Source organism: Meleagris gallopavo, chromosome 1 (assembly GCF_000146605.3).
Source record: "Meleagris gallopavo isolate NT-WF06-2002-E0010 breed Aviagen turkey brand Nicholas breeding stock chromosome 1, Turkey_5.1, whole genome shotgun sequence".
NCBI classification, from domain to species: domain Eukaryota; kingdom Metazoa; phylum Chordata; class Aves; order Galliformes; family Phasianidae; genus Meleagris; species Meleagris gallopavo.
In genome coordinates this window covers 30,628,119-30,690,428 of record NC_015011.2, presented here as the reverse complement: position 1 = coordinate 30,690,428, position 62,310 = coordinate 30,628,119, and the positions used below count along the sequence as shown (strand labels likewise).

Here is a 62,310-nt window from a genome sequence, read left to right as displayed (position 1 = left end):
TTTTAAGAGAAAGGCTGTGTGTTTAAAGAAAAGCCTTATGTAAGAGTTGCAAGATTTAGTCCTCTGTTTGCCAGTCAGCAACATTTTTGCCATCAAATGCTGTGTGGCTGCCTCACAAAAATTCTATATCTGCAAATGTTGTCAATATATGGATTTTTTTCTATGTTGGAAAGTCTGTCTTGAACTATTCTGTTTTCAGATGTTATAACAAGAAATGAAGAAACACAACAAGAAGCCTAATATTATATTTTACATGATTGGTAGTATTGAAGGGAAAACACAGTTATACCATATCTTACTTCATTTTAAAAACCCAAGCAATACTATTTATGGAAAGGTGAGATTGAAAATGCAGCAAACGGAAATCCAGATAGTAGAAGAAAGATAATACATGCAGTATCAATGTATTATTTATTATGTGCTAAACTGCCCCATTAACAATAACTTCTGACCTTCAAATATCACTGTAAAGACAGAATAATAGTTCTGCCTCAATGATTGCTTGATTTTTGCATTTTATGTGGAAAATGACAAGGTATCTGGGTTATGTGTCCATTTTAAGAGTATCTGTTGCAACTCCTTGTCATGAAAACACATTTAGCTTAATCTTTAGGTAAGTAATGTGCAAAACAAGGTCAGCTAAACAATATTTGAGCCAGCATAGTCCGGAGATTGATCTAAATTTCACTTTTAGGACAAGAAAAATATCTGAGAATCGGCTGTAAATGTGACATGCATTTTGAATGTGTCCCCTCTATGGACAACAAGGGTTTAAGATCCAAAAAAGCAAAAGTCACCACTACCTGGAACACAGGATTTATATGTTTCTATGTACAAGTAGCAAATCAAGCCACTTTTTTTCCTCAGGAAAAACAATCCAAACTTCCATTTGTTTTTATGCCTCTACTATAAATTATGGTTGAGCTCCATTCCATCTACTTTCCAACTGATCCTGCATTACTCAACTTGGTATTCAGAATTTATCTAAGAATGATGTCAACAATGTTTAATATTTCAGTGCTATGACCGTAAAGAAATGAATGGAATAAAATCATGGTAATATTTTGCAACTAGTAATTAACTTAATACCATGGATGATGAATATTGCTGGTGGACAATTTCTTTTTTCTTTCCACTCCATAGGAAGTCAAATACAAGACTCACCAAAGGAAAAATTAACTTCAATAAGTTAGATGCAGTACATGACGACAACTGGGATGAAGCCAAGGCAAATGTTCTAGGCATATTGCCTGGATATATCCAGATTTCAAGGAGGTAGTGTCAACTTCAGTAAGTATTTGGGCAGATGCTCATGATATGTTAACGGCTTATTCAGATCAAAATCCTGTGTGGCAGACCCTGATCTAGTATCCCTTCTCCCCAATAAAAACTATTAGCAAAAACTTCTGTTTCATATAAAAATGAAAAAAAAAAGCTCTTGCTCAAAGTTTTGCAGCATCAGTATTACAAGATAAAGTTTCAATCCAACTCCCAATTTGATATTCCAAAGACCTTATGTGAATATGTATATTTTCATATTTTTGTGGGGAGAGAAAGACTGTGTTCCTGCCTGTATATAAAATAAGATAGTACATATAAGGTAGTACATGAAGGTTTAAAAAATAGTAACGTTGTACTATCAATTTGAAACTGAAATAAATATAACATATAAAAATGTCTTTGATACCTCAGGAGTAATAATATTTTATTCTGGACCAAAAAGACACATAAAGCAACAATTAAATGTGAACTGTATTCCCTCTCTATCACAAGAGAATTGCACAACTTTTTGCTAAGGAAAATATTAGAAGGGGTCACGATGCAGTTTGCAAATTATACTTTAGAAGATATTTTCATAGTGAGATTGAAAGGTATTAAAGACATTAATTATCCACAGATTAAGTTATGTATATATAGAGGATATAGAAATCAATTTGGTGAGAGAATGTGAGGCAAGAGTTGTAGGATATATATCTTAAATTTACCTTTTTTTTTCTACCTTACATACAGTTCTAACACATGAGAGTTATAATTCTTTTATAATACGAGATTGGTATGTTATCCCTTTTTTAAACTGAAATACTGAGCTTCACTGAAGTCCAGGAGCATTTTTATTTCTAACTTGACTAAATTATCACTTCACCTTCGGCTTTTCTAACTCAGATACATCTGATCTAGAAAGTTATTACAAGTAGTATACTTTTCAGTTAGCATATATGTTAAAAAGTTAATTGAATATAACAGGCTAAAATTATTCATATTGTTCTCTTCCCTTATGTCCTCTATGACATTCAAAAACTTTGTTCTTCATATGAAACACAGTGAAACACGAGTAGCTTCATTCTTTCTCTACTCATACCCCAGGTCTAATAAGGGATAAGTTGTTTACAAACTCGTGACATATAATCACAACAATTAATGTAAAGTTGGGATTCATGAGGTACCCTGACATTTGCACGAAGTAGAAATATTAGATTATTCCTAAAAGTAATAGAAAAAGTATTTCAAAATAGTGAGGATATGTTTATTTATCATTACACTTTTACTCCTACATACAACCTCAATTGAAAGCATTTTGTAACCACCATAATCACTGTTCAAATTTCACATCCAGTGAAACTTTCTTTACAGAGGTTATGTGTGTCATATGAATGGCAGTGTATAGGTGAGAATTTAAATGTGCACTCTTAAAATTTGGCTAGTCACCTTCCACAACACTTGCTTGCCTTGTAGCAGAAAAAAACCAACATGCTCTTTTATTGTGTTGCAATACGAATATGAATGTATAGATAGCTGGATGCATATGGATGTACATACACACTGGTGGACTGCTTCAAAAGTAACAACTCCTATTTTATTATTATTGGTCCATGAAGTCAAAGATGGTTGTTGGTGATATGACAGTAAAAGCTGAACTTTCCCATCAATTTTTCGATATATTTTGTCGTCATGTTGCAGATGGCAGCAGAGGGGCAGTCTGAATAAATGGCATCAGACATGGAAGTATGGATGAAACAAAAGTGTGTCCATTCCTCCATGAGAAAAAAATTGCAATCATTGACATTCACCTATGCTTGCCAAACTTTTATGAAAATCAAGCAGTGAATGGAGCACTTTCATGCCAAAAGCACATTTGAAAATATCTTGGGATGTATTTTCCTCATAACTAGTTTTTCTAAACTGAAATTTACAGAATATTTAATAGACTAATAGTAATGTTTTTTCATATTACATAAATTATATAAATACTGTCTTATTTCCTTTTAAATTTATAAGTAATGTGCCTCTAGCAACCCTTCAAGAAATCATAGGCAACAGCTGTTTCATTCTTTCACCAATTAGGCTTAAAAATTAGGAATCTTCAATATACAGGCATGACTTTCTTTTTATTAATAATGAACATTTTCACAGAACATTTCATCTAATTTATATAATATATATGAGCATGATTATGCTCTCCTTTTGGTGAAGAAAAGAGTACGCAGAGAATACCAGAACCACCTCCGGCTCTGCAGAGATGTTCCATGGTAGTGAAATGGCTCTGTCACTTCCTACATTCCTCAAACTTTTGTTGTTAAAGCATTCTGCCTCCCAGGAATCGTTTGCTAGAGGTGAGATACATACTGTGCATCTCTGTATATGCAAGGATTGTTTTTATTGACATTTTATTATTATTTCTTGGAAGAAAGTTTTGGTTTAAGAAAAAAATATGAACGGATTAGTCAGAGAGTGCCATTCGGTTGTCTTCGAAGGGTGCTTCAAGATAAGCATTATCACAGAATCTCTTCTTAGTTCACCTAATAATTTCAATGAAATAACACTAATCATCCACTTTCATTAGTGGTATAAAAGGAGATGTGAATTTTATTTCAGAAATCAACTAATTACAGGCAGAGCACAACACAAGCCACGTTGTTATGTGTTGAGTTTAGAGCTTTGGGATCAAATATTCCATACTACATCTTAATATGTTTTAAACTCCCGGTAACTAATATTTCATTATAAACAATCTACTTTATTTGTGGTTTTTATCTCAACAAAAAATTACTGATATATTCCCTGGTGGGAATTAGTGGTATTTAGTATTTAGTATTAAAGTGGTTAAAGCTAGTAGGAGAGCAGTCAATGAGGCAACAAAAAAAAAGTTGCGTATTCTACTCCTTTATCTACTCCCTTATCTACTTCTGAGGAAAACTAGCTAGGGTCATTGAAAAGTTACAGGCAGGACACACTGTAAAATTGCAATACAACAGCTGCTGTACAATACAAACTCTTATATTTCGTCACTGTCTTATGTTATTGTGCTCCTCACTATAGAGTAAAAAAACAGTTAATAATTAAGGGTGCTGAATACATTGCCATAAATTCTGTTCTGAGGCAAAACTAACAACTAGCATGTCAATAAAGATCCTCATGGCTGTGTAAAGAGAAGAAATTGGTCTACTATGTCTCTCACAAGTATTTTTCTTACACACTTCACGCTTATTTTTTTAACTTTTTCAGATTGATTTTATAATTTTATTTAGTATTTGCTCTTAGACATGTTGTAGTAACAACTACCAGGCACAATATGGCCATAAAATATTTCACAACATTTCTTTAATTAGGTTATCCATTAAAATCAATATGATGTATTCTATTTTCTTTATCATAAACAGAACAGGGATGGCAAACCCCATAATACACTAGCTTATATTACTGAGGTATATATGTAAGAATTAATAAATTTTCCAAATAAATGACACGTACTGAAATGTTCAGTGCAGATACAAAACACAGTAAAGATCCAGTATTTATTTTTTAAAATATGCAAATTGTATATTTGTCTCAAAAGGCGACAAACAGATGGAGTGTTGTGTTCAGCGCATTTCTTCAGAGTTTCTGTATCTGCCTGATGGGAATTCTGTTACCTGCACCAGCTGTACATCTGACCTCTTTGACTTCCACTTGCCAGACTCGGAATAAATGAGGCGGCACTGGCTTGTATTTAAAATAAAGTATATGTAAATATGGACATATCTGACATGTTGCTGCAGTGCCTGTTTAAAATGTATGCTCTCTGGTATAACCCTTGCACTCATAACTATAAAATCTTTCCAACTGTCTATGCAATGCTTTCTTTTTTTTCCCTTAATCAGAATTGATTAAGATTTCTGATCTAAGAATCATTGTTAATTGTAGATCTAGTTATTGCAGGAAAAAGAAGAAATATTTATTGGAAGTCTCTGTAATGATAATAACACAGTTAATGTTTTTATACACTTAGTTTCTACTCCATTTTCTTGATGTTATGATTACTCTCCCCCTGCTCTTAGAGAATCTGAGATCAGTAGTTTCAGCCTGGTTGCAGTGGTGAGCATTAGGATGAGTGTTTGCATCTGGAGTTCTTGATCAGAAGCAAGATAATGTTCATATTGATGTTCTCTTCTTCCTAGTCCTGTGATACACATAGTCTCACAGAATGACTTAGGTTGAAAGGGACCTTAAAGACCACCCAGTCTAACCAGGGGGTTGTCCCTGCCATGTGGGGGTTGCCACCCACCAGATCACACTGCCCAGGGCCCCATCCAACTCAGCTATGAGTGCCTCCAGGGATGGGACATCCACAGCTTTTCTGGGCAATATATTCGTGTGTTTGACAACCTCTCAGTATGGAATTTCCACCTAACATCCAACCTTAATTTCTCTCTTAATTAAAAGCCATCCTCTCTTGTCCTCTCATTGTCAGACCACATAAAATGCTGGTTCCCCTCCAATTTATAAGCTCCTTTCAAAGAGTGGAAGGTTGCAATAATGTCTCTCCAGAACCAACTCTTCTCCAAACTAAAAAGGCCAGCTCCCTCAACCTTTCTTCATAAGAACTGTACATGCAGTATTTATAATTTATTCTCCTTGTTACATTTAAAAGTAGCTTTGCCCAGGTCCAGGTATGAATTTTTTTAGCAGTCCAGGAGTCAGTTGTTTACAACCCTGAGGTGTCCAGTGCCAGTCTGTGCCCAACTATCATCTCAAATTCATCTACACTGCAGTCTGTCTGAATTTCCAGTGATTTTACTGTTCTCAGCCTGGACTATATCACCTTGGCAGAGTCATAAATAGCTCACTATATAAATAATAAGCAGTTAATTTTTGCATCTCAGTAAAACTATGATTGTACAAAGACAAAGAAAATAGAACATGAGCTACAACCACTTGGTTATTAGGAGAATTGTTGTTCAAGCTAGCCTCCATTCAGAGGCCTTGCAAACTCAGTTCAAAAGCTGTGTCCAAATGCTAGAAATATCAGTACTATATTATAGATCTATAAGACCACAGAGTTAAGTGCCTATTTTGTAACAGTAATTATATATCATGAAAAAAACATCAGAGATTATTTTCATTTTGTGTAATGGCAGTCTTCTTAAATCACTACACACCGTATCAAATTCCTCTGCTGAATTAATTTCTGGCAAACTTGCACACCCTGGATTTTAACAGAGATCTATCTGATCGATGTTCAAAGCGTACCCTGGCCTAACACACCCCATTGCTGCCAAGAGTCTTCTATCTTCTATCTCCAATACACAGTCTGAAAAAGACCTGCCTCCCTGCTGCAGCATCAGCTGGGACTAGAAATTAGCACAGGAAAGTGAAGAGAGGTATTCAAGGCAACCTTAGAAAAGAATTGAAAAGAAACTGATATGGAGCAGAAATAAAATGTGAAAAGTAAGTAAGGAATGGGCACTTGGGAAGGACAGAAAAGAGATGGCAAAGAATCTGAGCTCTCAAAAGTTGAAGAGGTAATGAGCTTGAAAGCATTTCTGTTTCTGTATATATGAGAGAGAGAATTCATACTTATAGAAGTGTCAGCCTGCAGTTTCACAAGCCACATAATTGAGAGAAGTATAGAGCTGATTATGTACCAGGTGCCTAAACTCCATGATGTCAAATTTATTGTCTACACTAAATGCAAGAAACTCTACAAATCGACTCAAAATCTGAAACATGATAGATTTCCTGTGGCTAGCACTAACCCTCCCTTTATATTTCTCAGTACTGGTGAATTTAAAAAATGTACTTACTTTCAATCTTAAAAATGTCAGGTAGTAATAATTCTAATCTAGATTTACAAGGATCTAGTTACTACTTATGGAAATATTCTATGGACTTTGCAGAAACAGCTCATAGTTTACAATAGTATAACAGATCCAACAAGAGGCTGTGCTTGGAGGCCATAAAAATGGAGTAAAAACCTAAGATTGCTATTATGAATTTGAAATACCCAGCCAATCTCAAGTCTAGTATCATCTCATCTAAAAAAATTGATTGTAACATTTTTATTATGAGGTCTGGATATAGCAGGTTTCAAAAAAAAAAAAAAAAGAGCACACTTTCAAAAGTTTGACATTTGAAAGTGAAAAACATAATTATTTAATTTACTTCAAAATGTATTTATTTTCCACTACAAACAGCCAAAATGTGGAAGAGTTTACCTGCCTTTAAAAATAGCTTTGAGTAATAGTAGTTTAATCCCTTCTTAGATAGGGAACACTGATACTACCTGAAAAACAAATTTCATTTTTCTCACATGACAACTCAGTATAATGGAACCCAGGTGTTAGATTAATTTCTAATTTAACCATAAATGAAGAAAAGAGAAATATTAATCCTCAATGCAAGTTGTTGTGGTATTACAGAATCCATCATAATGAAGAAATGACCCCATTTTGCACAAAGGTTAACTGTACAAATGGTATTCTATTGACAAAAATGTTAATGAGTTTGTGTGGCAGCAGGTAAGCAAGAACTGACAGAAGGAAGCTATTGTGATAGGCAGATAATTACAATGGAAGTCATGTCTTTAGTAATGACTAGGATTCACATCACATATTTTTCCAGTCACAGTACAATTTCACCAGCTCTGTTTATGGTAATCTACAGGATTATTTGACAGCAAGGTGACACCTTGACTTTGGAAAAAAATTTCCTTCATAGACAGCACAATTACTGATATTGTGACATTCAGTTAGATATATCACTTCTGTATAATTTTGATTTTAGAAAATATACAATCACGAGGTGCATTTTTCATCAGTACATGAAGTTCTTTATTTCTCCATTTGAATCCCATTGTGCTTTGATTTTACTAATATCTGGGATTCTAGAGAAATTTAACAGCTGTGTATCTTTAACTGTTCAACTGTAGGTTTAATAAAGAAAAAGGAGAAACGATACATTTTAAATACACTCTTTTCTAAAAGAGAAGGAATATAGATTTCCAGGTAACGTTTGTCGATGTTGTAAAATCTACTACATAGCAAAAAATGTGCAAATGTTTTTCAAAAGGGAATTCTTTGACAGTAGATCTTAAATCGCATGCCAAGCCAAATGCTCAGTTACCCCACTTACCTCAGTTTCACTAAGAATTCGAAAACAGTCATGTGAAGAATCAAATACATGCCACTCTTTCTACTCTTTATGTAAGCATTGTGAAACAGAGGAGAGAGGACAGGACTGACAGCAGAAGTTCCATAGTATCTTTGGTTCATGGGAATAAGTCGGATCTTATGGTGAACATTTCATTACAAGACCAAAGCCCACAGTATCCTGTCAGTACTTGGATGTAATTAAATAGTATTCAGCAGTCACAAATGACAAAAGATATACTTTGGCAAACAGATAGCAGATTTATAAAAAAAAATGTTTTCTCTTCGAAATTCATCATGAAATGCTTTGTCCAAAAAAAAATCTTTGCTTCAGGGATGCTCATGAACATTTTGTCCCTCTGCTTCATGTGCATGTTTCAGTGTCTGAACTTGTATGGTCATTTACAGAAAGTGCATTATTTTTATTTAGTTCTTTCAGTGGCTGAACTAACCTTCAATAGCCATGTCATCTAAATCTATCTTGCTTCTTAATAATGTATCTTCACAAATACAGCATTCTAAATAAGATTTTTTTTTGCAAACAAAAATGAAAGAAATGAGAATATAAGAAAGGATATGAATATATTAGAAACAAAGCTTGTTTAGAGAAAAAGCTTTCCTGCAAATACTGTATCTTAGCATTACCATGTCTCATCCCAGCAGTGGTTTTTCTTCACTTTACTATGGGTTTTGCAGTCTAGAGTTTGTGTTATCTGCCCTCTTTTTAACTCTGGATCTCTGTGAAAACTTCATTATTTTAAGACATGGGATCCAAGTATTATTCAATGAGCAGCATTAAGGTACAACAGTGACTCCTAATGTGCATGGAGTCTGCATCATTCCTCTATTGAATTCAAGTGTAAACTTTTATACTGAAATTGGATTAGAAAAGTTGGCTTAGGTAACTTATTGATAGTCATGATGTGGAAAAAAACAATTTGCTACCAGTATCCTATTATTTCCACTTCTGTTCAGTAATTTGTGACTTGAATGAATAAAATCTAAGGTTTTAATGGGATGAGGATGCTGCTAAGATTTGTTAGAGCAGTGACAGAGTAGAGAACATCATGCTTACTCTCTCCAAAGAGACTGGCTGCAGTCATAATTATTTTACATTTGTATAGGGCATCTTCATGCCAAAGAATCCCCAGATGCCCAGAACCCCCAGTTTAAAAATTTATAAATTATATATAAAAATCTTTTTGTTCACCGCTGGAATTCAGAAGCCCCTGCTGCAAAAGACTTTAAACAATGCACAGAAATGTCTCATTCACTTTAGAACAAGATACAGAAGACTCTGCATGCAGACAATAACACTTCAAATGGAAATGTAAAGACCACTGAAGGTAATTTAGTACTTCGGAAGTGTGGGACATTGGTTTAACAACCTTTTGTGTACTAAAAGGACTGTACATCCAATAACTCCCTGAGCAAGTCGAAGGGCACTTGATGCATCTAGAGCACAGTTCTTTAAGGTGCTGAGCACTGTGGCTCACAAGAGAACAAATGTTTAGTCTGTAAGTATGACATGAAAAAATGCAAATAAGTGCTTAATTGGTCAGAGCTTGCATTGTTGTATGAAAGAGCTAGTGTCCCTGAGGGCCTGAAGTTCATATCTTGAAGCAAGGATTTATGGAGAGAAACAGAAACGGTGAGAGGACTCAGTACTTTTCACAGGCAGAAATAGGTAATTCCCTTCAAAATACTTTCTTTCGCTTATTCTTCAAGAATTTGCTTTATGAGCTACAGGTGAAACGGACAAGATCTGTTAAAAAAAAAGAAGACTAAAACCAATCAGAAAAAAATTAAATCAGAAAAAATGCCTACATCTCTAAAAAAATGTTTACACAGTTATTAACCTAACTGTAGAGATACCTATTTCTACAAACATTTCCAGTGCTCTGTTAAAGGTTGTGCAAGGAAGAGGTCTACCATAAAAACTGCTTTAAGAAGTATCTCAGATGGAGGCAAATATTCTTGAGGACAGATAGCTGCTGCAGCCACAGCAGTTGTACTTCTTTGATAATGGACAGAGCTGGCAGCAGTCTGATGGGACTCCAGGACATGAGTAGTATATCTGAAGGTCTCAAAGAAGCAAGAGGGAGAGCTACCAGAAGGGAAGATTGTTTTGATAGGGAAGTCATTTATCTTAGTCTTCTCCTAAAGTTCACCGAAAGGTGCATCCGTCATCTTTGACAACTTCAGATTGGTGATCCTCGGACATCCCTAACCCTAAATCTGCAACCATATTTGCTGTCTTTTACATCAGCGTTTGGGTTAGAGTTAGGTTCCTTGTGTTAAATGTATAATGAAAAGTGATCGTTGTATGTCTCAAAATGTACCCAGAAAGGCCAGCGCAGCAAAACGAAGGCAATCTAAAGTCATAATATTAAACTGTAGTACACTCTAGAGTGAAATATAAAGAAAATGTTTGAAAGTGTTGTCACTGTTTTTCCACAAGCCAAGACACATTTTCACATTTTTCAAGATTGTATGATAGCTCTCATTTCTTTGCTTTTCAGATACATGGACCCACTTCTGAAGTTAGTATACATACCCTGTCTTTCTATCAAAACTGAAGTTGAAGACATACTTTCTTTTTAAAACAGTAGGAAGAAAAGGGACATGAGCTGTTTTGTAAAATACAATTGTTAGATAACTCATCTGCATAGCAGATGACTAAGTTCAAATCTCTGTACCCTAAGGGTATTGAACTTTCATTTACCATCTCACTAGAAGTCCTAACCAATAAGTTACAAACTAATGAAACTATGCCACACTACAATTACTGATTGGTCCAAGGCTAAGGGAAGGAATCTCTGTATATTGCCTTGGGAAGGGATGATCTGCACCCTGGTTTTGCCTTTTCTCTCTCTTCTTTTTCTTTTTTTTAACATTTCCATAGTAGATTCACAATAATATCAATAAGCTTTCAAACTATCGAAGACAAAATACCAAAGACTCAGACAAGCCTGATAGTTATTCCCTAAAATGGCTGTGTGAGTGAGTCTAGTACAAAGAAAAGTGTAATGTGACTTCAAATACTTCAAACTCTAGAGAACACTTTAAATTTGCAGCCACTAGCAAAGTGTTTTATTTCAAACTAACACTAGTTCTAAGGATATCAGTAATACTTCTCCAGTAGACTTAGTTGCTAAATGGAGAAAAAATGTGACATAAAGATCAAGTTACAAATGTTTATGTTGGGATTAGCACCCCAAGTAGTGCTGAATATGCAGTAGGTGTCACACTTCAAAGTAAGGCAAGTAAGTTAACTCCAGTATGCAAGTTACATGCCTGACCTCTCTGGGATGTGTTAGTGGGTGACTAGAAAGTGTCATCAGAAAATCCCCCTCTCAGCCCAACACAGGAGATCAAAAAGGCTTGTAATCAGTATGATTTCTTAAAAGCTTACCCTCAAAAAGGAGACAGCTACCCTGAACCATTTCTAAGAACCATTTTCTAAGCAAAAGTCTGAGGTCATTGTTCATTATAACACAAGGATGTCCTCTGTTACTACTGGTACTCAAAAGAGAAGGAAGAGAACACCCTCAGTATCTGTTTTTGTATGGAATAAGTAAAAGTATATGGAAGACAGAAGAAGTAGATTTAATAAACTGTCCTATTCAGTAGTGACTGGCAGACAAATTCATTCTACTGGAGGGGTTCAAAGATCAGAAAGAAAGGGCTGTTATATTAGAGATGAACTCTTATCTCTGCTTGTAGTCAGCAGTCAGAAATAGCAACTGAGATCATAGAATCATAGTATCACAGAGGTTGGAAAAGACTCCTAAGATCACCTAGTCCAACTATCCACCGGTCACCAATAGTACCCACTAAACCATGTCCCTAAGTACTACATCTACCCTTCCATTATCCTCCAGGGATGATGAGTCCACCACTTCCCTGGGCAACCCTTTCCAATGCCTAACCACTCTTTCTGTGAATAAATTCTTCCCAGTATGCAAACTGAACCTCCTTGGCACAATTTGAGGCCATTACCTTTCATTCTATCACTGTTTACCTGTGAGAAGACACTGACACTCACCTCTCCACAACCTCCTTTCAGGTAGCTGTAGGGAGCGATAAGGTCTCTCCTGAGCCTCCTCCTCTCCAGTCAGAACAATACCTCATCCATTTTCATAAGATTTGTGTTCAGCACCTTTCACCAGCTTATCTGTCCTCTAGACATGCTCCATGGCCTCAATGTCTTTCTTGTAATGAGGGGCCCAAAATTGAACACAGTACTCAAGGTGCAGCCTCACCAGAGCTGAATATAGGGGGATGATCACCTCTTTGCCTCCGCTGACTGCACTATTTCTGATTCAAGCCAAGATGTCATTGTCCTTCTTGGCCAACTGGGCACACTGCTGGCTCATGTTCAGCCAAGCACTGATCAAGATCCCCAGATCCTTTTTCTCCACACAGGTTTTTAGCCACTCTGCTCCCAGCCTGTAGCATTGGATGGGGTTGTTGTGACCAAAGTACAGGATCTGATAATTGGTCTTGTTGAATCTCATACAATTGGCCTCAGCCTATCGATCCAGTCTGTACAGGTCTCTCTGTAAAGGGTTTGACTATTAAAGATAGATGTAAAAAGTGCATTGAGGACCTCAACCTTTTACTTGCCCTCAGTGGTCTTGTTCCCCACTGTATCCAGTAAAAAAGGGAGATTCTCCTTAGCCCTCCTCTTACTGTTAATATATTTGTAAAAATATATTTTGTTCTCCTTTACCACAGTGGCCAGGTTGATCTCATGTTGGCCTTTAGCTTTTCTGATCTTCTCCCTAGATGGAAATATGTTTGTGAGCTTCTTGCATTACAGCACTACAGGTCTAGTTTTCATATCAGATCTAAGGCAGCAAGAATGATATCTAAGAGAGACAGACATTCTCTGATACCTAGGCATACCTGCAAAAGAATATTCAGCCCTATCAGGAGTTTGGCTCAGTATCAGCATGATGTCTGATTGGTAATCCCCACTCCCTACCTTTGCTGAGGAAGCATATTCCCAAACAGATTCTCAGGTGGATTCCAGCAGAATGACTAACCAAGAGAGTAAAGCCTGGCAGAGCATCAACTAGCACTAGAAATGGTTCAGTGTGGATGAGGGCAGCCAAGGATGTGAAGAGATTGTCAGGAGCTCGGGGTTGCAGCAAATGGGGCAGATGCAATTAGGGCATGTATATAAGCTGACATTTAAACATAGGTATATGACAAGAGTTGAGAAGGAAGCCCTATAAAAATAGTACCGAGGAAAGGGGATTGACCTCCTCCTTCACAGTCTGCTTCTGTGAATTGCCAGTTTAGACCCAGCAGTCCAGGCTTCAGTGGTCAGAAACGAATCCACCGTTGAGTTAGGAGATGGAAATTAAAAGGGAATATTGGGATGAAATAGCCTTTGTGTTTGCACACATAGCAAAGTAGATAGGTTCCCCAAATATTGTTTCCTTTCTGTTCTCCTGTGTGTGCACTGAAGAAGCACAGTGGGAGCAAGAGGAAATAACCAGTAACAAGAGGAAAATCAAAAACAAAATCCTCTATGCACACACACACGCAGAAGGAAGTTGAGGAGGAAAGTGGAGTGAGTGTAATACCTTCATCAAGAAACTATCTTGAACAAGGAGAAAACAGCAAAAACAGAGATGAAGGAAAATCGTTCAACTGTGAAACATAACGGGGAGACATAAGCGTGTCCCTCTTGCTGAGGCTGCTTCACTTTGCTCTGGGAAGGAAAGAAGACAACTAACCAAAATTACAGGTTAACAAAAGCCCCTGCCCTCTCTGCAGCCGTCACTGCCTAGGTTGTATTGCAGCCCTGATTAGTTTACTCCTTTTTTTCAATTTATGCCTGTGAGTGGGGAGCACAGGCATAAATCCAGCAAGTGCTTCAGTGCTTTTTACTTAACGTTCAGTGGAGCAAGAGCTGAAAACAAGATCTCTGTTCATATATTTTTTCCTTAACTACTAGCACATTGAGTCCTTTGTGCATGCCCTTCTTCTTCTCTTTTTTCTTCTTTCCATCTTCTTTTCAAGAAAAGTGAGAGTGATAGTTTCACTCACCCAAGTTCTCAACAAGTATCTCACATCCTATTAAAGAACTATGATACAAAAAACTATTGAATAAAAAGATGATAGAAAGCTGTTTTCTAGTTCTCTTTCTTAGCAAGCTCACAGGTAAGCTGGAGAAAGAATGCTTGTTAGTGAATTCAGGTGGAATTCTGGTGGATAATAAGTTCAGTGCTGAACAGTTCAGCTCTAGCAAGGGTTACTGCTTCCTGCACGTGTCTTGAAAACTTACAAACACCTCAGTAACATTTTATACAAATGATTTTTCTTCTTACTGATGATTTCTGTTGTAATTGTTACCATTCTCTATAATATTTTTGCAGTCAAAACTACAGTCAACACATGTAGGCTTCTGTTCCAATTCTGGTGCATATCCATGTAACTCAGGAGGAGATAACTCAAACTTTAAAATTAGCACACTTGCCAAGGAACTATTCTGTGAGATGTGTCATGGTTAGTGTATCTTCTCCAGGAAAAACAGTTAAAAACTATTTATTAAATTACTCTCTTTTGTAAAGTGAGTACTTTTACTGTCTGGACAACGTCACTTTTAAAATATGCATACATATTTTGCCCAGTTAGCACTGAAAAGCAGCTTCAGGGTATAAGCATCAGCACTTCTAATGATGTTAGAAGGCCTGGATACTCTGTTGGCATTTGATACTTCCATGAATAGGATGTCACTAGAAATGTGGAATTAATGCAGAACCAGAATTGTACAGTCTTGAACCAAAACTTCCAAACCGTTGAGAAATAAGAACAAAATGGAAATACAATGGTAATTCAGGCATGAAGAATAATGAATGGAGATAATGTGATAGGCATGATCCTTATTACTGATGATGGGACTTCATAGGTTGAAGCTTTGGTCCACAACATGTTCTACAACATATTAACAAACACTGTCACAGTCCAGAGTGTCACGGATGGCAAAAGCATTTCCATATATGTCTTGAGATGGTCCTCGAAAGGAAGAATATGTTCTGCAGAGGCAGCAAATGCAGTTGAAATATGTATAATTTTAACCTATTTTAACATTAGAGTTACGCAAATTTGATTTAAACAGGTTAAAACAAAAACTGCACACTGAGCAACGGCGGCACGTGGGCTTCAGGTGGCTTTCTGCAGCACATGCTTTTCCATGCTCCTCCAGCTCCCTCTGGTGCTTAGTCTCTTCTCCTATTTTTCATAATCACAATGTGCTTTTGCTTTTTTTTTTTTTCCTCCAAACCTCTGTTTTGATGAGAAAAAATGATGCAGATTAAAATTGTGCCTAAAGCAATGAAATGATTGCTTGAATTGATAAACAGTGTGTGAAAAGTTTCATATAATTATTGTCTCTTATTTTCTCACAAAATGACAAGAAGCCCATCAGATTCTTCTGATTGCTTTCTGGTGAATTGCTGTGCATATATTCTGCCATCTGAACTTGACTTGGTGTAACTGTAATGTATCTGTTGCTCAAGCTGACACATTCTGGTTATGCAATTTTATATTATACCAATCACTTTTTAAAAATAATTGTTTTCACATAGCTCGGTGTACCCTTTATTACTAATGTCTCTTTCAAGCATCTTTGGAATACTTTATTTCCCAGATTTTTACGGTGTTCATCTATGAAATATGATAAAGAAAGGAAGCTGCAGTCTGTATTCTTGTACTCTATTCTTTATTACTCTTTCTTCATTTCTAAATAAAGTTGACAGAGTTTATCTCAGACAGCTGTAAATATCCAACCAATATGTTGATCAAAAAGCAATATAAATACAAAGCACTCTCACACACATTCATTAAAGTAGAATTTTGTTTTGTAAGATACAACGAAGAGAAGGAAATATCATCAGAAATGTATGTTGGAAGTATTATGAAACACTCAGCATCATGCTGACTGAAATGGAGATCTGAAAAACAGCGAAGGTTAACGGAATATTAACATACAAGATTATGCTGTTCTAAGGCATCTCTGATCTGCAGGGGATTTTAGAAAACCCACAAGGTCTAGCTAGATTATGTAAAAGATGGGAAGCTTAGAATTCAATGTGCAATTTTCTCCACGGGTATGTAGGGTATTATATCCTCTTTTTTTTTTTTCCTGTTTGGATATTCAGTCATGCGATTATGTCAGCCCCGGATAGAATCACCTGGAGAAAATAAGATTATGAAATCTCCATGTGAAATTCTGCAGAACTACTGAAAGTACAGGTTTCTGGAATCTTGGGCAAGATGCTACTTTCTCCAGAACAATCAAAGTGACTTTCTGAGAGATATGCATTAATGGTTACCCCCAGAAGCAATGCTACCTGCAGGTATGTATTGTGTTACACCTGGGAATATGTGCAGTCCACCTAAATTCCACCACAAACAGCCTGGACAACTCAAGCTTGATCAAATATTGCAGACACCGTTTGGATATATTGCTTTCTCCTTTGTGAGGGAAGTGTTTACGTACAAATATTTTCTGGGTATTTATTTCCTGTTCAGGAGGTGGTGACACATCATTCTCTGTTCAGGGCACAGGAGAAGTGGCTATCTTTGCTATCATCTTCTTCGTGCAGCTTGCTATTGAGACACAGATGAGAACCCTAGAATCATAGAATCTTGAGAGTTCAAAAGGACCCTTAGATGTCATCTAGCCCAACTCCCGTGCAGGAAACAGGGACACCCATAGCTAGATCAGGTTGCTTAGAACCCTGTCCAGCCTGACCCTGAATGTCTCTGAGGATAGGGTATTTATTCACTATCTCTCTGGGAAGCCTGTGAGGACAGGGTTCAATGGGCTTGAGACTAATTAAATGATTGAATCCTTACCAGCAAAAATTACAGAATTACATTTAGATCCAAAGCACATAGGTGTGTAAAATAAGTAGGTGGGCTGCAGAAGCCCAAAGCTGCAGTCAGAAAATAGTCCGTTCTGAGGCTGCCTAATTCTGGAGATAGTGGGAGAATATTTTCCTCCCAGACTGAAAGCCTGTCAGGCACTTGAAATCTTCTGACTTCCCCTTGACTCAGCCTTGCCACCATCACAGATCAGTTAAGTGTTGGACAGGTCACCCAGGCATCTTCATTCAGAACAGCAATAATAGTCAGTAAGCATAATGCTATGCACTGGTGACTGAAAAGCACAGGACAGTGTCCAGCTGTTCAACTGCTTAAATCCAAAGCAAGCAACAGCTCTATCATGTGCATTTAATTAGGTCTTTATCTATTATATTACACTGTCTATGGTCTACTGTCTATGGTCTACTCTCAAGGACTACTGCTCTGCTCACATGGTAAGCATGCATGCAGATGCCAGCAATTAGCAGATGCCAGCAATTAGCAGCACTGTGTGTTCTGTTTATGCTACATATTATTATTTGTGATATCTCCTATTCTGAGTGTCATGGGTGTCTGGCATAGACTCTAGCTGAGCTTCTAATGGATTGTAGACAGTCTTGCTCCTAGTCTGGCATCTAACTGTGTCCCTATGCACACAATGCCCAGCTTTATCATTCCTTCAGGGCAATTGCTACAGTGACTACAATACCTCCTTTTTTCAGCCTTCAGGGTATTGCTTCAATCTCCATACTACAGAATAAGGAAAGAGAGTCATCTCTACCAAATTAATTGGGAGAAATTTCCTTTCTGATCCCAGTTTTGGTGATTAGTTTAATTGTGACCATGCGAGTAAAATAATCCATTTAATGCCACTTGGGTTTAAAATCTAAAAGTCATTATTTGATTCTAAATCACTTACTTATTAATATGGGTAAAAGACTTACTGCAGTCTCCCTAGTCCTGCAGGGCAAGACATAGAAAAATTGGAAATAAAAGTGATATATGAGGGCTTCTCCAAAAGTACCTCCTATTTGATGTTGGTCCATGACATCAGGATCAGATGTTGGTGGTATGGAATTAAAGGCTGAAGCTTCCTGCTGATATTTTATTACGTTTGTTGCCATGAGACAGAGGGGCAGTCTGACAAAATAGCATCTGACATGGAAGCAAAGGTGTGTAACTGAATTCCTTCATGCAGAGAAAGTTGCACTATTGACATTCGTCAACATTTGATGAACATTTATGAAGATCAAATAATGGATGCAATCACAGTGAGGCAGTGCATTTCAGCAGTTGTGGCAGCAGGTCACCTCTACTGGTGCAGATTTTTACAGCCGCAACTTGCAGGCTCTTGTTCATAGCTGGCAAAAGTGCATAGGTAGTGGTGGTAGCTATACTGAAAAACAGTGTTTTGTAAACAATAGCTTGCTCTATTGTATAGTGTTACTGTGGATTATTGTTTTCTGTGAAAATAAATAGGAGGCTTTACTTTCAGAGCAATGTATTTTGGGATCTGAAGAAGAAAAACATAGGCAAAAAAAGGGAGGCAAACTTCACAAATGATCAAATGTAATCCTAAAATATAGGATTACTATATGTTGGTAGTTGGAATCAGTGAAATTTTGTCTGCTAAGTTCTTTGTGATATCAGGCAAAGCGTCATTAGGATCATTAGTAATCACATATAGGGAAAAAGTTGACTGGAGATAGGCTCCCTAGGTCTCAAACACTCCTTCTCAGGAAGTAACTTCCATCCAGACAACAGTCTCCCCTCAGAGGCTAGCCCTTAAATGAGCCCAGGGAGGGGCAGATTCATGGTTCATCCCTTCCAGTCACGTGGGAAGCACAAGTAAATTGCTTGGACCGGTGCTTTCTGGGCCAGCCACCCTCTTCAGCAGGTGTTCAATTATCAGTTCAGGCTGTGACATATTAGTTCCCTTACAGTATACCAGAAAAACAAACAAACAAACAAACAAACAAACAAACAAACAAATAAATAAATGTGAATGCACAACAATCTGATTTTCCTTTAGCCTCAAGAATTCCTTACTCAAACACTTAACATTTCTCATTCTGGGCTCAAGTCTTTCCCTATATTTTTCACTTCCAGTATAAAAAAATATACATTCCTTGTCCTCTACCCTATTTAGAATACTTTTAATCTTCATTTTCTAATTTCCTAATTAAATTAACATTGGCCATTTCATAACCATTCTACCTTATAACATGACTTAAATTCTGCGTTAATATACTTGTAGTCATTACTTCCACTCTCATCCAGTTTTTTCTGCTTCTTTCCAAACCTTGAGAATGAAAGCAAGCAAAATGCTCGTAGTCAAGGAAAGCATGAGTAGAACCACAAAATTTTGACCCTCTAATAGAGACATTCTCTTGAGTGTGGGTGAAGTGAGTAAACTTCAAATTTATATGGCGACCTTATATGTTGCCTAAGCACAGCCAGGAAGCAGGTGGCATTCTAATGCTATTTCTCAATAGCTTTAATTCAACAGGTAGTATGACAGAGAGTTGTTTGATTGGTTAGTTTTGTTTTGTCTGACTGAACTCATTGTGAAAAAACACAGTGGAACCTGTGGAAAAAACCTGGAAAATTCTTATACTTATAGCCCAAGTTCCAGGTATCTTCCCAGCCCACATTTGTGCTTGGGATTGCTGTAACCCAGGTGCAGGGTCTTGCATTTGGCTTTGTTGAACTGCATGAGGTTCAGATGGGCCCACCTCCCAGGCTCATTAAGGTTGTCCCCCTGAATGGCCACTCTCTCCTCAGAAGCGTCAACATCATTCAGTTCAAGGAATTGAATTATGCTATGGTTTTACAGGTGTCTGGTTGACGATTACCCAGGGTACTTCTATATTAGGGGCTGAATATTTGAAATACAGATGAAAAGACTTTGAACTTTATCACATATTGTTCCTTTGTTGATTCACATCTAGCCACTGCACAAAAAGACTAATGTAAAATCAGTTTTTAAAAATAAACTAGTCCCTGTAGAGGAGTATCTTGTTAGGTGCTTAGATGAATAAAGGAATAATTTAGAGAACACAGAAGTAGTCTATCTGTACCATTCCATAACTTTAAGATGTCAGGGACTTTTTAGCAGTTCTGTATATACAAAGCAGTTATGAAGAATGAAGCTAAAAGATGAGGGATTAGATAGAATCTAGTTGCAGTGCAATGATTTTATTAGGGTCACAGAGATATAGTGGAATAGCTCACCCAACAGGAGTGCTGATAGGCTCTTTGAGAAGAACAGGCTGAGATAGAGAAGTTATCCTTCATATGATAGGAACAAAGCAAAAAGCATGGCTAAAACTCTCAAACTTATAGAATGGCCTAGGTTAAAAGGCACCTCAAAGACAATCCAATTTCTACCCCTCTGCCATGGGCAGAGTTGCCACCAACTAAATCAGGCTGCCCAGAGCCCTGTCCAACCTGGTCTTAAGCACTCCAGAGACGGGGTGTCCACAGCTTTTCTAAGCCACCTGTTCCAATGACTCTCACCACTCTGAGTAAAGAATTTTTTCCTAACAGCTAAAATCATTTTCGACTCTTTCAGTTTAAAGCCTTCAGGACAACAGATTTCAGCCTCATAAGGGATCTATTCAGATCTATTTAAAAGAAAAAATGTCCTGAAGATGGGCCTGCGAGAGCTAGATGACTTATAAGGATTACATCCTCAAAATTAAAAAATGATCAATCCCTATATGCAAGCCAAGAAAAGATGGCAGACCTGCTTGGATGAATAAGGAGGTTGTGACAAAACTCAAGTGTGAAAAGGAAGCACAGTAGGTGGAAGCACAGTTGAGTGATTCAGGAGGACTTACAGAAATGCTGTCTAAGCATGCAAGGATGGCATTAGAAAGGCCAGAAAATAAATAAATAAATAAATAAATAAGAAGTTGAATCTGGCAAGGAACATAGAAAGCAACAACAACACAGGATACAGGAATATTAGCTAAAAAGGGAAGACTAAGGAAAATGTGAGCCCAGTACTGAACAATATAGTGAACTTGGTGACAAAGGACATGAAAAAGACTAGATGACTTCATTGACTCAATATTTACTAGTAAGATGAGCTTTCAGAAATCCTACGTCTCTAAGATCAGTGAGAAACAAAAACACACTTATCCACAGCAGAGGAAGAACTATCTAAGTTTCTAAATGTGTAGTAATAGCTACATTCTATGATTCTAAGGGTGGAAATAAAGACTGAGCCAGTCTTCTCAGTGGTGCCTAAGGATGAGAGGAAATGAGCAAAAACTGAAATAATGGCAATTCCATTTAAATATTCAATACATGTCTACGTACCTACAAGCACTATTAAATACTGGAAAAGATTACTCTGAGTCTCCATCCATACACACATACAAACCCAACTAAACTTGCTCCTGAAAAACCTGACTTAGTTTACCCTGCTCTATACAGTGTGGTTGAAAGATAGCCTCCATCAGTTTTCCTATCTCAGAAATTCCATTGAGAACTAATACTACCAGAAAAAAAAAAAATAAATAAATAAACAAATCCACTCACCTCAAGTTGAAGGCCTAAGATATTTGGCAATCAGTGTGAAACAATAATAATCAGAGGACTGCTTGATGCTTCGTATGACACTTCAGTCTTGACCCAGTAACAACTTCTAGCAGCTATACCCACAAGCCCTTTGACTGAGGAGCCACATCTCCATTCTTTCAGTGAACTGTACTGTACTTGTGGTAGATTCTTATTTCTTATTTCAAGAAAAAGAAGAAAATATGGCTTTCTAGGGTTCAAGACAATTAATATAATACCCTGCATTTGGAAATAAAAACAGAATGAGACAACTTCTCTAAGATTTAAGATGAAGTTAGGAGCTTCTGCCATTCTCAGATGAAGAGCTGAACTTACCTGCTTTAGAGTATAGGAAGTTACACAAACTTTTTGTGTAAGACTGGTTGGTGGAGACTTTTAACAATACTTATCCAGTTTGTAGGTTTGATCTGGTAAGCCTGGTAATTTGACTGTTAGTCAAATTTCTAATATGTAAAAGGGTTTTATGTTACAACTGACATTAGACAAGGTGGAATTCCAGTGATTTCAGAGGTGCTCAAAGACTGACTCTGAGATATATGTGGCAGTTCATTTTGGATTTAGCTTCAGCTGTTAAATACACATATAGAGCTGTAGTTACATGCCCATTTTTTCAAATAGAATGATAACCATAAGCAAATTTATGACTACGTATCAAAGATGTTGGAACACTGAAGATTTTTATGAAACAATTTATTCAATAACTGAATTAAATATGCACTGAAATATGCAGATCATTATTTGCCAAGTTGATATACTAAATGATCTTGCTGGAACAAGTGAGGAAAGACAGTATTTTTAGTCTAGTTCATTTACTCTGTTTACCTCAACAGGAGATGGCTCCTGAAAAAGCTTACAAAATGAATTGATACATTCGAAAGAACTGCCCCTTTCCACCAGCACTGTGTGCATAGACTGTAATTCCAGATGTTACAGAACTACCAGTTATTAACATAGTTTTTCATGCTTTTCCTTTACAAATTAGCAGTGTAGCGATCTCGATTCAGGAAGTCTTTATAAGCACGTTTTGCATCTGTTTTACTGTGAGGGATTCTCCCAAATGGTTCCAGATCATTGAAGCAGGCATCAAAAACCTCATCCACAGCTTTTTCTGCAGTCTCTCTGCTAACTTTTCTAACAGCCAGAATGGAACGAATTGCTCTGTCTCGCACACAGGTCTAAAATGAAAATCAGATAAAGAAAATCTGTCATTACTTGAAAAAATGGAATACATCCTTTTTTCCTTAAAAAAGATTTTGTCAAGTACTAACTTATACTACATACACAATGATTTTTTATCACAGAAAAGTCGAGCAATGTCTCCAATAAGCATTAAAATATGTAGTTTTCAATCTGTTTTGACTATGCATTTTAGTTTTCCATTGCGTACATAAACCTTCAGAAGAGAAAATGATATTCCATTTAACAAGAAAAAATAAAATTTTAGATTTGCTGTGGGTATTGAATATGTGTATAATTTGACTTGCACACAAAAGAAAATATGTCAAAAATAAACAGACATAAATACCAGTTAGTACTTTTCCAATTGAAATTCTTTAAAACACGAAAAGGAACGATTCCTCTATTGGCCTTTGTTTTGATACATTTCTTTATGTCTACCTTTGCTTACACAGTTTGTGTACTAAAAGATAAAAATAACATAAGCATCTCCAGCTACAAATGCTGGAGCCAGCATATTGTTGCTCTGGAGTAAACAAGACCTAAGGACTTTGGGACTAAACCTGTAATCTTTATTATTAAAAAAAATAATTCCTTCAAGAAGCACATGGTGCAACTTTGCTCCCTAACCCTGGTAAAATGGTTATTGTAACCAACAATACAGCAAACATTCACAATATGCAAGTGGGCTGGCCATGTACCACTCTTCCCCTTTATCTCTCCACCACTCTGGCATCACAGTGTGAGGATGTCCATTCACAGAGTAAAGTCCTTTTGCATTACCAAGACCCTGGTGCTGGGTCACCATGAAGATGTGGTTACATCCCTCACATAACGTGGAAGCACAAGGAGCACTTGGAATTGAGACACAGAACTGGAAACTGTAAAATCAAGCAGTAGCAAGCACCAAGTGGGAGCCAGACCAGAACTGCTGCTGTAAGATCAAACCTATGACTCCTCTGGTGCCTGCCTCATCTTCATTTCAAAGGACTGAGTGAGTGGCTCATATTTGTTTAGGTGAAGTCAGAGTTTAGGTTATGATTAGTGCATTACATACTGATTAACAAGAATCTGACCCAATCTGCAGAGGGTCCAGGTGACTGAAAAACCTGTGTAACTAAGAATTCTAGAAACTGTATGTTAAGTGTAAGCTACAGTAAGTGACAGAAATTGTAGATAACAATCAATGCTGACTGCTAACATTTTATGTAATTATAAATCTTTAATTATAATCAAAACCCTGTAACCAGCTGTCATTCTTCCAAAGATCTCTAAAACCATCTGCTTGTAATCAGTAGCGTTGGGTGACATGTGATTAGTTAAACCCATTGCAATACTTCTTCCTCCAATTTTCAAACCCTCAAAAGTTTTAACCCTTTGAAGTAGGCAAAGTATTCCTGTTACATTTCCAATGAATCCTGTTTTTGTTCAGTTTTTATTAACCATCCACTGTCAGTGGCAATGCTTGAGAATATGACCAAGTATTCTGGTATTTCACTTCAACAAAAATAATTAAGAAAGTGTTTTAAATTAATGATCTTGATAAGAGGACTGAATGCACCTTCAGTAAGTGTGCAGACAACACCAAGCTGGGAGGGAGCGTTGATCTGCCTGAGGGAAGAAAGGCACTACAGAGGGACCTGGATAGACTGGATCAATGGGCCAAGGCAAACTGCATCAGTTTCAATAGGGCCAAGTGTCAGGTCCTGCATTTTGGTCACAACAACCCAGGCAACCCTACAGGTTTGGGGAGGAGTGGCTGGAAAGCTGCCTGATGGAAAGGGACCTTGGTGTACCGATGGACAGTCAGCTGAATACGAGACAGCAATGTGCCCAGGTGGCCAAGAAGGCCAGTGGCATCCTGTCTTGTATCAGGAATGGTGTGGTGAGCAGGACTAGGAAAGTCATCCTGCCCCTGAAAAAGTTGTTAAGCGCTGGAATAGGCTCCCCAGGGAGGTGGTTGAGTCACCATCCCTGATATGTTTAAAAAATCATTTGCATGTGATTCTCAGAGACATGATTCAGTAGAGGGTTGTTAGTTAGAGTAGTATGGTTAAGCTGTGGTTGGACTTGATTATCTTTAAGGTCATTCCCAACCTGAGCAATTCTGTGATTCCATGAACCAAAAACCAAACAAACAAAACTAACCACAAACCATTAGAAGTTAATTAAACAAAGGTTAATTAAGCAGAAAAACCATGACATATGTAGGAACATTGGTCTTGTCACACTACTGCTCTCCAAAAATGGAACTGCAGGGTAGTACAGAGAGATGAACAGTAATATAAAATGTGGATGAAAAATATCAGAAACCATCAAAAAAGAATGTTATTATTACATGCACATCAGCAGGTAAAAGTGACCATGTAAACTGCGAAACTAAATTATAGACAAATGTTTCAGGAGTGACTGGTACCTTACATCTGTAAAAGAGTGGAAGGAACTAACAATGAACTTCCTTTAGGAAGTACGAAAGTAGGAGTAAGGAGGAAGAAGAAAAAAATAATGCAGAAAACTAATTATTAGGAGGTTGCTGCTTTGCAGAAAAAAATTCAGTCACCTGCAACAACTGCAGGACAGGGCAAGAACATGAATGCAGGTTCCTGGATAAACGAGGCAAGATTAAGCTCCTTATGCTTCCCCCCCTCTCCAGCCTACCTGTTAAGAACATACTCCAGCTGGACTAGTATGAGGAATATGCAGATTGCTTAGCTGCATTCTGCTCTCTTCTCACTAGCAGAGAGGTTTAAGAATGGGAAATACACAAAAAATGCAAGCCAAGAATGAACAAGACTGCAGGAAATAGAGGAATGTGCACAACAACAAAGAACCAACGAGTGCAACCTGGATATAGATGATAGACACAATTACAGATCATGAAGTACACATTCAAGGGAAAAACTTATAGAGGAAAAATAAGAGGGGCCCTGACGAAATTTGAGACATGAACAAACACAAATTGAGGCTCAGTAATGGGAGAACAAAACGGAAAGAGGGAAATGAAGGGTACATAAAAGTTGAGCAAAGGTATTAAGGATTGTCAGACATCTACTTCTTTCTGTGACATTTTCAGCTACAAAAGGAGACAGAGATCAAATACGTAAAGAAGGCTCATTTGTTAATCAGAAGACATTAATATCTACAGTCTTTACCTGATGATGTCCTTTCAGACCAAATTTAAATCTAGCTATTTCATTCATCAGTGTACAGTCTCCACTGAGATTAGCAGCTCGAATCTATTGAGGGGAAAAAAAAAGCCACAAGATAAGAAAAACATGTGGAAATACAAAGTTTATAAAAAAGTGACTAATTTTTTTTCAGTATCTTCCTGGTGGCTGAGGGCAGAAAATACTCCTTTCCAATCTGCTAAGTACAGAATACAGAATACACTTTTTAACTGCTCATTCCACTCCAATGGATTACAAAGTAATACTATACAGCCTGCAGGTTTCTCTGGGGATTAAAGTTCACATATTCTCAATGCTTAAATGAATGAGCTGAAAACATTATTATTTCTCCTAAAAGAAATAAAGTTCATCCTGAAAGCATCTATTTTAGAAACTGATAAAAGAGTTTGGAAGAAAAGCAGGTACCTTTCAATGACTACTACCTGCAATATCTAGAATAGCAGTAACCCACGCTCTTTAGAAATAGATACATTTAAGTGAGTACCTCTATCTTGTCCTATGCACTACAATTTCTTGTCTGTCAACTGTTCCACACACAAATTCCTGAGTTAAAAAACACAGATAAAACTAAATTGCCTAAAATTAAGTACCACAGTGAAAACAAATAGAGAGAAAATATGAAATGGAAAAATTAAAACACTGAATAAAACCTGGAAACACTATAATTATATAAAATAAGTATCAAAAGAACTGGAGAAAACAGTCTCAAAAAGAGCAATATCAAGCCTAGTCATTTACCATATATAGGAACAAACAGTTTTATACAAACAATACTGTACTAGTTTATATATAGTATAAAATGTGCAACTAGCAACATTACAATCAAAAATTTTATGCTATAGAAGACAAAAAGTCTAAAAGAAAAGCAAGTTAGCATAGTTCCCAGCAAACCAAAAACTGCAGGAGAGGAAAAAAAACAATACAAATATTCAATTAAGATGTGAATGTATTCTAATCTCAAACTATTCTCATTTGGAAATAACCACGTCCTGTTACACTTCTACCCACAGGGACCACATTCTACTCAGTACAACACTGACTTACCACTATTTGTGAAAACAAAAGGTTTGTTCTCTGTATGAAAACTGATTAGGTTGACCAAATAGAAAGAACAAAATATCTCAAGAGCATTAACTAAATAAAATTTATATAACAGGATGTCTAATTAAATGTCCCTAACGACAATTAGCAATGAATTCAATGATAACATTGGAATCATTTGAACTTACCTCTGAGCAGGCCAAATGTTTGACATTTTTAAACCAGTCAACATGAGCACGGCAGTGATCAAAAGCATGTATCAATTCATGCGCAACCACTCGGTTCATATGGGACTGGTGGCGAATGTTGTTCTGACACAGAACAATCTGCAGAAGAAGAGATACAGGTAGCTTTTTCGTCAAGTTTCATCAAGTTTCAACATCTCCTTTATTGCATAGAATCATAAAAGCAGTAACTTTACCCGCTGCACAAAATCTACAGCATAGACTCTTGATCATCATTTTTCAACATTAGTAGCCCCATCAATATACTAGCAATGCGAGTTCAATACTGGTGAGCAACTTTCACGTGCCTTGTTTTCATGACTTTAACTCAGATATCAGAATGTTTTTTCATTAAGGAATAAAACATTAAAAAACCTGCAATCCTCTAAAAGGCCATAGAATGGCTTGGTTTGGAAAGGAACCCTGAAGATCATCTAGTTCCAGCCACCCCTGATGCAGGCAGGGTTACCAGTCATTAAACCAGGACTAGATCAGGTTTTCCAGGGCCCCATCCAATCTGGCCATAAACACCTCCAGGGAAGAGGCATCCAAACTTCTCTGGGCAAATTTCTCCCGACATCTAGACTAAATCTCCCTTCTCTTTGTTTAAAACAGTTCCTCCTTGTCCTATCACCATCCACCTGGGTAAAATGTTGATTTCCCTCCTGTTTGAATGCTCTGTATTGACAACATCTAGTTCAGTGCCTACCTGAGAAGTGGCAGAATCGAAACCTCCGCTGACACAGCCATCACAGTTTTCACAAGAAAAGTGCCGATCGTTGAAAACAGTGCTGAAAGGTACAAACAAAGTTTGGGAAGAACTTGAGAAAGCCTGCTAATCCATTACAATGAACATGTTACTACACAGAACTGGATGAATTAGTTTACGTACCAGCCAGACTGCTTCATGGCCGCAATAAGCAGTTGAGCATACGGATCTAGAAAAACATTGCTGCAGTCAATTTCACTACACAAAAGTTTTGAAAGTCATCTACATCAGAATACAAAGACCGACATAACAGAAAGAATGCACTACATACGCAAATTTTTGCTTTGCAGCATTCAACCTTCAGGCAATCACTGACACCTCAGTGCCAGAGCTCAGGCTATGCAAAGCAACGAGCTCAAAGCTATTGAGAAGTGAAGTCACATCTGACGTTGTTTTATAAGTAGCAGGCACGAAGATAGCGGCCAGGGTCTTTGCAGGCAACATAACAGAGCGAAAATCAAGCCCTAAACGTGAACTCCCAAACCCCGCAGCTGCCGAGGCCCCATCCTGCCGCCGCAGCTCTCCAGAGGGGCAGCGCCCGGCACCTGGCGGCGGGCAGCCCTGCGGGACGGCTGGAGACCTCGCGGCCCAGGGGAGAGCTTACTCGTCTCCAGAGTCATCCTCAGCATCACCTGGCACCTGTTGTGGAAGGTGAAGAGGCTGCGAACCAAGAAGCTCTGCGGCTCCTTCTTGCGATCGGGGAAAAGCCGGTATCCGAGGTCATCCTCCTCCTCCCCACCGTCAGCACCAGGCGGCGAAGTAGACTTCCCGTCCTCCATGGCCGCACTCTGCCCCCTCGCTCCTGCCGGCCACCGTCCCCGACGGCGGGGCAAGGGGCCGTGGTGCCAGCAGCGCCAATCGCTGGGCTCGTTTCCAGCCACGTGACGTGGGGGCGTAGCCAAGAGGTGTAGGGGGCTGCGGGCCGTGAGCGGAAGTGAGGCATATTCTCGCGCGCATGCGCCGTCCGTTGCTGCGGCGCCGTCGGAGCGCCGTCCCGCTACAGCCTGGGAGGAGATCGGGCTGTGCGGCGGCAGGCGGTGCAAGCGAGGCTGAGACGGGCAGCGGAGTGAAGAGCGGGCCGGGGTGAGGTAAGCGGAGTCTTCTTTCGTGCGTGTAGGCGGTGCGGCGGTTGCTCCAGCCTGCTTTTGTGCGGTGGGGGCCTGTAGCTCCTTGCCTGTGTCTCCTTGGCACCCGCGTGGTTGTGGTGGGCAGTGTGAGGGGCGGGTGAGCGGCACCTGGTGCTGCTTCCCTGAGGCGGGCTGCAGAACCCAGAGCCGCTGTTCTCACGGGGCTCCTTCTGAGGCGTGCTGCTTTGCCCGCTCGGTAACGGGACGGGAGGCAGCGAGAGCAGCCTCGGGGTGAGAAAAAAAGTAGTCGTAGTTAAGCGTGCTTATGTTGACAGAAAGTGCGTTTCAGCGTTGGCTTGTCACATGCGTTGTTTCTACTCAGGTATGAGGTAGTGTGTAGATCTTAATCTGTAATCGAGTCTTAGTGTGAATATGTTGATGTATTCCTCGTTCTGTCTTCTGGGAAATTCTCCAGAATTGCTTTAAACTAAGATGACTGCACCATCGTTTCCTGGATTTTTATTGATCTACTAAATCCCATAACTTACTCTTAAGTAGGAGTGCATGACTTACTTGTTGTTCTATTTTATCTAAATAATATCTTGACTTTTTGTTTTCGCGAATGCGTTTAACTGTTTCTTAGTCTCTTTATATTTAATGCTTTTGCCATGCTATTTGAGAAGCATGCCTATCGTTTAAGTCAGATTTCTCTATTTTGAAGTTGCTAGCTTCCTTCAGTACGTGCTTATAAATAAATTCTCCTTAGGAAGATCTGTTGTATTTTGGCAGATTACAATGACTGCATCAAATAAAGCACTGGAGCTTCAGCTGCAAATGAAGCAAAATGCTGAAGAACTGCAGGATTTTATGAGAGAATTGGAGAGCTGGGAAAAGGATATTAAAGAAGTTGATTCTGAGTTAAGGAAACAGAGTGGTGTCCCAGAAGAGGTAAAATCAGTGGATTTGTGATTATTATTATTTATTTATTAGATGTGTCAGTGTTTGTGCTGTAAAAACATACTTGTTTTGCAGATGTTTTATTTCAGAGAACACATTTTAACTTCAACAAATTATGTTCTGAATTAAAATACGAGTAGATGGTAAGAGCTGATTTGTTCTTCATGTGAAGTAGATCTCATTGCAAATTGTTCTGCTAACACAACTGTGAATCCATAGCCTGGAGGTCATGAATGCTTGGGGCCAATAAATGTTTAATCAGTTCTTGATAGATCTAGTACAATATTTCTGTTAGCAGCATCAATATTACTGATTTATTGTGCACTGTTAATGTATTAATCAGTGATACTTTGCAGAAGGTTGTCTTCTAAAACTCAGTATTATATCATGCATGTAATACTCGTTATTGCTATATATTGAAAGATTTATGCTCACTATCCTTTTTTGTAGAATTCCTTGTAGAATTCTTGACAATAGCTTTCCTGATGGATTTATGAAATAAAAGTAGACAGTACATGGGGATACCTATGTGTAGACGTAGGTACTATAGAGTACTACTATTATTCAATACAAGCAACTTCTGTATGCTTGTTTCTTTTATAATAAAGTACTTATTTCAATATAGAATTTACCACCCATTCGAAACAAGACTTTTAAGAAAAAGAAGAAAAGCAAGAGTAAAGTCCCATCAAAGACAACCACTGAGGAAAACAAGAAAAACAAGATCAAGTCTTACGATTATGAAGCTTGGGGAAAACTTGATGTGGTGAGTTAGAGTAATTGCTTGTTAACTTTTTTGTCCCTACTTGATTTTGTTTTTAAATCAGATTTTCTAATAGTGCTGAGAGTTACATTTAGAGGTCAGCACCCTACTTTACAAGAGATTTTATGGACAAAGAAAATAGCTTTTTCCCTACAAAGGATTATGCATTGGAATAATGAGAAATGCTATAGTTCTCTCTGTCTCTGCTTTCATCCAACAGATTGCATTTGACTTTCAGGGAGAAAAAATGTTCTAACAATAGGTCTATTAAAAGACTATAATTGTAGTATAAATATGACACTAAACGCTGCTGTTGGTATTAAAAGATAGATGTTTTTCTTGTGGAGTGTGGAATACTTCTCAATGAAGAGGACTTTAGCAGTAGAGATTCTTAAACAGATGAAACTCATTTTCCTAAAGTTTTATCTGATTTACTTTGTATTTTGAAGTTATTATAGATAAAATAAACCATTATCTTTATTTTCAGGATAAAATACTGGAAGAACTTGATAAAGACGATAGTACTCATGATTCTATATCTGCAGAATCAGACTCTGAAGAAGATGGAATTCATATAGATAAAGAAAAGGCTCTTGCAGAGAAGGAAAAGGTTATTACCAGTGTTTACTATCTACAAATTATCTATGAAAAAACAACTAAATATAGGAGCTCTTATAATTTCTTCTTAAAGATTGCTCACTAAGATAAGATGTGCCTGCTCTTCAGATTTTTTTGAAGTCTTTTTTCTGGCCCGTTATCTCAACATTTAAAATTCTGACTGCATTTCTCTTTCTTATCATCACTGATGATGGCAGGTTCTACTTAATGTACAGTTAACAGGCAATATATTGGTGGTGTTCTTATATTAAGAAATTGGAATGCTTTATAGAATTCTTACATGAATCAAACCGGTATTTTAGTTACAAGAAGTATTTCACAGTAAAGCAATATGTTCTGAGAGATATTAAAAACATTTGAGCATTCTAAAATACAAGTATTGACTTATATTTTTTTAATCAAAAATTAATATATCTGCAATGATTTGCTAAGACTACTCCTTTATTCTATTCACAGGGTAACAAATACTTTAAACAAGGAAACTTTGATGAAGCTATAAAGTGCTACACTAGAGGGATGCATTCTGATCCATTCAATCCAATACTGCCCACAAACAGAGCATCTGCTTTTATAGAATGAAAAAGTAAGAATTTTATTGTTAAATCATATTTTTTCTTTGACGTGCTACCTTCAGTTGTGTGGCTTTATCATCTAGTTTACCTTTCAGCTTCCATCAGCTCTGTTTCTAAGGCTCTAATTTCTTTTCAGGGAAGAAAGGGTATGAGGGAGTTGGTTATATTCTTTGTTGCAGTAGGTTGTCGTCTTCTTTCCTTTCCTGATTTGATGTATTCTGAATCAGAAGTTGTTTAAACACTTGTGCTGTGTCTCGTGAAAAGCCTGCAAGATTCTCACTTTAGAAAGAGCCTATAAAGTTTCAAAGTATTTTCCTAAGGTTTTGGGTGTTTTTTTTTTTTTTAATCAAAATGTGTGCAAACTGACTCATTCATGTCTTTGCTAGGTTTTCTGTTGCGGAATCTGATTGCAATTTAGCACTTGCTTTAGATAAAAATTATACAAAGGCTTATGCCAGAAGAGGGGCTGCTCGTTTTGCTTTGAAAAATTTTCAAGGTGCTAAAGAAGGTGGGTTTTCTTTAACGTGTTCCTTAAAAAAACATACACTGTTCACCTGTGTGCTTGGCTAAAGCTTGTATGACATGCATATTTAGTGCAGGAATTTAGGTTTCATTTCCTTTTTAAAAAAATAACAAACCATACCACATCTTTATTTTAAGGTAAAGTTTCAAGCTGTGAGTCCAAATAATTGCTGTAGTTGTCAATACTTGCATGATACTTCAGCACTAAATATCTTTGAATATCTTGTTGTTTGTAATATCAGCGTTTTTAGGTAACTAAAACTTTATCTCAAAGGAATGCTCTGATTTTGTGCTTTGTTGCTAACCTCTAATTTCCTACCTGAAGTATTGTTTTCTGATTTTTCTGATAGATTATGAAAAAGTTCTAGAGCTGGATGCCGACAACTTTGAAGCAAAAAATGAACTGAAGAAAATAGAACAGGTAATAAAATTGATATACTCTAACATAAATGAATTCATCCTGTTCACTTTATATCATTATTAACTTATAACAAGAACCAAATTCAACAAAATTGCACAGGCTTTTTCTGACATTTGAAGATCACTGAGGTCGGAATTCGTAACTGAATTACATCTAGTTTTGGAGTGGTTGTATACGTTGTTGTAATGGTGGGTTGGCAGTTTATGGCTGAGCTGGCACAGCAAGCTCTGTGCCTTTTTTATCATCTTCCATTGGTGTTTTTTCAACCTCTTGTGTTAATGTTCTTTTTTTTTTTTTTTAAGTCGTGTAGCATTTTGGTACAAAGTAGCAGTACACATGAGAGAAATTAACTATCCTCCTGTCTGTAGATTAAAGCCTAAGTGCTAGCCTGCCTATGGTTCCACTGGTTGCTGTGCCAAACTAGAAAGTGAGTTTAAACCTAGTGGAACAGAATATTCTGCTCCCACTTTGATAAGAGGGAAAGAATGTTGATTGGGATGAACTTAGTAAAACAGAAGATGACCTAGCGTTACTTCTTTAACTGTAGTCTTGAAAATTCTTGGAAAATTTCATTTCAAAATGAAGACCCAAAGTCACCAATAATTGAAGAAATAAGTGACATGAGGTTTGGAATATGACTCAGAAATTATTTTTATTTACCAAGTAATATCTCTACTTGGAAGCCCACATAGAAATGCATTTTCAAGAATGGTTTAAAGTGATCTCTTCAATTTGTGTTCTTATTGTAAGTTGAGCTAGTGTTAAGATGCTTGGCTGATTTTTTTACAGTTTAGAAGTCTCGAATATACTCTAACTTCTGTTCTGAAAATGTGCAAGTGAGGGAAATGCATACTGAGAAGCAATAATACCTTTGCAGGCTCTATCATCTGAAAGCTCAGAACAAAAAGAGTTCAAAGAAGCAGTCAGATCAGAATTAACAGACAATGAGAGAAGGTGCATTGAAGAAGAGCAGCTCAAGCAGAAGGCTGTTACAGAAAAAGATTTGGTAAGTTGCATCTTCTGATTGGACAGATGAGCTAGTAAAGTAAAATGTTGTGTTGTACTATTAATCATACAAATGTGCAAATTTAAGCTTGATTCTGTCCTGAATTTCATAAATGTAGGGTGGTTGGTATGCACTGTAGGGGAAAAAGAACTACAGCATACATTTTTGTAGGTAGAGGGGAAAAAAAACCCAACAATGCCACAGTAAAGAAATCATGCAATGGCTTAGGTTGGAGAAGACCTTAAAGATATAATTCCAACCCCCTGCTTTGGGGGTGGTTGCCACCCACTAGGTCAGGTTGCCCTGGGCCCCATCTGACCTGGCCTTGATCCCATCCAGGGATGGGGCATCCACAACTTGTCTTAGCAGCCTTTTGCAGTGCCTTAACACCCTATATGCTATTAACTTTCAGTACGGAGTGGCTTGTACTGCTCATCAAGAGTAAAGAAGTGCTGTATCTGCTACCATTCTTTTCACTATCAAAAAAAGGAAAGGTGCAATTCAGACTTGACAGGTTCAATGTTGCCAGGCACGGACCAGCAGTCGTTCAACTCTGCTACTGCTGCACTTCACTAAACTAAGATTTCTTTACTGTCACCTCTACCTAATGTATGCCTCTAATCATCTCAAACTGTACATGTAGCATTTTTCCTTTAGTCTTTGGAAGTACTGGAGAAATAGATTTTTGTGGTCTGTCTGCACAGAGATTGTATAAAAATAAGCACACCATAAATGCCTGCTTTAACCTGTATATTGTTTGTCATCTTGATTTTGTGACCTTATCTAAGAAAAGCCAATTGCACTACATCTAGCTCAACGTTACTTTTTCTTCAAATATAACAGGGTAATGGTTATTTCAAAGAAGGAAAGTATGAGGCAGCTATAGAATGTTATACACGTGGTATAGCAGCAGATGGCACCAATGCACTTCTGCCAGCTAACAGAGCCATGGCCTATCTCAAGATACAGAAGTAAGTAGGATTGTATGTACTGTACTGTTGTTTTTTTCTGTGAACCAGAAGAAATAATGATTTCCACCCAGGTTTCATTACAGTCACTCCAATTCTGCCTCTTATTCAGTCTAACTCATGCTGAAAGCAGTAAAGGAATTTAAAAAAAAAAAACAACAACTGAATATATATGTGATCTTCAAATGTATCTCATAGGAAAGAAGTTCTGAGAAAATAAAACGTCATCAGTTTGAAACTGTAGCAAAACCTATGTGACTTCTTGATTTTTTCATTCTTTCACATGTAAAATTCTACATATTTATCTTTTTCAAAGAGCCTACCTCAAGCTTAGTCTCTTTTGATTATTATTATTATTATTGCTACTAAATATTGCACTGAATAAATAAGTGGGTTCTAATTTCTAACTAGAAAGAGAGTGCATAGGAGCTTTTTCAGAGAAGAGTCATCTTTTAAAATATTTCTCTAATGCTAGGAATGAAGATGTACATACAATGTATTTAATTTTAATTGCTCTTTACTGAAATAATCCATTAACAGTAGGAAATGCATGCTTTATACCAAATGAAAGAAATTCCATTTTTATCACCATTTTTAAAATTATCAAATACTGCTTTTTTTGTTTTGACTCTCTCATCTCATTTGAGATGAAAGTTTTGTCCTTTTAAATTGATAGCATGAAAAGTAGAGATCTGAATATTTTGTTGGTGATCTCTTCTGATGTGATATGGCTGACTGGGTAGAGATAATGTGCTGATATCAAATTAAATGTTTATGAAATAAGTTACGCACTATTTCTGTGACATAAGATTTGCAACTTAGTATTGAGGCTGTGGAAATGATGTCAGTGAATTGGAGAAAATAATACTTCACCTGAATGACCAACCAGAAAAACTGACTTTTTAAGATATCAGCGTGTCATGGGTCTTCACATTTTCAAATGAGAACCCAGGAAATGCAACAAAAGTTTGTTGATACTCTCAAAAATGTCTACAATTGATGAGAAATGCAAAAAATAGTATTTCTATAAATTTAACGAAATTGAAAGAGGAGAGGGGAGGAATAAATTAAAATAATATGCACATAGTGAAGTCATAGTCAAACGTAACTGTAACGAGGAAATTTTATCTTAAAACAAAAGCAAATGACTGTAATAGAAGGCTATACTAAATAGTTCTTAATACTATCAAAAATCATATCCCCCTTATTATTTTGTTTGTTTTTCTTTTGCATTTTGTCCCAGTGATTTGTATTTATCTGCATATAGATAATTAGGGTCTTCATGTTTTCACTGTTCTCAATAGCTGTCTCTTCTGCTGAAACTGACAGCAGCTTTTGAAGCTGATCATTAATTTTGTGCTGTTTTTTCTTGCTGAGATATGAAGAGGCAGAGAATGACTGTACGCAAGCTCTTCTGTTAGATGCGTCTTATTCTAAAGCTTTTGCTAGAAGAGGAGCTGCGAGAGTTGCTCTTGGAAAGCTAAAAGAAGCTATGCAAGGTATGACTTTGAACTAGCTTAAGTGTGGTGGATGGATGGAGATAAGTAGAAGACATAGTTAAGTAGAATGAGATTGAGTGTTTTTTGTGTTTTTTTTTTTTTAAATCTTCTGATAGTAATTACCGTTTCTGACTAATTGAGGTTATCAGTGCAAAAGTTGAGATGGATGGTTTTATTTTATTTTAAATTGAATGTATACAACTTTATTGTTCTGGTATTCACGTGATAAGAAAACAGGTTTGTGTGAAACTGCAATTATTGCTATTTATAAATAGTAAGAAATAGTTTCAAAAATGTGCTTGAAGCTAAATTCTGATACAAATGTTGGAAGTACTTACCTGTCTTTAATTTATGGTTATAAAAAGAAGCAGAAGGCTTAATAATTTGCCAGGAGTACTTTGTATCTTGAAATGCCTGGAGTTTTCATGTGTTATTTTTTCACACAGATTTTGAAGCTGTTTTGAAGCTGGAACCTGGAAATAAACAAGCAATAAATGAACTCACTAAAATAAGGAATGTATGTATACCAATGTCTTTTTTTCTTTTTTGTAAGCCTAGAATAAGTGCTCTCATTCTTTATTATGTAAATTTTAGCATAATTCTTTCTGTTTTTTTTTTTAATTTAATCTTTGTGGACTACTTATTGTGGGATTCTGTTGATTATTTGTTTGTTTTTCCCCAGGAATTAGCTGAGAAAGAACAGTCATGTCATGAAGAATATCCTTCAGAATTAATAAAAGAATACGAAATAAAAAATGTAGTGAAACTCATTCATAATCCGTTAAATCAGAGATCAACAGTAAGTTAGGTTTTTTTTGATGGTGTTTTTGTTTTGTTTTGTTTTTTTGCTTTTGTGAATTGCTGTCTATAATGATGGGAAAAGTAGAGTTGAAGTTAAAATACAGTTTTTGCTTCTGTGTGTCTTCTCATAGATATGTTGTGCGTGTGGACAGCTTAAAGTTCAAAGATTTACTTTTTTTGATACTTTTATCAAAAACGTAATTTCTGCAGTCCTATGTGTGTGTTTAGTAGTAGCCCCAGTGTAAAAAGTCCCACACAGGAAGCATGGTATATGCATGTATCAGTAATATGAAACGAGGAGGCAACCGCACAACCTTCTCCTGGATTTATCTCTAACATTGTAATTAGCAGAGTAAAGGGGAAGCAGTTGAGTCTCATGTTTGATTGCAGACTTGAGAAAGCTCTGGATAAACTTTTTCATCCTTTTCATCAGCTGTATTCAGTTCCTATAGCAACTACATTGTTAACAGGGTGTATTACCTGCTTGTCTCATATGTTGATATCACACAGGGTTACTGTACTAAGTTTGAGCTGTCAGTTTCATCCTCATATACTGTGATGTATCTGGATGCGATTTTTGAAGAAACATTATTTCTGAAGTATGAATTATCAGTGGTTATAGTCAGATTAATGAGTTACGTGTGACAGTATGATATAGGCACATAGTCTGTGTTTTTATGTAAATACAAAGCGTGTTCAAAGTATGTGGTTAGTTTCAATAGAAAACGTGTAATTACTGTGGTACCTTTCTTTGATATGTGCTCTCAGTAGGCAGATACTTTTATCTTTAGAAACCCAGAAGAATTTATTATGTAGCAGCTGAAATACAATAGGTAATTATATGAAGTTCTCAGTTTGTCTGCTAAATTAAGAGGCAATACCAGGTAGCTTTTTTTCTTTCCAGTTCTGTTAAGGTAGAACAGGTACAGATTAATCATCTATGTCCCTTATACTCCCCAATGAAGAAATATAACTACTTACCTCATATCCAGTAGGCACTCATTGTACAATTATGTGATGGCATATTGTCAAAGCAAATTGTACAACTGGTAACAACAGACAATTTACATGACTTAAAGCAGTTTGCAAACTGCTAGGAAGGCTTGCTGTGTTGTTATGTTAGAAATGGAGGTAAACCTGACGTTTCTGGAAGCCTAAATTGCTGAATATTTAACTGTGTATGTTTGCACCTATATTTGTAGAACAATTTAGACTACTTATTCAGCACAGTAATTCCAAAGTTCCATTAATTAGAGAGTCATAAGACTTGTGAATGTGGTGTTAGGTGGTGTTCAGAGATTATGGCGATCATGCAGAGATGAAACAAGCTGAAGTTTATTTACTTGGCATACCCTCCACTGGTAGGATTAACTGCCTTGTGATGTATCCAACTTGCTCAGCCAGGAGGCCTGAGTTAGTAATATTTATAATCTCAAAATTTTAAGTTGAGAGGTAAGGGTTATGTTGATGGGTGCTTCTTTGTTTAGCTAAATTGCTAAGTTTGATCACATCATTGGTCAATATACAAGCTATCCAGCCCACACCCATTCTTAAGGGGAGACAGCCCTCACCATAAAGGGTGTGGGTTTTTTTTGTTTTTGTTTTAAATTGGGGATACAGTGCAGATTCTGAGATTCTCTAGAGTAAGGGTACACTGGTTTTACTGAGGGATAAATGATCGTATAACATGCATTCCTTTGTACGCCCTGAAGCTTTATTTTTTGAAGGAAATTTATCTTTATTGAAAGTCTTCCATGTCTACCAACACAGATGAAATTGATTGTCATGGGATTGTTTAAAATTAGACCTAGCAGTTCATCCAGGCCTGTGTTTGCACTGATGTAAATTCTATGCATGTAACATCAAGTATGTGTTCTATTTAGAAGCCTTTGCGAAGAATAACTGTTGAAGAAGTTGATGATGATGTGCTGGATAGTGATTTCTCCAGCTTTTCTTCTTTAGTTCATAACTGGAAGAATTCAGTGAATATTGAAACAACAGAGAATCTAGATCAGGACAATCAGTTAACTTCAGTGGATATTCCAAAAGCAAAGCAATTGAAAATCGAAGAAATCACAGATGTGTCATCACCACAGTAAGTATAAAATTTTTGATCCTCCTTTAAAAAGGTAAATGTAGTTGAAATATAATCTTCATTGTGTGATTTCTATGTGTGATGAGTGTAGAATGTAATTTGGAGAATTGGAATTGAAAAAACGTTCAAAGAAACATGCAGTTCTTACATATTTGCCTCATTGATTGCGTAATAGTTGAAACAAATACAACCTGTAGTGTCAGATGAAAGACTGGCACGTGTTCCTTTTTTTTCAAATGCAAATACATTTATAGTATTTTCCTGTATGCTGTATTATCTTCCATGTGTACTTTCTTTCCTAACTATGATTTGTATTTTAACAATTCGAAGTGTATTCTGAAGTAGAATTGTAACATTCTTTGCAAGCCAGTTGAGTGAGAGAAAAGGAACAGGAGATGGTATCACAAGCCTTTCTTCCTCTGAGCAGGCAGCTGATAACTTTGGCTTTGCTCATGGCTCCTGTATTTCGTTGTGTTACATAGACAGTCTGGCTGAAGCATAGAAAGAGCTATCCCAACTAAGTGTTGAAACTCTGCTTGTCTGCTTAAGAAAGGTGTATATGCACCACTGTTATCTCATTGTGTTAATATTTTTTACGGAATCCTGATTGAGAACTTCTGAGAACCATTTCTCCTTGCCTTTTCAGCTGAGTCAGATTGATTTACTATGAGGTGTTGAAGGAAAAAGTAAATTTCTGAAAATACAGATTTACTTACCTGAAAAAATATGGGATAAAAATATATCTTCACATATATCCTTTTGGCTGGTTTGAGTCAGCTGTCCTTGCTGTGTTCTCTCCAGCTCCTTGTGCACCTCCACCCTCCTCACTGGCAGGACAGCACATGCTGAAAAGTTGTCAGCACTGTACACCTAGAACATTAGTATGTTTTTAACATTGTTTTCATCCTAAGTATGTTTTAGCACTGTATCAACTGCTGTGAAGAAGAATTAACTATCCCTGCCAGAACCAAGACATACAGGTGATATTTTGCATTACGAAACTAAAGAAAATGTAGTATTTTCTGCATCTGTTTGCATTTTTTTATGGTATAGGTTTCTATTAATTATTACAAAAAAAAAAATAGGGAGCTGCTGAGTATACTTGTAAGAGAGAAGATTAAATGATGAGTATAAATCTTTTGTATATTGAATGTTGTTTTGTTTTTTAATAGGTGTTTTATTTTATTTTACTTCAATTTTTACTTAATTTTATAGCTTTTTTCATCTTAATTTTACAGATTAATGTATTCCAGATCTTTCAGGATTTCAAAGGTCTCCAGTTAGGTCCCTCTGCAAAGACTTCTGTAAATGTTTTGTAGATTACATATTTCAAAATCTTTTTGCAGGCTTCCTGCTGGTGTCAAAGGAATTTCATCAGTATTGCATCCATCTGTGAACAAACAAATAGATAGAGCAAGCAAAACATCATTTAGATCTGCATCTCCAGTCCCTGCCATTCCTGCAAATTCTTTCCAGCTTGAATCTGATTTTAGGAAGTTGAAAGAGTGCCCAGAAAAAATGTACTTGTACCTAAAGGTATGAATGGTAGTACTGAGTGACAGTTTCTTTAACGTTGTGGGAACGGTGCAGGGTGTAGCCGAAATGGGTAGCAATGTTAGATTGTCTTAATGAGGTACAGTAATCCCTTATTCTAACTGTGTTTACATAATAGATAGAGTGATCCAGTTTTGAATAGTTCTTGTGTGCCTGCCCTTTCATTTACCTCAGAGCACAGTCTCTGTATATTATCTGTCTTGTTTCAAACATAGGCTTTAAGTCTATAAGCTCTTGAATACGTTAGTAGCCATGTTAAATTTTTATGTCTCAAATTAATGCTTCTAGGTTAATTAGAGCAATATTATTTTTAAAGTGAACAAATGTGAAACAGGTTGATCTGTTAATATTTGTTTCTGCTTATATATATTTTGGTTAAAAAAAAATTGCTTAAAATCCTTTTTTAAAGAATTTAGCAATAATTTCTCAAGATAAAATAAAGACATACAAAAGTAATGCATATTTTGACTTTCAACAACAGTAGTTTAATTTATTTTTCCCACTTATGCATTTCTGACATTCCCCAAAACATCCAAAAGACTCTCATTTCTAATTCTCATGACTGAACTGCTGTGTTGTTTTTTTTCCCTTAATATGACACCTTTTTAATTTTTCCAAAGCAAATAGAGCCTTCAATTTATCCAAAACTGTTCCAGAAATCCTTAGACCCAGACTTGTTCAACCAGATACTGAGAATTCTACATGACTTCTACATTGAGTAAGTTTGGTTTCTCCTTTGTCTTTCACTTCTTGCTACTCTATGTTGGTTTTTGTTTTGTTTTCACCCTTCTCCTTACATTTGCTCTTGCGGAGTTATTTCTCTTCGGGCTTACGGAGTTGGGATGATTTAATTGTTCCAGAATAAGAAATTAAACATATGTTGAAAATTCAGAAAAGAGAGAAATAAATAGCCTGTACTGAGCCTAGTCTTTCAAAAAGTTCTGCTGTGTAGCACTAGCAAATGTTTATTAGACATGTACGAAGTAATTTTGTGTGTTCTATTGTCACATACAGTTGCACAATGTCAACTTCTTATATATAAGAAATGCAGGTAGTCATTTTTCTGTGCTAAGCTTGTGATGTTTGTGAATTTTTAATAACTTCCTTGGACCTAGATGTTCTGATAAGAAATGAGCTGGCAATTATTTTTGAAATTATGATCTAGTTTGATTTCCTGAAGTTGATTTTTGCCTACTGGAGGCAGTGTGCCACTCCTGTTAAACTCTGAGATCCCACATACAAAATACTTTTAGGTTGTTTTATGGAGGAAAGCAATTATAAAGAGTAGGATTTTCTTCAGTTTCTTTGAAAATATATATTTAATATATGTGAAACACAACATTAAGAGTTATGGTCCTATGTTTGTAATATGACTTACAAAGGTTAGGAAGCTTAAATTGTTTGCAGTGAGGTTAAAGGTGTCTTGTTTTTTTTCTGGAGGGAGAAATACAAGTTATGAAAGAAAATTCTACTCCTTGTTATTATTCATAGTGAAGAGAGAGACTGCTCGCTACTACTTGTTATCCAGAAGAATGTAAAATTAACACAGTCTAAGAATTTACTATGTGGGAACAAATGACAGTAACTAACATCATGCTTCTTAGGGCAAGATATAAGCATTAAATCATAAAAATGTTCTGTGCCTCAAGAGCAATCTATTTGCATCAGTCCATTACTTTCTTTGTCTGTATTTCACTTTTCTTGCTCTGTGTTAAAAGTATAACTGCATGAAGATTTCCAAGTATTTGTCTCTTTGCTTAGTCAGTGGAAGAATGAACAGAGAAGATGAAAAGCAGAAGATCCTTTCATTTCATGTTCCTGACATCTTTAATATTGCTTGCAGCTAGTGAATCTTTCTAATGAACAGTAGTTATTTTTATGTTTCTAATAATCTCCAGGAAAGAGGAGCCATCACTCATCCTTGAAATCCTCCAAAGGCTATCTGAATTAAAAAGATTTGATATGGCAGTAATGTTTATGTCAGGATCAGAGAAGAAAAGTAAGTAATTCAATACCATCATTTTAAACATAGGTAATGATACTGCCAAATTTAGCAAAAGAAATGTAAAATACAGTGCTACTCTTGTTGTTTATTCCATTTAATAATTATTAAAGATTAGTTACTTGTCTTGTTCAATGTTTTAATTGTTTTAGAAGTTAATGTGAGAAGTGTTGTTATTTTTCTTAATCTTTTGGTTAAAACTCAAAGCTGCAGCTAAGTCCTCCTTAGTTTTGTCAATTATACCAGCTCATCTTAATCAGATAAAATAGCCTTCATTAGCTTTTCAGCTTGTCATTCGAGAATGCTACAAGTTTATGAATTTGTACGAAGCCTTAGATCTGAGGTCTAGGTGTACCAGCTAACTTTTCACAATTTAAGACCATTTCGTGGCAATTCTGACTTGCTTCATTTTTGCCAGTTTCTAAACCTCTGAATCTGTTTGCCTCTCTTGTTATCAAGACACTGCTTAGTTTGGTTGATGATTTAGGTAGGCATTGGCTTGAGTTCCTGCTTTCTAGAATTGTGGCTTTTTTTTGTCTTGTGTCCAGTCTGACTATGTAACAATGAGACACTTAAAAACCAAACCTTTATTTAGGACCGACTAATGCTGATTTTGCTATCTACGAAAGTTTTGCTTATAACCATTATACTTTCAAAGTATTACGTGACTCTAGTTAAAATAAGGTTACTTATTTGACTCACTAAAGTGCGAGTAAATTCCACTTACAAATTGCCTTCACACCATAACCTGAAGTAAGTTTTATTTGCCATCTGGCATTAACTTTTACCTTTGCAGTTAATGCTGTAGTGCCAAGATAGTAAACAAAATAAAACAAAATAAAATCTGTCTATTGTCAGGATCGTATAGCTGTTTAAAGAAGTGTTGTTAGCCAATTCATGAGCATCAAAACAAAGCAAGGTTTTCACTACTTTTCTTCACCCTCTCAATAATCGTGAAAACATGCTCATATTTCAGTTATATAGTACTACTTTTACTCTCAGTGGAAAGGTCTGGACTACTTTACAAATTGTGACTGTCACAGAAATAACAGTTTGTTGGGATTTTCTTTTCACAGTTACACAGGTACTATTCAGTCATATGAAACGCATGGGATTGAAAGACGCTTCTGTTGAAGAACTGGAGAAGAAATACGCCATATTCTCTTAGTGAGTTTCCTTACACTACACGTGTAAATTGCTCTGTTTTCATGCTTCAGTCATGTTGAACTCAGCTGAAGAATCCTATAAAGACTGGAGTTCAGTTGTTTTTGTATATGTGATTAGATTCTTAAAGTTGATTCATCCAAATGGCCAGTGCTTGGAGAGAGAATTTCTTAGTTCTGCAGGCACATTCACTTTCCTGCACCTGAAACAATACAGATTTACTTATCTTCAGCAGAATCTGTTTGTTAAAAAATGATGAATAGTGTTCCAGATTGCAACTGCAGATGGAGATCTTTATTAAAAAGAAAAAAATTATATTTATGAACTTTCTCATGGTAAGAATCAAATGATGTGTAAAAAAATTGTTTTTTTATTTCAGAAAGTAAAATAAATGTTGATCCAAAATATCATGTCAGTTGTATTTATTTTTTTTAAATAAGGGTAGACCACACCAATATGTATAATATGCAAAGTGAAACTGAGGGGCGATGGCCAAACATTCCAGAATTCCTCTACTTATGTTCATCCAAAAGCACTGACATGTGAGATGATCCTGTGAACTTCAAATATAATTGCAGAATAAAAGGAAGCCAAATACCATGAAATAAAAGAAGTGTAGGGAAAACAGTTTGTTTGTCTTTGGAGAGTGCTTTTAAAGTGATCTCAAATTTATCTTTGGGATCTTTTGTTCCTAACCAGCTAAAGCTCTCAAGAAGGCTCAGAAAGCAAATCAGTATTAAGAAGAGAAAGGCATGGTATCACGTCAGATTCTTAGATAAGAAATAACATGAGGCAAATGCATTGTAGATTTTTTCATACTGTTCACATAAACAGAGGATAAAAGTAACATTATTACAAAGTGTACTTTAATTGCTTGGGTAGTAGTTACATATTACTTCTGAAAATTTTCCTATTTTCTATGCTTGACCAATACCTTTTTCATCCTTTTGATGTGTTCTGTTTTCATCTTGATTTAGACCTTGTGCTTTTCTTATGCTTCTATAACTGTTTAAACCTTCTGACTTTAATGCCTTTATTTGGATAGTTGTGGTCTTTTTCAGATAAATGATTAAATATCTGTATCATTAAAAAAAAAAGGGTTCAAACTTCCAAGATCACAGGATTACAGAATCGCCAAGGTTGGAAAAGGCCTACAAGATCATCCAGTCCAACCATCCACCTATCACCAGTAGTTCTCACTAAACCATATTCTTCAACACAATATCCAAACATTCTTTGAACACCTCCAGGGTTGGTGACTCCACCACCTCCCTGAGCAGCCCGTTCCAGTGCCTGACCACTCTTTCAGAAAAGTACTATTTCCTAACATCCAGCCTAAATCTCTCTAACCCTAACCCTGATCTTTACCCATAGGGATTCGACCTTATAATCCCCAGCCACAAGCTCAGTAACATCAAAGCACTCTCTAATATAGAGAGCCACGCCGACACCCCTCCTTCCTTCCTATGCTTCCTGAAGAGTTTGTAGCCATCCATTGCAGAACTGCAGTCATGGGAGCAGTCCCACCATGTTTCCATAATGGCAATTAGGTCATAGTTAGCCTGCCACACAATGGCTTCCAACTCTTCTTGTTTGTTGTCCATGCTGTATGCATTGGTGTAGATGCACTTCAGCTAAGCCCTTCGCCTCACCCCTAATCCCATTACCGCTCCCCCAAGCTTATTATCTCTAGTGGGCCTGGTTTTATCCCTTTCCGCCTTCATATCTAGTTTAAAACCCTCTCTACAAATCCTGCCAGCTTCTGGGCAAGGATCCGTTTTCCCTTTTGGGATAGGTGATACCCATCAGCAGACCTTATGCCAGGTGCCAAGTAGACTGCCCCATGATCAAAAACCCCAAAATTCTTGCATTTGCACCAGCCTCTCAGCCATGTGTTTATAAGGTGGGTTTTCCTGTTTCTCTCAGTGCCCTTTCCTGCCACTGTAGGAATATAGGCACATACTACTTGTACATCTGCTCCTAGATGAATTAATAGGGAGAACTATGAATGTTATTTTCTGTTTAGTTGGTGTTAGAAGAACAATTTTAAAGCATTAAAAGCTGTATAGTGTTTCATATATATTCTGGGGATTGTATGCAGGCAGAGCCTGAGTAGCTGAAACAAGTGGAGCACTTGATTCATAAGGTAGCTTTAAATTTATTCTGAAACAGAACTAGCACAAGGACAGCAGACAGCGTTGTTAGGGAAATGGATGAGCCTTTATATAATGCAGTTTGCAACCTACCTACAACATGGACTGTTGTTACCAGGTGTGACCCCAATTACTTGGTAAGCTGCTGTTTTTCTCCCCACTGTAAATCATTATTGATAATGTGTCACGAATGCTGTTTGTTAATAATAGCATTATACATATATATAATTAGCGACGAAAGTTGTTACAAAATAAATGTTTATGTGTCTTTTTACGTATAGAATATCCTCTAATGGAATGATATTTTTGTCATGTGAGCTGTTCAATGACCCATGAACACAGATGCCTACCTGACTAGGGTATGCTCATAGAGCATTTGTTGTATTCTCAGAAACTCTTGCTTGAAGGCTGTTGAGAAAAACAAGTAATGGATCTACCGATGCTTAACAGTGAAATAAAAAATGATACTGCAAAGATTTGAAAACTGTAGGTCAGGAATCCCACAGCTCCATTCAGTCTGCTGTGCATTTAGTGAGAACAAAGTGCTGTGTTTGGTTTCTGGTCCCTTCTTCCATTTTTATGTAGGTGGTTCTTCGATATTCATATGATGAGGAGGAGGGCTGATTGAAAAGAATCTATTCACATGTAGAATTTATTGGGGTGGATGGGAAGGCCTGGTTCGTGTTGCTACTGACTTCTGGCTAGAGGTTGTATTACTGCAGATTCCACTCCAATTTTTGCTGGCATTTCTGAATGCAGTGCCTGATAGTAACCTACTAAGTGCCTGAGGTTGCATGGAAGTACTAGACAGCAGAATGCATTCAGAGATCTGCAAGATTCGCTTTCTCCAGGAGATGGCAGTATTTTTTTTTACCTTCTAAGTTGCTGAAGTTCTTCCTAAATCTCTGAGTTGAAGAGTTAAATGAAAAATGGAAAAAAAATTCAGAGATCTGAAGTAAATCAAGTAAAGAATTATTTTTGGAGGGAGAGAGTACTTATTTATTAATTAATCCTCTCAATGGTTGCTTTCTGTTGGTAGGGAGAAATGTCTAATGCAACTAAAGGAAACTAAATTCTGTGAAATAGTTTATAGCCTTGTGCTATGCTTGAATGCTGTAGCATCCAATGTGTCAAAAATTTGGGGTCTTATCCATTGCACTAGCTGATTCAAACTTAAATTTTGAGGCCTATGGTGTGAGCTTAGCATTTAATGCTGATAAGTAAAAAGAATAATTTTCTAGACCTCTTATTGCAAACGTTTTTACATCGAATATTGTTCACCACTAAGTCTATGAGACATCCAAATTCCATATTTTCTATTTATTTTGTCACCTAGGCAGTGAGTGAGAATGCCATTGGAACTGATTCTGGAAAATATTTCTGCATTACATCTTTCCAGCTTTCTTTTTTGACAGTAGACTGTTGTTTTTCTTATTTCTGATAATTTGCATTCATAACAGTAGTAGTTTAATCTAAGTTCTGTTTCTCTGTCTTGCTTATAACAATGTCCTGAGATAGCTGAACTCAAATCTACTATTTTATCTACTACTAGACTTTAGACTATTGGAAAAATGTAACTTTAACGTAAGTTGGTTTTGGACAAATTATGTCAGTTACTGTTGAGAAACTGTTTGAGTGTTTGTTCAAAAATATCTTTTAGAATTAAAAATTAAAGGTCTCAAACCGTGCTCGTGAAGTCCTCAATGCTTCTCTTCTACCTTGCCTTTCTGTTTAAAAACACCGTCTGTGTGCCAGTTTTCAAATACATCTGTTAATACAGCAGCCTGCCTCAGCTGATTTTTAAGGTATCTTATTGTGAAGTCTGATTGATGGAACTTATGTGTCATATATGCTGACAATCTCGTATTTTTCTTTCTCTGATCTTACAGAACCAATGGTATTCCGTGTTTACGTGATCTTTTGATCACTTCCTCAATGTGTATTTCTCAGTTGAAAAATTTACCATGCAAAAGCTATTGCTATTGATTATTCTTGAGCAGAAAACTACCCTGACTCCTCAGGAACGTATTGTATGTTTAAACCCAGTCTTCATTCAACATTAACAGGAGGAACAAGTCTGCTAAAAGTCCTGGAGCTGCATGCGTGCTTGGTCTGGCCTTACCTGCTTTTTTGGTTATGATAAGGGGAGGTGAAACTTTTGGAATAAAAGGTGAAATTGATTTTCACTGTTATAATCTCTCTTAAGCACTCAGCCTGGCCTGATTGCAACAGTGAAGATGTTTTTTCTATGTGTGTTTTTTCTATATATGTCTATTCCTTTTTCTATCCTGAGATTTTTTTCTATTACATGTCCCATTGTGCTGAATCTCTCTGAATTTGTCTTGGTTTTCAGTCAGGTTCAGAACATTGTCTTTTCTGCTGCCTTCCCTCTTTTGTAATTGGTTTCAAGCAGCTCAATCCCTATGAGTATCATTTGAAGTCTCACTTTCTACTGTATGCTGAAGGTGTTGTGTAATGCTGTGCAGAACATGAGCCTTGAGGGCTCCAGTCCTGTCCCTGGAGTTGGGATTTCTTAGTATTTTGTCACTGGATTCCTGTGGTTGTGAAAATTAGGCTGTTACAGGGTTACACTATATTAAACAACTAATGCAACTTTGTCAAGAAAATGCACATTTTCACTTAAGATGGGGAAAAACTTTTTTAAGGTATATTTCCTTATAGTCTGTAGCAATGAAAGGGCATGAAATAAATTCTTAATCCTCAGATATCTGGCAAAATCTTTTCTTCTGTTTCATGCTTCATTCTTCCATAGACAAGCATGTCTGAGTGGTAAAGCTGGCATCTGTCACCAAAAATCTGCAAGCATTGGTTGAACTAAGGGAGAACCTCATGTTCAATATTACAAGTGAAAACATGCCTGTCACATCTCATGCTTTGCTAACTGAAGCACTGTTTTTGGTCACTTCACCTCTCCTCTAATAAGGTGCCTGTATTTCCTGCACTGGGAATATGACAGCATCTATTTTTGAGTCTCAGGCTTCTTTAGCTAGTCACACAACTGAGCCCAGAGCACAGGACAGCCAAGCAGCAGAAATACTGAGACTGCTCTGAAAGAAAGGAACAGCACACTGCAGCAGCATCCCTGTGCCCTCAGCATTGCATACACCGCCTGGCCCATTGTGATCTCATTTTCTCCTGACAAGAGCCAGGCTCTATAAGATGATGTAAGTATCTGCAGCACTGGGATTCAGCTAGCTTTTGAAATCTGAATTACTTTTTCAGCAGTGCTGAGTATAAGGCCACAATGTGTGTGAACTCTAAAATTAAAAGCAGGAACTGGAAGATTCACTCCTTGAACAGTTTTGAAGCTTCAAGCTCTATTGATCTTACGAGAGGGCCTCTGCTCTGTCTCTTACCTGCAGCTGTACTCGGAAAAGTGCTGCTGAAAATGGATACAGATGACAGCAAGTGGGGGTTTACTTATGTAGAGCTTTTCTGAGAATCATAGAAATGTATGAGTTGGAAGGGACCTTTAAGGGTCATCTAGTCCAACTAGACTGCGATGAACAGGGAAATCTACAGCTAGACCAGGTTGCTTCAAGTCCCTTGCGAGTGTCTCAAAGGACAGGGCATCCACCACTTCTCTTGACAACCTGCTCCAGTGTCTCGCTACCCTTGATTTTAAAGAATTTTCTTATGTCCAAACTACATCTCCTCTTTTTTCCCCTCATCCTATCATTACAGACCCTTTGAAGATTCTGTTCCCTACTTTTTTAAGCCACACCTTTAGATACTGAAAGGCTGCTCTCAGGTAGGCGTGGAAGCTAGAGCCTCCTCTTCTCCGGGCTGAACAGCCCAGCTCTCTCAGCCTGTTCTCATAGTGCAGATGTTCCATCCCTTGAATCACTTCTGTGGCCCTCCTCTGGACACGCTCCAACAGGTCTGTGTCTCTCCATACTGAGCGCTCCACATCTGGGCACTACTCCAGGTGCGGTCTCACTAGTGCTGAGTAGAGGGGCAGCATCGTTCTCCCTTGTGCTACTGGCCACACTTCTTTTGATGCAGCCCAGGATACAGTTGGCTTTCTGGGCTGCAAGGACACATTGCTGGCTCATGTCCAGCTTGCCATCCACCAGCACCCGCAAGTCCCTTATGGTCAGGTCTGTGCTCCATCTTTACATCCCCCAGCTTGTACTGATAGGGTTGCCACAACCCAGGTGCAAGACCTTGCACTTGGATTTATTGAACCTTGTAATGTTCTCTGGGCCCACTGCTCAAGCCTGTCTAGGTCTCTGGATGGCATCCTGTCCCCCAGGCATGTCAACTGCACTACACAGTTTGGGAGTATCATCTGCTTCATTTCTGTCTTCAATTCCAAATACAATTTCTGGCTAAAATATATACTTTGGAGCTTGATTTGCTTGCTTTGTTCAAACTAACAACATTATATGCTTTGAAGTAAAAAAATCACTTTTTGGTTGTCTTTCTGGCTTTTACAGCTAGGTGAGGCTGATGCCTTTTCCCTGAAGTAGACTGAAAAGGGCTCATCTGAGAGGGAGGAAGAGATTGTATATGTTTGAGCTGTCATGGAGACAGGGCTGTCAGCTGACACTGTATGTCATGTAGGAAACAGAAGAGATGCATGGTACTTGTGTGAGTGCTTGTTGTTCTCTGCATAATGTAGGAGCTCAGTGTCAGGCTGAAAAATGAGAGATGTGAATTTCCATTTCAGGATTCACAATGAACATTAAAAAAAAAAAATCTTCTGATATTTTAGTCTCAACCTCAATATTCAACACATCTATTTCAATAAAATTAAACTTTAAATAAATTTATTTGATTAAATATTTTCTATACAAAATCTGGAAACTGAATGTACCTTATCAGCCCACTTTGAACCCACAGTCTGTTTTAATAAGTTCAGCCAGCATTCCTCTCTCAGAATTACTCTTTGTACTTTGTCCTTTCATGTTTTTGCCTTTTACGTACCAAGTTTATATGAAGCCAACTGTATTAAGCACGGATTCCTGCCGTCAGTGTTCCCATTATCGGATTTAGTCAGAACAATTCTGCTGCTTCAGAAGCAAAGAAGAAATTTGTCTTGATCAGGATACCTGCATGCTGCATATAAAACAGCCAAGGAGTCTTCAGCTGCTTTCCTACAGGGTTTGCGCTAATAGAAACTGAAAACCACTTTACCATGCAGCCAGAGATCCAATCTGAAGTTATTTAATAAGGCTTAGTTCTCCAGCTACAGCAATACTGATGCAAAATGGTGTTGGAGGGATCAGCTTTGAAACCCGTTGTGTTCAGATACTATGGGTCCTGTTGTTATTCAGCTTCCGGGGATGACAACGTGGGGTTCTTCATCCTATGACTCTAAAACCTTAGAGCTAGATAAAATAAGTGCATTTATCATTTCCAGTTGCCTAATGCATGGAACAGAGCTTGTTCTAATCCTCATTCCCTTCTTCCCTGCTGATTCACTCTGGGCTAATGCTTTCCATCCTCCAGAATGCTTGCTCTTATTGCCAGTTCCTGCCTGAATATAGCCCATGTGCCTGTCAGAGCAAGACTTTAAGGACATTTTGAATTCAGCAAATTAATTCTGAACAATAGACCAAAACAGCATTTTCACACGCCTCAATGTCTTCCACCTCCCCGTGTTGAGAATGCCCCAGGTACAGAACTGCACACAGACACATTCCAAAGCTTAATGAAATGAGCGTCTGTCTGGAGGTTGTTAAAGAAACAAGTGACAATTAAACATGATTTGCCTCTGAATATCAGGGAAGAAAAAGACTGCGACAGAAGATCTCCCTATAAGAAATTAGCCATCACCTTCCTGCCTTACTACCTACGAAATCTTGCTCAATGAACTAATTTACAAGCACTGATAGTGAGTATTTGTTGTTTTAATGTAAACATTCTGTTTTCTCTATCCAATGTCTCAGTCCAAAAATAAAGCAAGAAAATTTCCACGTTATCTATGAGATGAGACATTCAGAGAGAACTTTATTTTCATTCAGGAAATATTTTTCAGGTAATCATGGCTAAAGTTAGACCGATGGGTGACTTTCCTGTGTTTCTTTCTAGTTCCTTATAAATACCCTTCCTTGGAAAAAGGAGAATTAATACTTCCATAAATACTCTCTTCTCTCTAATAGTTCTTTTGCAGCCTGTCTCCCACCTTCTGTATGTTGCCGTTCTTTCCTGGAGCTTTCTTGCTTAGACTCATCACCTCTTGACATACCCAGTTATCTTCCTTAATATTGCAATCTTGAATTTAAGTCTTCAGATTAGGTTCCAGGTTAAAGGCATCAAACTGATGTGAAGCTCCTGTCACTTCTTGTGAACCCTTCTCTCGCATTCCCTCATTCATGCGCTGTCAGTCACTGCTGTCTATGAAATATACTGCTAAAGTATGAAATTGCAGAGCAGTGGTGGAGCTGGAGTGTCTACAGTATCCAGGAGGTGGAGCATCAGAGTCTTTTCAGAGATAATTAGGAAGACTTGCTATAGCGGAAAGATGAGATTGTTTTCATCTGTAGCAGAATGTTTTACCCTACTAGAGTAGGCAGCTCTAGGTTTCCAGGAGAGTCAGGGTAGAGAGAAGTGCACAGCAGCTCTTGGGAGGAGAGGAGATTTCTTGTAAAAGATGGATGAAAACTGAGACTTAGGAGTGAAAAAACCTTACAGCAACTTCTAGGCTCATGTTGCAGCTACTCATTGAAGATTGTGTTTGATGAAATTTGCATGAAATATCCTTTTCCTGTTCATAATTACAGAGCTGGAATAATGATTCGATAATATGCACAGACTATTCATAAAGTGAATTTTGTGAAGGGAAAGCTATGAACTGTATTTGATTTGTTTAATTTATTTGACAAGCTTTGAATCTGACCCAGCTTGGGGGCAGAGAAATGCTGGAAGGGAAAGAGAGCACAAGGCCTTTATCTCCGCTGAATTATTTCTGCTGGCAAAGAAATCCTTCGGGACTTCAATTATTTTGGTCTCAGCCTGAAGTTTGCCTCCTATATCCCAGACCTGGATCATCTGACCTGTCATACAGGATCATGGCTGCTTTTCTCTTGTCAGCCTAATGCTAACAATGAGTTCTGTTCCCCTTCTTACCCGACAGTATGCTGATGAGGTGCGTTTTGACAGGAAGTTTTGGAACTACACAGAATTGCCACAAAATCCAGTATCTGGGGTAAAATGATAACCACTGACAGCTAGCGCCCGAACTGGAAATAGTCTTCCAGGCTAACATGTTTTGGTACATTGCTGTTGCTATTAAAAGAGTAGCACAAGACCTCTAGGCAAACAGAGAGGGTGTGAAAACCCAATATAAACAGATAGAAAGAGACAGTGGTAGCCAACCCTTGGCTCAGGGCAGCTTCTCTCCCCTGAAATGACTCACTAGCACTATCCAGAGTCACAGGAAATAAAAAAGTCATAACCTTCTGCTCTGACAGAAATAGTGAAGTTTGCCACAACTCCTTGCTTTTTCTGGGCTCATTCATCCTGCAGTTGTTGAGATGGCATGATAGCTCATTTGAAGATTTCTTCTGCTTCTTGATTCATTCTCATTGAAAACATAAAGTATGTGTATTGATTGGTAAATAAAGAGTATTCATTGACTGTGCTAAGTCAATTGGACCATGTGTTTACAATCACAGAAACAGTTCTCTGTCATAAAACAGTAAATGTAGAATCACAAAGCCAAGAAAACAAAAGGCATAAAATGTTAATTATACCCTAAGTGATACTTAACCTTTATTCAGCTCATATACGTGTTTTTCATACTGTGCTGTAATCTTTAATTACATGCTACGCCCAATTGCTTACCTTCTTGCATGAAGGCCCTGAATATATTTATCTTCCAGTAGTCGGGGGATTTTCTGAAAGTTGATTGGCTTGCTGCTAAAAGGCTTCTGGTGCCCATAGTTAGCTGTCAAGAGGGCAGCCAGTCACTTCCTCAGCACAGTTTATGCTTTTCAGCTTTTCTCAACATGTGAAAAATATCTAATGATGAGCTGCAGCCACAGGAAGGTAAGCAAAGCAAGATGTGTAGCTTTGATTCAGCTGGTTATTAAAAATTTCATGTAGCGTAGATGGCAACCAGACACACGGTTACTCTGTTTCCCTGTTGTAGTAGTCTTCAGTTTCCTGGCTATGTGGTTCCAGAAAGGCATCTGTATGACCAACAGGTACAGGCCTGTATGTCCTGGTACAACTGGACCTCATGCCACACAGCATTTGCTTTAAGTTGGAGAGACGGGCAATGAAAAATAATTACAAAATCTTCAGCATCAATAAACATTTTATTAATATTTCAGGCTGGATATTAGGAAAAATTTCTTCTTTAGTTTAATGGGGAAATATTGGTGGTAGATGGACAGTTGGACTGGATGATCTTGGAGGTCTTTTCCAACCTTGATGATTCTGTGATTCTATTTCGGGTGTTTTCTTACGGAATCTTACTATTTTTCTTCCATTTAATTTTGTTATTTCTCCTCCTACACTTTTTTTTATTCATGAGAACTAATTAACTGTGCCTATGAGCTATAATCCTTTGCTAATGAATGAGCCCTGAGCTTTATGAAAGCACCTCAAAAGACATAGGAAGAACTACTTTCAGCTAAGCCAAACCCAGCACATCTGGTATTAGGCAGACAGGGAGAGAGTCTCCATCTAACAGCCTTTGAGGAATTGTGGCTGCTGAGCAATTAGAGAAAGGGTGAGAGCAGTGAGAGCTTTGGAACTTGGATGTAGCAGTGGCATAGGGGTACATGCCTTGCTGTGAGCTGCATGGGTGGGACCGTTGAGGCCCCGAAGACCTTCAGTCTTGTCTTAAAATGCACTACTTGTCAGAAAGGAGAATAATATCTGAGAGCAGAGTGTAAGGAAAATACTGCAGAGAACAGCCAGCACAACAGGAATGAGTGGAGTTAGTGCAATTGAAGGTGTGTGAGTACTTTCAGAAGGAGCTTTTAAATAGAGAGGAAGGCTTAGTTCTTTTCTGGGAAAAAGCTGAATGGGAGAAATGGGTTGATCCACCACCTCCACAATGACAGCAAGTAAGATGGCTCTGTGTTTCCATCTCTACTTCTGGAAGCACAGTCATAAACAAAATAGCATCATACTCTTCAGCATTTTTACATTCTCCAGCATAATAGCAAAAAAAATGACACTGGGAAGAAATTATCTGGTTCACATTGCTTCCTTTTCTTTATGAACTGCCCTGTTTTGGACTGTTCTTACAATATTAACATAAATAAAAGTAATAGCAAAGAGAAACAGAAATGGACTTCAGTCTGGAGAAATTATAATATTTTAATATAATACCAGATGAAATTGTTGTTATGAATAATTATGTAACAGAAAGAAAAAGAAAGACTTTTTGATTTAGAGAACTTTTTGCCTACCATTAATGGCAAATGAAGTAAATGCAGTTTTATTGCATGAAGGAACAATCTTCAACTGACTCCAACCATTATGCACTGCACTTAGCCCAGAGGCTAAATGAAACAAGCAGAAGGAATGTAAAATATCTAAAATAGGCACAGGTTAAGAGAAAGCTACGAGAGGAAAGTTCATAGAAGGTGAAAAATGGCTTACCTAACTTTCTCCATTCTCCTTTGCCCGCAGAACTGAGCTCAGAGGAAACCCAGGTACACAATTTCTCAGGGACAGCCTTGTGCACATGCCGAGATGCAGCAAGAGGGAATGGTATGCTGGAGCGGTACAAGCCCTGTGTTTGCTTTCTCACCATTGTCTGGCTTCCCCACACTTGTTGAAATCACAGCAGTTTTCAATATAGAAAAGTGAGTTTGCTAAACACGAATGAACGAAAAACCCTGCTTTCAGTCATGGAGCTGCATGTCACACATTCACTGAGAGTATCCAATAGCGTACGCAACATAAATTTCCCTTCTGTGCTTTTAGAACAGCTTTTCTTCAGTTAAATCTACTTTGTAAATCATGACAAGTACGAATCTTTCATGATTCTCCAGCACTTCTTTGGACTTCACGCTACAGTCTTATTGTTTGTGACATGAAGCAAAACAAGCAATACTGCTTTTCCTCATAACCTTTTTTAATCAGTGAACATAAATGGAAAAAAATAGCGAAGCACTGAATTTCTTTATAGAATAGCTTACATCAAAAAGCGTCTTCGTTACAGAGAAAAAAGAGGAATGTAGTTAATAGAGTGTGTGCTCACAGTGACTTTCTGTTTGATTAGTAGGCTGCTGCAAAAGGCAGCACTGAGCCTGATTTAGAAAAACAGTGAGGAGCATCTAGTCAGGAGAATCTGACTGCCAGCTTTGTGAATACACTTGTAGCCCCTGGTTTGTTTCATTGGTTGTTTCATTTCTAAATCATTTTTAAGATCACTAGATATACAAACATTATTATGCCAAATAAAATGGGGGAAAAAATACCCACAGAAGAAACTGACACCAGGAAAATAGCAACAAAGATAATAAATCAGGCTGAGCACAGTGCAGTGTGCCCAAAAGCCCAGGTTTTGAGAGTAAATTAGGTTAAAAATAAAGTGTAATTTTCCTTTTTCAAGCTATTCTGCCCTTGGCCTTCTTGATTTGTTCAACTTGCACTTGTGAGATATGATGTACTCAACAGTTATTGCTTTTGCATATTCTCATTTCAGAGGGCTGTATATCATAAGGCATTAAAATTTCAGTATTCCTGCTAGAGGCTCTCAAGTAATTTTATAATTCTGTGGTTTAATTATTGAAATAATTGCAATGTACATTCAATAAGTGCAGCAGTGCACTGGTGATATGAACAGTGTGATATACACGTATTCTCAGTGGTAGAGGAAGCCTACACTGTCATCAGCCATGCTAGCTCCTCTACACAAAGTAATTATGGAGAGACAGGGTTTTTTGAGAGCTAACAGCCAAATAGTAACATTTCTTCAGCACACCAATTTCTCCTACAGAATTTCTGCAGACATCCTTAGTTCCTTGCAGGTGGGTACCTGCAGAGCTTGGGCAGCAGAGAGGGATGCAACACAAATCCGCTAAAACCAGGTGGGGGCATTTTCTCCCCTGCAAATAAAGCCTGATCCTTTAGTTGAACCATGCCTTAGGGGAAAAACTTGATGCTTTTGTACACTCCCTATGATCCCAATGGATGAGCATTCAAATGGGAAATTCTGGTCCAAATACGTGTCTCCATCCTTATAGCTCAACTCAGTGCCTTGAGCATCCTGAGGCTCCAAAATCCCCCTGAAAATTCTACAAAGGTATTTTTTCTTAATACTATTTAGTTATTTCTACTGTTCCAGGTATGTTTTCCCTTACTGTTGTCTTATTTATTACATCAGAAGATGTCCTACCCTAATGGACTTCTTTTTGAACAAAGAAACATCTCTCATGGAGAGTTTCTATAGGCACCAAGTTTTAGCAAGCAAACAATGATAGCAGATCCTGGTTAGAAACAAGAACTTCAGTCAAGTGAAATGGGGGCAGTGCTGTCTTCAAGTAAGTACTTCTTTCTACGCTTTTTAATAATCATTTTTCAAGGTTTTCTTCTCTTGCTATCCAGACAGGAAACACATTGATCTATACTCATTTACTAAACAGCAGAGGAAAGACTGCCTACATGGGGAAATTGTGCATTATAATTAACTCTTACAAGAAAATAGGAATACCAGTCACCTCAGCACTTGCTTACATAGATTTTTGTCTATTACGAAAATCTGTAAAAAAAACTTGGCAGAATATCAAGACTTAAAACTTGATAGCTCAGAAGCTGCTGAAAGAAAATTTCATGACTAGTTCATAATTAACTGCATACATACTGAATTGATTGCTGGAGCAGCAATCTCCAGCACGTAGGCCAGACATATATGAAGCCCTGTGCTCAAATTGAGACTGCAGATGGATAAAAAACACACTGTTATCTGTACAACATCAACCTCCCAATATAAGGTGTACCTGCAAAAGACAGTCTTGGTATGCACTCTGTTTCTCTGGCTTGGGCTTGTATCATACCCTCTTCTCTTCCTATTTTACTCCTTCTTTCTCCTGTGGAATGGAAACTCAGGTCAGGTTCATGGCAAAAGGAACATCTAGTGGATTTCAGGTAGTTCCCTATTCTGGAGGATCTAATCCCAGAATTATGTTGTGGTGATCTTCTGCTGTTTGACATGGGGGAGACTCTCAAGCTAATAAAATAAGTAACATGTTAAGGGATACCACTGAGTTCTCCACCTGTGTTGTAGCAGAAAGACCGGATTCCCAGGGTAGACTCTCAGATTTAGCTCTGATAACATAATAAGAAAAGCACTAACGGAAAATGGATACTGCGCTGGGAACACCACCCACTGTGTTGTCCAATCTGTTTTTTAGGCAATAGGAAACCATGCTCTGACATAGATTATGAGATAAAGAAAATGCCACAGCATCAGTGCTATGATGAATGCATGGAAGAGTCTCAATGCCAGCTCTAATATAGCATAGCAAGCATATGTTCTTACTACAGTAAGCGTACTTAGACATCACCGTGTTCACAGCAGGAGCATAGAATTAGTCTTTTTCATTCAAAAATTGTAATAAAAAGCTATCTTGCTACTTACTTTTTATATAAGCACAGGAATTTACAATATGCCCACAGTGAGAGATCTGCAGTAAAGACAAAGGAATAGGAGAAATAAAGGAGGAAGGAGGAAATTTCCACTATTTTTCTTCAAGCCAGGATACAAAGTTACTTGTAGCCAAACTGAGGAGGCCTAGACTAGATGAGTAGGCCACAAGGTAGGTGAATAATTGGATGAACGTTCAGTTTCAGAGGTAGTGATCAGTTAAAACACTTTTGCTCAAATTTACTGGAGAAATTTTCACAGACCATTTCACAATGTTTGTGTCTTTCAGCTATGAGCTGTAAGCATTGTGTCAAGTTTCTGGAAGATACTGTTCCACACCTATCCCTCTGGCTTTGAAACAGCTCTCCAGAGAGAGAGATGGAAAAACTGATAGATAAAAGAATTAATAAATGCACAGCAACAGCATTTACTGTGAATACAAAACAAGGTAGCAGGAGAAGTAACAATCATATTTACTCCCCCCAGTATCCTTCCACTCATAGACATTGCAAGAGATTATTTAAAGTGGTAGTCTGGCATCAAGTTATTTTGAAAACATTATGAAAAACATCACTGAATATGATGGCTACTACAGGAATTATTCCAAATAAAACCCATGGATGATTTAACATAAGAAGTTACCACAGAAGAACTTTTGGGAACATGACACTAGCATAAATTATTTACTAGGATGTTGGCATTAAAAACAATTCCTCTTCATATTTTAAAGATGAACTTCTGGAAAACAGTATTGAGGTATGAAATGTTCCTGTTTTATGGTGATCCTGAAGGTATAGAATTAGAGTTTTCTGACAGATTTACTGTTTTTAATTAGAATCAAAATACAGACTAAAGTTACAGTTACAACAAAATATTATATGTGCATTAATATTTTAATAGAAGCATCTGAAGCAGTTGTTCTGCCCAGAAGAACAGATCGAATATTTGATTTCAAAAGCCAAATAAAACTAAAAATATTGACTTAAACATCAAGTACATCAGCCAGAAACAGCCTTGAAGAAATAGACCAGTGTGGGGCAGCAGCAAAACAAAAGAAGCAATTACTGTCTTTTTATTAGACTGTTAGCAACAAATATATAGAATTTTGATTGCCTGAAGTGAGGCCTCTCAGATAATTTCATTTTGTAATGTAAAAGAAAATCAATGATTAATGTAGCATTTCCTGAATGAATGCTAAAACTACTTCATCTTTTTGATTAATCTCTTAGACATAGACTGCAGCTTGAATTTAAAAGGTATGAATTTACTGAGTCAAGAATATAGTTTATTTCCCAGTTAAAATGCATGTTCTGTTCATCCATGGTCTGTATGACATGGTAAAGAGAGGAGAATGGTTCTGAACTATAGAAGTGGCAATGCCCCTCGCCTCTTGATCTTTTTGCCCTACACTACTTGACCCACCTCTTTAGATGCATACACAGTTGTTGGTGAAATTCGATCTGTCAGCCAAACACAGAAAATAATCAAGTGACTTTCACACCTTGAATTGGCTTTTCCATCTCTTTTTATTTGTTATAAACAATATAAATCCAAGTTTAGTTTTATCCATTTTTTTTTAAGTATAGAGGGAATCTAAAGAGCCTTCTTGAAAGCCAGGCACCACCCATGCATTGTGCTGCTCAAAAGTTCCACCTCAGTATATGAAAAAAAGCACAGCACTGTGACCTGGGCAGACAGTTTAGCCAAATTATCAGGAATCGTGGATGAAAAATAAAATGGCATATAAGGTTTAAAGCGTCTTCTATACATTTGACTTTAAAAGCCTCAAGATTAGTGTAAATCTTATCTTTTCAGTACCTCCCTTCATTCAAACATGTGCATCAGCATAACGCTAGGGCAGAGAAGTCCTGGGAATCTTGTGCCCTTTATCTGTGCTGTGCATCGAAACTTGTCTCCCACACAGCAAAATCTCACTGTGTTTTTTTTGTCTGGAATGGGCTGCCAGCATCCCCCTGCTCTGAGGTGCAGTGCAAGGCAGTAAGTGCTGTGTTAGCAGAGACCAGCTAAATGCCAGAACTGTGCAGTTCTGGCTTTGCATCCCAGCTCATTGTCTTTGCTGGCAACACATTGTCAGGCTACACAGCTTTCAGACTGATATCTAACTGACTGCAGTGTGCCACGTGGAAGTGTTGAGCTGGGTGGCTGCTGACCGACTGTTTGTGAATAGGCATTCCTGAGTTTGGGAGATCATCTGAGAAGAAGCAGCTGTACTCAGTCAGGAGCTCAGTTTGCTTTAAGTACTCCATTATCATCCTTGACTTGTTTGACTTCTTCCTGTGTCTTTCTTGGGAGCACTGTGAAAGCCAAAGTTGTGTTTACATTCCTTCTCCTTGGCAATTTCCTTATCCTTCTGGAAACATACTAAGTGAGACACCAAACTGCTTGCTTACTGCACATTTCTAGTAACCCTAACTTTGCCTATTCAAAAAATAAGAAATATGACAAATGACAATTTAAACTTCAGCATCTCCTTCTGAAAATAATACAAGAAAGATACACACACTCGGTATCATTTAAACAGCATACGGATGCTGCGAACCAATCCAGAAAATGACAGCACTTTACTGGGTTCTGTGTTAAGATCAGAAAAACTTACAGCCTCTTTTTAATTAAAGCTTATTGTGTAGTGCCAGTGAAAGAACAGATGTACAGGGTTGGTCAGGAGAAAATGAAAAAACTAAGGAGAGCTTTTCATTATGAACACCTCTCCTCCATCTGAAGGTCTGGGGCTCATCTCCCCAAACCTCCTACAGACCCAGGAGTCTTGGCAGTTTTCCCACAAGATATGCCAAAGGCAAATATGCAATTATTTAATGACTAGAGCAGCTTCACAGGCAGAGAAATTCAAATCTTTACTTTGACCTGGGAGGCAGAGACTGAAAGTCATGTCTCATACTTTGAGGTCCATTCCAACCCAAGCCATTCTATGATTTTACAATACTTCCCATACCAGTGTTCTAGTTGTTGTCTTTGTTTCTCTTGTTAAACAAAGCTTTAATTATCCTGTCAGAAATGGAATGTAGTTAATAAAAGAGACTATGAGCCTTTTTCTCTGTTCCCTCACAGATTAGTGATCAGGCAGGATACGAGATCTTTAGATTGAATTTCCTCAGAGAGAGGAAGGAATAGTTTTCATGTGCTGGATGACTAAAATCATTACATATTAACTGAATAAAATAAAGTGCATTTTTGTACTAATCCCAACCTGACTGGAGCATGGCCTGAAGGCAGATCGGACAGAACTTTGTAAATATCACTAGGGTTGAAGCAAAGA

The 62,310-nt window shown here is 37.4% G+C and overlaps 2 protein-coding genes across 5 annotated transcripts; one reads left to right on the top strand and one right to left on the bottom strand.

Annotated features, from left to right (window-relative positions):
• Positions 1 to 16,553: 16,553 nt before the first annotated feature.
• On the bottom strand, positions 16,554 to 29,124 carry ATP23 (ATP23 metallopeptidase and ATP synthase assembly factor homolog). 4 transcript variants are annotated; one of them, XM_019612830.2, is made up of 6 exons: positions 28,916 to 29,123; positions 28,400 to 28,445; positions 28,217 to 28,298; positions 27,472 to 27,609; positions 26,207 to 26,290; positions 16,554 to 23,053 (listed from the first exon to the last, which is right to left on the bottom strand). In XM_019612830.2, the coding sequence occupies exons 1-6, from the start codon at positions 28,998 to 29,000 to the stop codon at positions 22,850 to 22,852; spliced, it is 639 nt and encodes a 212-aa protein (XP_019468375.1). In that variant the 5' UTR covers positions 29,001 to 29,123; the 3' UTR covers positions 16,554 to 22,849. The 4 variants fall into 4 exon arrangements, with proteins under 4 accessions (XP_019468375.1, XP_031409283.1, XP_010705715.1 ...); XM_031553423.1 differs by having other exon boundaries at positions 28,909 to 29,046; XM_003202035.4 differs by having other exon boundaries at positions 22,552 to 23,053; positions 28,881 to 29,121.
• Positions 29,125 to 29,220: 96 nt separating this feature from the next.
• Positions 29,221 to 44,695, top strand: RPAP3 (RNA polymerase II associated protein 3). The gene is given in 18 exon segments (XM_003202034.4): positions 29,221 to 29,364; positions 30,133 to 30,291; positions 30,926 to 31,066; positions 31,551 to 31,673; positions 32,138 to 32,246; positions 32,249 to 32,264; positions 32,640 to 32,761; positions 33,126 to 33,196; positions 34,074 to 34,202; positions 35,046 to 35,173; positions 36,548 to 36,669; positions 37,116 to 37,186; positions 37,352 to 37,468; positions 39,354 to 39,565; positions 40,912 to 41,101; positions 41,740 to 41,837; positions 43,018 to 43,118; positions 44,198 to 44,695. Coding segments are annotated over 17 exon segments (1,995 nt in total). The 5' UTR covers positions 29,221 to 29,364; positions 30,133 to 30,138; the 3' UTR covers positions 44,290 to 44,695.
• The last annotated feature ends 17,615 nt before the right edge of the window (positions 44,696 to 62,310 follow it).

Bases quoted from the DNA above. Each gene is read 5' to 3' on its own strand.
- ATP23 (XM_003202035.4), bottom strand. From the start codon at position 29,055: ATGGAGGACGGGAAGTCTACTTCGCCGCCTGGTGCTGACGGTGGGGAG. The intron at 28,446-28,880 runs GTAAGCTCTCCC...ATGTTTTTCTAG, and splicing joins GAGGATGACTCTGGAGACGA to ATCCGTATGCTCAACTGCTT. The intron at 26,291-27,471 runs GTAAGTTCAAAT...TCCCCTCAATAG, and splicing joins AACATTTGGCCTGCTCAGAG to ATTCGAGCTGCTAATCTCAG.